The 72,089-nt window shown below is 43.8% G+C and overlaps 2 protein-coding genes and 1 pseudogene across 2 annotated transcripts; all 3 read left to right on the top strand.

The window, feature by feature from the left end:
* Window positions 1-19,035: 19,035 nt before the first annotated feature.
* LOC148702221 (uncharacterized) lies at window positions 19,036-22,421 on the top strand. The gene has a single exon (XM_088705351.2). It carries the CDS (start codon window positions 19,938-19,940, stop codon window positions 21,732-21,734), a length of 1,797 nt encoding a protein of 598 aa, XP_088561477.1. The 5' UTR covers window positions 19,036-19,937; the 3' UTR covers window positions 21,735-22,421.
* Window positions 22,422-30,278: 7,857 nt separating this feature from the next.
* On the top strand, window positions 30,279-32,239 carry LOC148702220 (F-box/LRR-repeat protein At3g48880-like). The gene is made up of 3 exons (XM_088706179.1): window positions 30,279-31,070; window positions 31,156-31,233; window positions 31,744-32,239. Exons 1-3 carry the CDS (start codon window positions 30,883-30,885, stop codon window positions 32,237-32,239), a joined length of 762 nt encoding a protein of 253 aa, XP_088562305.1. The 5' UTR covers window positions 30,279-30,882.
* Window positions 32,240-49,298: 17,059 nt separating this feature from the next.
* LOC148702219 (signal recognition particle RNA) lies at window positions 49,299-49,451 on the top strand (annotated as a pseudogene).
* Window positions 49,452-72,089: the final 22,638 nt, after the last annotated feature.

Genomic DNA, 72,089 nt, shown 5'->3' with positions numbered 1-72,089 from the left:
CAATAATTGCAAATTTGTAGGTATATTACTTGGTGATCTTCAACTTGATATCTTTATGAATCCACTAGAGAGAGTAGGGATACAGATAAGGCTTGGTATACAACTCTATTTTTTGAATTGGACTTTTAAAGATGAGGTTCTTCTAGTTTTTAAGATCTATAATATCCTTGATAAAGCTTTGCTTCACCTGAATCTTTCGGTAAAAGAGTTCATCTAGTGCCTCTAAGTCTACCTTAGTTGTTATCTCGGGTCTTCTCACCATCAGTACAAAGTCTACTTTCTCAAGCTCAGACAGCTCCACAACCTCAGCCATATTAAGGACCATCTTTTCTTTCTTCTTGGAATCGTTATCCTTTGGCTTCTTCCTCTTCTATAGCAACTCAGGTTGAAGCTTCCAACACTTCTCTGTAATGTGTCGACCGATGTTACGATGGTCATAATACTTTTTTTGAGTTATGTTGGCCTGCTTCTTGCTTAATTTACTTCACCTTTTGGCTAGGTTTTTTGCTACCTTTCTTAAACCTATTTCCCTTCTTTCCTTTTGTATGCTGATTCTTTTCCAAGATTTTCATGGTCTTCATGCTAGCTTTGCCAAGATCTTTAATTTTGAAGAGCTTTAGCTCCTTCCAGATGCTCTTATAAAAACCTCCAACATACGTCATAAAGACTTCATGACCATCGATAGAGATCCCGAGTGAGATGGCTTGCATGTGAAACTAGTGTAATCCTGGGTAGATTGATCATATTTCTACCAAAGGTACTGTCACTTGATCCTCCAATCCTCCTTGTGACCAACTTGATAGGATTGCTTCCTGATTAGGTCCTTGAATTGGCTCCACGTTAGGCTATAGATGTCATTATTTCTTATATACAAATTCTACCACGCAAGAGCATAGCTAGAAAGCTTGAGGCGAGCAAAAGCTACCTTCTAGATACTAGAGTATCTATAGATAGTGAAGTAGGCTTTAACTTGTCTAGCTAGTTATTCAACTTTTCTACATCAATAGCTCTATCATATATAAGGATCTCGATTCGAGCTTCAACTTTGAAGGGTTGAAGAGGAGCTTTTGAGTGCTTATGGGTTGCTTATCCTCCTTGCTAGATAATATGTCCTCATCTCCAAACTTAGAAGATAGCTTTGCTACAGGAGTTACTAGTGCTTGTATTGAAGGTGACATGACCTTGGTGAGTTGAAAAATCTTCTTCTCCAATCGTGTGAGATATCCCTTAACCTCATCATCTGTTGGAGTAGAACTAGCAGCCACACTTGCCTTTATCCTTCGATGTACTTCAAGCATGGATAGACCTTCTTCTATTTGCTTGTACTAGTCCATACATTAAGAACCTCATAAATGTAAAGAGGATTGAAGCTCAGCTACCAACTTGATCATATTGGACAGAAGAAAAAAAAATTTCAACCTTCTCAACTTGAATATCTCAAAAAAAATTTAGAAAAAGGTGAAAAAATTGATGAAGTAGGATTTATGTTATTTTTTCTTTCATTGATTAATTGATGATCCAAAACTAAGGTACATCTACTCTATTTAAAATGGTAGTGAGGTCCAACCTTGCACAATTCAGATCGAATTTCTTTCTTAGTTCGTATAGTACTAGATTTTTCAAAAAAATAATGGCTAGTAGAAAAAAAAAAAAAACTAAAATCTTACAGATGGAAGATTTTGACTTCTATATCAACTTTGCTAGCTGTCACTCCATCTAATTCTTTTTAGATCAAAAGATATGCTTGGTCAAAGTCCTTTCTAAAAAGAAAATTTTTAGTTTGACCAATTTATTTTGGAACTTAAACCATGGAATTTCAACCCATTTTAATCTCATAGGAGATTGGGGTTACGTGATAGATTTTGAAAAGCTACCTAATTCGAAAGAAGAGATAATCTCAATCAAGTGCCGTGTGACTAATTTATGATCTTCAAAAGTTTAGCAATGCTATTCGGCTTTCTGAAGTGGCAGATTTCGCTCCTGGACTCTACATGGCTATATTCATAGTGACCAAAATAGTCCACTTTAAGTCTAGTGATTCTCCTGGATCAAATACTCCAATAGAATCGATAGTACTCTTGTAGAATCTATAGTATAACTACAAATTCTTAGGTACTTAAATCTCTAATAATGAAGTATCTTATCCCAAGTGAACTTCTATGTTTCTCTTCTTGCTTGGTGGATTCCCCATTTGCTCTAGTCGAATCTATAGCAATCCCAGATGGATTACTTTGGAGAATAATGATCACAAGTTTGTGGATTCTAACAAGTCATAGTATCCTTCAGAGACTTCTAATAGATTATAGGAGTTGACGAAGTCTTGGATAACATGGTAAAGCTAACTCTAACTTCTAGTTCTATTTCTAGTTAGCCTTTTAGTTTAACTTTTAACTTATAATTCTCTTGTAGTTTCCCATAAAGCTCTAGTTCTTTTGTTAGCTTATAGTTTTGCTTTTACTTCCAAAGTGTCGCTTTGAAGCTCAATAATTAAGCTTGTATTGGCACCCTTCTGCCTATGTCAGGTGCAACTCTAAATTAGGTATTGTATATTCCCTAGATGCAGAACAATTTGATTTTACCTGGTGCATTAGATTCTAGACTATGGGTATTTAGTATGACGTAGAATTCTAAAGGTGACACATGGCATCATGATATTGATGAAAGACTAATCGTAGAGTGACATATATTATTGGTTCGGACACACTGACATACAAGTATAGGTGGATTATCAACAATACTTGTAGCAAGGTTGAGATGAGATTCTCAAGATTTAGATGCAAATAAACTGACATCCAAAGTCACTTTTACCATTGTTACAGTATAGGTATCTTGAGATGTTTTTGAAAGAGTGTAACTAAAGGTGGTATATTAAATAGATTCAAGCAGGAGAAATGTGCTAGACGAGAGATGACTTTGAGGGCATCTACCAGATCTCTTTTTTGGCTTGGTAGCCCTGGTGAACATTACAAGACATGATGACTCCTATTACCACTAGGAAGCCCACCGAACTAACATAGTCATTTTTAGACTAGTAGCAAAGTGCCACTTGTTGAGAGTAGGGAATCAGTACTTTGGGATATCTATGAATAGGATAATAGTGGTTTCTCTTGTATATAAAGGATCCCATGCATTTGTGGTTCTAGCGTGCAATAAGGGTGTGAAATAGTAGCTCAATGGAAGAGAGAGAATAGAAAAAGGAGGGTAGAAGAGAAGAAGCAAAAAAAAAAAAAAAAAAAAAAAAAAAAGGAAAAAAAAGGAGAATGTTGCAACAAGGAGAGAGATGAACAAAAAATGAAAGAAAAAAAGGGAAGAACAAAAGAAGAATAAGAGCATATAATATTTATGCAGTTTAGTTTGTTGACCTATATCCATGGTAGAGATGATGCAAAAGCTTCACTATAAAAAAATGGAGATTATTAAGTACAAAATTTCCTTACAAAATTCTAGCTCCCAATACACGCAATCTATTGGACACGATCCGTTGCTCTCTTCCCTTGGGGCTATAGGATATATATATATATATATATATATATAAAATAGAGTAACTTAATTTAGACTCAGATTATTTTTCTAAGTGGATATGGACTTAAACTAGTTTTTTAAAGTCGATTTGGACTTGATCTCTAGAACTTGTAAACTTAAAGACATACTCTTCGAATCTCCACCATAGTTTATAGTTTGCGTAGTCAAATATATTAAAACTTTTCCCACTACCTCTTCCATACCGGCGCCTTGCCTTCCCAGTTGCTTGTGTGTTACATGCTGGTCCTAGTAATGGCATTTATTCCAAGGCCATGTAATTCATGCCACCTTACACAAAAGGCAAGGACAACAGAAGGAAAATGGAATATTAAATTATGTCATAGCTTGCATCTTTTTTTTTCTGGGAACCATATGGGTACTTGAAGTTTAAAATATTTTATACTAATCCGATGAACTGCAAAATGTCAAAATGATGTTCGTTATTCCCATTTATAAAGGCTGGTAGAGTGCCTAAATAATGGTAATTATTTGAACATTAGTTATTAAATTTATACAACATAACAAGGGGTCTATGAAACTGAAAAGACCAAAGGCCGCAATTTTTTGGGGTCTAACCTGGAAAAATCCTTCATAGCGTTGCCTTCACTTAATTTAAGTTTGGATAGGTTGACTACGACCTCCAGTTTCTTATGAAATATAATGAAACCCTACCTACAAAAATAAGTCAGCTATCAGCTATGAAGCCATTACCAAGTACGATAATACCACTTACTAGTATTATAAGGCCTCCATGCCCTTCTAAGTCCATGAGAGCAGGTGGTGAGACCCATGAGAGAAAGGACGGAAGGCGTGCCCTGTTGAGGGAAATACAAGTCCCCCCAAAAACACGTGATTGGAAGCATCCGACCTCGGACGACCGACCTGGCGCCCGACCTCGAACAACCGACCTGGCGCCCGACCTCGAACAACCGACCTGACGCCCGACCAGGCGTCCGATCTAGGAGCTCTCAACCTCAAAACACCCGACCTAGAAAGCACCCGATCTCGGAAGGCATCTGACCCCGGAGGTTGAACCTCGCCGACTTCCCGCTGCGGTCACATCCTCCTACGGCCCGATTTGGGACCACGCCTTGAGCGGCTTACTCAATAATTAATGCGCATGGTCTCTGCAGACCTCCGGCTTACTCAACCATTAATGCGCATGGTCTCCGCAGACCTCCGGCTTACTTAACAATTAATGCGCATGGCTCCTGCTGTCTACGGATCTTCAGTCCTCCATGGCAAGTCAGCTCGGCTGCGTCCAGTCAGCCGTGACAAATCTCTGACTCCGACCTCATCCCCTATGGCGAGACATTAATTCACATGATCGTGCACCAATTCATTCAACGTGCTCAGTCGTACGGCAACCTGGTCCCGTCGCATCATAGGTAACCCAGCGCCCCTTTATAAAAGGAGAACCCCTCTACCTTGAGGGGGGCTGGACACAAAAAAACTCTGGACACATTTTTCTTCGATATATCTTTTCCCCTCTGACTTAGGCATCGGAGGGCCGGCGCCGAAAACCCCTGCCGCCGACTTTTTGCAGGCCCCGCGGAGGACGCCGCCCTCCGACGGATCGCCACCCACTGCCAGACGACGGAGGTCCTCCCTTCTCACCCAGTGGTCACCCCCGGATCCAATTTCCAGCAACAGTTGGCGCTAGAGGAAGGGCTCGAGTCGTGGCCATGAAGTTGAGAAGTAAAGGAGCCTCCAATGCTTCCCGGCGTCTTCCACCAAGTCCTGGACACTCCGTCCAGAACTCACCGCCTCCGGCCGACCCGGTTCTCCAAGTTCAGCCGAAACAGTTCAACATCCTGGCGCAGCAGGTCCAAACTTTGGCCGCCGCCGTCTAAGGCCTGCAGAATGAGGAAGCCTCACCTATGCTACCTCCACAGGCCCTGGCCCTGGCCCAACCGGTGCTTCCTCCAAATGGACCAATCCTCCAGGGCCAAAATCTTCATGGCTCCTCCAGGGCTAACAATGAAGAACGAGCGTCTCCCCGGAGAGAATTGCCGGGGAGAAGCCTGGACAGAAGGCCGCAGCCTTCGGAGGCCGAGTCAGCCCCGGACCGCCACGAACCGGAGCAGGCTACTGTGACAATCCCCCAGGTTGGGGAGCTCGACAGGAAGGTCGAGAACTTAGAGTGCCAGATTGAAGCGCTTCATAACAGGAACGCAAGGCGTGAGGGTGACTTTGAGTTTATCACCAAGTCCCCCTTTTCCTACCAGATTGAGGGTGAGCCGGTCCCACCGAGGTTCAAAATGCCCTAAGTGGAGCCCTACAACGGAACTGCCGACCCCCTCGACCACTTGGAGAGCTACCGAGCCCTCATGGCATTGCAAGGATCCTCGGAGGCCGTCCTCTGCAAAGCCTTCCTAGCCACCCTCCGGGGAACCGCTCGGCTTTGGTTCTCTGGACTGAAGCCGAGCTCGATATCTTTCTTCGAACAGCTCGGCCGGTAGTTCGCCACCAACTTCGCTGCCAGTCGGCGCCAGCGGCGAACATCGGATTCCCTCTTGGACGTCAAGCAAAAGGAGGGGGAATCCCTTAGAGAATACCTCGACCGCTTTACCGCTGTGACCTGGAAGGTCCGTGAGCTCGACCAGTCGATAGCCATGTCGGCATTGAAGACCGAGGCTCGCTCCTACAGATTCCTCTTCTCCATCAAGAAGAGCTTCCCCGTCGACTTCACTGAAATGCTGGTCCGAGCTCGGAAATATGCGAAGGCCGAGGAGGCTAACGCCTCTAGGCAGGGCGCAACCGAGCCGGCCTCCAAGAAGCAAAGGAAGCGCCGCGAGGAGCGCGGCCGCCCGAGAAGCCGATCTCCCCGCTGGTATGGGAACTTGCCTTGACTGAGGAGCCCGCCTCGACAGCAGGGACGGCTTCGACCAAGGTCCCCGCCTCGACCGAGATCCCCGCCACGGCCTCGAATGCACTCGAGGAGGTACGAGAACTACACTCCCATCAACGCACCTCGGGCCGAGATCCTAATGGAGATTGAGGGTCGGAACTTCTTCTGGCCCCCGCCCCCGATGCGGGATGTAGGAGTCCCGCACAACCCCAGAAAGTATTGCCGCTTTCACCGGGACCACGGCCACGACACGGAGGATTTTCCAGCTCCGAGACGAGATCGAGGCGCTTATCCGCCGCGGGGTACTTAATCGGTTTGTGAGAAACCGACGTGAGGAAAGAAGGCTAGTGGAAAATGCCGTGCCGCCCAAAAATTCAAATGACAACAGGCCCATCGTTAGCACCATCAATGTCATTGGAGGAGGAAGCTCGGTTGAAGTGCCAGCCGAAGAAGGGATTCCCCCAAAGCGCCCGCACACTTCTGAAGCTATCTCATTCTCGGACGAGGATTTGGAAGGAGTTGAGACCCCTCACGATGATGCTGTGGTCATCTCTATGATTGTAAATAAATTCGATGTAAAGCGCGTCTTGGTTGATAATGGAAGCTCAGCGAATGTTTTGTATTACCACGCCTATTAAAAAATGGGGTTGACAGAAAACCAGCTTCGGAGAATGAATGCTCCACTAGTTGGATTTACCGGGGACTCAGTCCCGGTTGAGGGCGAGATCAGTTTTCTTGTCACAGTTGGGCTCGCCCCTTGAGAAAGCACTGTGAGGACGGACTTCCTTGTAGTCCGCCTGCCTTCAGCCTCCATTGCCATTTTGGGAAGACCGGGACTGAATGCCCTTCGGGCTGTGGTTTCAACTTACCACTTGCTCGTGTGGTTCCCCACCGATCATGGGATAGGCGAAGCTCGTGGAGACCAGACGGTGGCCAAGCGGTGCTACATGGCGACCTACAAAGCAAAACCACCAGCTGAAGGGTCAAACCAACAGGAGCTACTGGCCGAGACGCCAACTCAAGCAATGGATCGCATGTTGCCCATTGAAACCTTAGACATACGGAACGACCTCTAGAAGAAACGGGTAGAGCCTGGTGAGCTTCTTACCCAAATCCCTGTACAGAAAAATTATCCCGAGCTAACCGTGCAGGTCGGCTCTGGCTTGAGCTCCTGCGAAAGGAAGCGCCTGATCAAATTCCTCCGAACCAACATGGATGTCTTCGCCTGGTCGCCCGCCGACATGCCGGAAATCGACCCCGAGGTCATGGTTCACCGACTCCAGGTGAAACCAACCTGCAGACCCGTGAGGCAAAAGAAGCGGGGCTCCGCCCCGGAACGACAGCGAGCGGCGGCCGAGGAAGTAGACAGACTCCTCAAGGCCGGCTTCATCCGGGAGGTCTTCTATCCGGACTGGCTCGCCAACGTGGTCCTCGTGAAGAATGCCAATGGAAAATGGCGTATGTGCGTGGACTACACCGACCTGAACAAGGCCTGTCCAAAGGATAGTTTTCCTCTCCCCAGCATTGACCAGCTCGTCGACTCTACCTCAGGATATCAGCTGCTAACCTTCATGGACGCCTTCTCGGGATATAATCAAATCCGAATGGCGCCTGAAGACGAGGAGAAGACGGCTTTCATCACGGACAATGGCACTTATTGCTACAAAGTGATGCCGTTCGGATTGAAGAATGCAGGAGCTACATACCAAAGACTGGTCAGCCAAATCTTCAAAGATCAGATAGGCCGAAACATGGAGGTCTACGTGGATGACATGCTGGTGAAAAGCCGAACAGCAGAGCACCATGTGGCTGACCTCAATGAAACATTCTCCAAGCTTAGGAAGTACCAAATGAAGCTCAATCCTACAAAGTGCGCGTTCGAAGTCACCTCGGGCAGATTCCTGGGCTTCGTAGTAACCCAGCGCGGAGTCGAAGCTAACCCCGAGAAGATCCGAGCGCTGCAAGAAATGGTACCTCCAAAGACAGTCAAAGAGGTGCAGAGGCTTACCGGGCGGGTCGCGGCCCTGGGGAGGTTTGTCTCCAGATCGGCCGAGCGCTGCCTCCCATTCTTCAAGATCCTTAAACGACCAAGAACTTCCTATGGTCGGAGGAGTGCCAGCAAGCCTTTGAAAAGCTTAGGTGCCTTCTTGCCTCCCCTTCGCTACTCACCAAGCCTCAGCAAGGCGAAGTCCTTTATCTGTACCTGACCGTCTCCCCGGTTGCAGTAAGCTCAGTCCTGGTCCGAGAAGAGGACAAGCTCCAGAGACCTGTCTACTATACCAGCCGGATCCTCAGGGATGCTAAGATCCGATATTCTAAATTGGAGAAAACAATTTTCGCCCTGATCACTTCAGCTCGGAGACTCCGGCCCTACTTTCAGGCCCATACTGTGGCCGTACTGACTGACCAGCCTATGAAGCAAATCTTGCAGAGGTCGGACCGCGCCGGAAGGATTGCCAAATGGGCAGTCGAGCTCGGAGAGTTCGACCTCGAATGCCGCCCAAGGTCGGCAATCAAAGCCCAGGTGCTCGCCGATTTCATCGTGGAGTGCACTTTGCCGGATGATCCCGAGCTCGCACTCATGCCAATGGAGGGGACCCCGAGGCCGCCATGGATCCTGTATGTGGATGGCTCCTCGACCTCGAGGGGTAGCGGAGCAGGTCTCATCCTCACCAGCCCGGAGGGGGTAGTGGCTGAGCAAGCCCTATGCCTCGAGTTTCCAGCCTCGAACAATGAAGCAGAGTACGAGGCGCTCATTGCCGGGCTCAAGCTGGCAAAAGAGTTGAAGGCAGAAGACCTGAAGGTCTTTAGTGACTCTCAGCTGGTCGTGAGCTAGGTTGTGGAGTGATTGATTAAACCTCTATTTGATTTTGATGAGCTCAAAGCATTTGAGTATATCTTATGTTATACTAATGAATTCAATCTAGTATTTCAGGCATATAGTTGTATATTTTCAATTAAGTGCCTCAAGCTTTGGTTCAAAATAAGTTGGACAAGTATTGAACCCTATTTGAACTAAGGGCTGATTCTCGAGTCGACTCCGGAAGATTACGAGTCGACTCCAAATGGTTCAGAGTTTCTGGCACCAGCTCGAGTCGACTCCGATACTCTACGAGTCGACTCCGACTGAGAACAGAAAGAAAGATAGAAAGATGGTTTTCAGACCCTGTCAGCGACTCCGATGCTTGATGAGTCGACTCTCTACAGATCCGAGTCGACTCCAAGGAGTAACAGACAGAAAGACAGAGAGGTGTTTTCTAGACCCTGTTACCGAGTCAACTCCAGAAGGATGCGAGTCGACTCCAACATTTGGCGAGTCGACTTCTAATCATGCCAGAGTCGACTCTCAGAGGAAAGCGGACTGAAAGGCAGAGAACCAAACTCAGTGACCCTGTGAACGAGTTGACTCCGAGAATTCCAGAGTTGACCCCAAGTCAGCCGAGTCGACCCCAACAAAGTGCGAGTCGATTCCGAGGCAGCTCAGATCAACAGATAGAGGATTGGTTTTTCAGGATCTGAGAGCCGAGTCGACTCCAAGAGGATCCGAGTCGACTCGAGAGAGAAATGTAGAAAAATAGATCTCTGGAATCCTGAGAATGAGCCGTCTCCAAAATGCCGAGTCATCTCCAGATCTTGGCGAGTCGACTCCAGGATTGGACCGAGTCGACTCTAGGTCGGGACAGCACTTTAATTAAAATTCTAAACAGTGGGCGAGTCGTCTCCAGTAAAGCATGAGTCAACTCCAGCAACAGCCGAGTCGACTCTAGATCGAACGAGTCGACTCCGACCCCAATGGATACATTGTCAGGAGGTGCAGACTGTGCAGAACGGCTACAAATCAGTGTCTAACAGCTATTTTTTAAAAGGAACTGTTTAAATAGCTAGAGTAAACAGTAGTAGACAACAAGAGAGTAACTCCATTTGTGCATTAAGGCATTTCCAACTACCAAGAGTCCATTGAGAGAAAAGACAAGCAAAAGAAGGAAGAAACGCATTCAATTCATTCCTAGAAGTTTTTCCTTCGCATTCAAGGCTCTTCTTCTGACAACTCAAAGAGGAGACTCAGAGTTCGAGAAGCCCTTTCTTTCTCTTCCGAAATCTATTTGAGGGCTTCTAACTTTATTCTATTCATATTGATTCATATTTGCTTTTTAAGAAGCTTTCCTTGTATCTTTTCCCAAACTATTTTTCTTACTTGGTTCAATCAGGGGATTGAATCAAGGGTTGTAATATTTGTTGGTGACCCAAGGTTAAAACCAACGGTGTAAGGGTTTGATTGTAATCTCAGAAAAACAATCGGATGGTTCTAGTCGGTGAGCCTGTGAAAACCGACCGAGTTCGTTGTGATCTCGCGAAAACAACAAGTTGGGTTGTGATCTTGTAAAACAACCGGCTGTAATCCAATGGATTATAGTGAACTCCTAAGTGAAGCTTGGGGAGTGGACGTAGGAGCAAGGATTGGCTCCGAACCACTATAAAATTTCCTTGTGTTTGCATTGGCTATTTGTCTCTTCCAATCTCCTCGTCAAGTAGCTTAATTAACCTGCCTGTATTAGATTTAATTATTTACTAATCAAATTTTAATTTGTCAATAATTAATCCAAACCGAATTCCCCCCTCTCTTGGGTTGTCTTCTTGGGCAACAAGTGGTATCAGGGCAGGTGCTCTCATATCGATTGGTGTTCCAATCTTTAAATAGAGTCAAAAGATCAAAATGACAACCCCCTTTGGATCTTCCTATAGTGAGGGGCAATCTACTCATAGGCCTCCATTATTTAATGGAACTAATTATACTTATTGGAAGGCTAGAATGAGAATATTCATCCAAGCCCAAGATTATGATCTTTGGAACATCATAATCAATGGACCACATATTCCTTCCATCTATGTTGATGACATTGCTATACCCAAGCTTGACAAAGACTGGGATGACAATGATAAAAGGAAGGCACAGCTAAATGCCAGAGCTATGAATGTACTTTACTGTGTGCCCTAGATCCTAATGAATTCAATAGAATCTCTACTTGCACTTCTGCAAAAGAGATATGGGATAGACTTGAAGTGACCCACGAGGGCACAAATCAAGTTAAAGAAACTAAAATTAACATGTTAGTTCATAAATATGAACTATTTAAAATGGAGCAAAATGAAACCATCTCTTGCATGTTTACTCGTTTTACTGAGATTGTCAACGGCCTAAAAAGCCTTGGCAAAAGTTATACTAACACTGATCTTGTCAGGAAAGTTCTTCATTCGTTACCAAGGTCTTGGGAAGTCAAAGTCACGGCAATCCAAGAAGTAAGAGACTTGAACAAGATGCCACTAGAGGAGCTTCTTGGATCCCTAATGACGTATGAGCTCACAATGAAACAACATAATGAAGAAGAATCCTCACATAAGAAAAAGGTAATTGCCCTCAAATCCACTTCTTCTAACAAGAAACTATCTTGTAGTGGCAGCAGTGAAGAAGAAGACAATGAGGGAGATGAAGAAGAGGCTCTTCTCGTGCGAAAGTTCAGAAGATTCATCAACTGGAAGAAGTCCTTACATCAGAGGAGAGGTCCCTCAAGTTCCTTCAACAAGGATAAAGGTAAGAAAAGAGAAAGTGAGGAAATTGGATGCTATGAATGTAAGAAGCCGGAACATTTCAGAGTTGACTGTCCCTTGCTGAAGAAGAGCTACAAACTCAAGAAGAAGAAAGCTCTTGTCTCCACCTTGATAGATTTCGATCAATCATCATCATCATCGGAAGAGGAACAAGAAGAAAAAGCCATCCTTTGCTTCATGGCAAATGATAATGAGGTAACATCTGAAACTCAGTTAGAGTTTACTTTTGATGAATTGTATGATGCCTTTAATGAACTAATGGATGAGTATAAATCCTTAACTCTTAAAAACAAAGATTTGAGGTTGACTAATAAATCTTATAGCCATAAAAATGATAGTCTAATTAAGGAAAAGGACTCCATTGTTAAAGAAAACTTAGAACTTAAAACAAGCAACCATTTATTAACTCAAAAGAACTGTACCTTGATTAAAGACAAACAAAGATTAACTAAAGAGATTTCAGAATATAAAAACAATAATCAAACTATAAAAGATAATCTTACAAAAGACTTAAGCTTACTAAAAGCAGAAAAACTGAACTTAACAAAAGAACCTGAAAAATACAAACCTATTGTAAAAAAGTTTACATATAGTTCTGAAAAATTGGAGATGATTCTTAATAGTCAAAAAGCTGTGTTTAATAGAGCTGGTTTAGGGTATAAGCCTAAGAATAAGCAAAAGTTTCTTAAAAACGTTTTTGTAAAAGCTGGAAAAAGTAAAACTAAAAATATAACCTATTTTTGCTGTGGAAAAGTAAGACATAAAGCTAACATATGTGACCATAGAAAAACAAAAACTAAAAAAAAAATTAAAAAGGTTTGGGTTCCAAAAGGAACTAATATAACTAACCTTGAAGGATCCAAGAAAACTTGGGTACCTAAGATTGTATGATTTTCTTGTGTAGGAGTGTCTTGCAGCCAAGGTCAATAAAAACTCTTGGTACTTGGATAGTGGCTGTTCAAGACACATGACGGGTGACAAGGAGCAATTCTTCACCCTAGAATCTAAGAAAGGAGGTGCGGTGACTTTTGGAGATAATAACCAAGATCACATCATGGGTATTGGTAAGATACAAATCACACCTTCAACTTTTATTGATAATGTTCGGCTTGTAGATGGTCTTAAGCACAATTTACTTAGCATTAATCAACTGTGTGATAAAGGCTTTGATGTATTGTTTAAGCCATCTATGTGCATCATAACCAACTCAACTGACAATAGTTTAGTTTTCAAAGGACTAAGACGTGGAAATGTTTATGTAGTAGATCTTGATGATCTTGCTAAAAACAGCCACTGCTTAGTAGCTAAGGATACTAAGCTTAGTGAGGCAAGTTGGTTATGGCATCGTAAATTAGGTCATGCAAGCATGGATACCTTATCTAAATTAGTTAAACGAGATTCTGTGATTGGTTTGCCAAAGCTGAAATATGAGAAAAACAAAATTTGTAAAGCTTGTCAATTTGGCAAACAATCTAGAAGTTTCTTTAAATCCATAAATTATGTCTGTACTACTGACCCCTTGAATTACTTCACATGGACCTTTTTGGACCAACTAGGACTACAAGGCTTGGTGGAAACAAGTATGGACTTGTCATAGTTGATGATTACTCTAGATACACTTGGGTCATGTTTTTAGCTCATAAGGATGAGGCATTTTCAGTTTTTAAAAAGTTCCATAAAGAGGTAACAAATACAAAAAATAGTTCAGTTATAGCAATTAAAAGTGATCATGGAACTGAGTTTGAGAATCATTTATTTGATGAATTCTGTAGTAAAAAAGGGATAACTCACAATTTCTCTACACTTAGGACACCACAACAAAATAGTGTTGTGGAAAGAAAGAATAAAACCCTAGAGAAAATGGCTAGGACTACGTTGTGTGAAAGTGACCTCCCAAAATATTTTTGGGGAGAAGCCATTAACACATCATGTCATATAATAAATAGAGTTCTATTAAGACCAATTATAAAGAAAACACCTTACGAACTTTGGAGAGATAGAAAGCCCAAAGTAAACTACTTTCATGTGTTTGGGTGTAGATGTTTCATTCACAATAATGACAAAGATAATTTAGGTAAATTTGATTCCAAATCTGATGAAGGTATATTTTTGGGATACTCTACATCAAGTAAAGCTTATAGAGTCTTCAACAAAAGAACCCTTATTATTGAAGAATCCATTCATGTTGTTTTTGATGAGTCTAATGATGCTTCCTCCAGCAAGAGAGTAGCATTTGACGATGATGTAGGAATAATTGAAGAAAAGATGGATGACATGATCATACAAGAAGATGAACCAAAGCAAATTGAAGAGGGCTCAACAAGTCAAGAGGTAATGGCTGAACATGGACTTACTAAGGCTTGGAGGTATGCTCACGGTCATCCTAAAGAGTTAATCCTAGATGATCCATTTCAGCCCATTAAAACTAGAGCCTCATTTAGAAACTTAAATAATCATCTTGCATGTGTTTCACATCAAGAACCTAAAAACCTTGATGAAGCTGAAAGTGATGTAAATTGGATAAATGCTATGCAAGAGGAACTTAATCAATTCACAAGAAACAAAGTATGAGACTTAGTTGAAAGACCCTCTGATTACTCAATAATTGGAACCAAATGGGTGTATAAAAATAAACTTGATGAAAATGGAGTTGTGATTAGGAACAAGGCTAGACTAGTGGCAAAGGGATATAATCAAGAAGAAGGTATAGATTTTGATGAGACCTTTGCTCCTGTGGCTAGACTTGAGGTAATTAGATTGTTGCTAGCATTTGCATGTTTCAAAAACTTTAAATTATTTCAGATGGATGTAAAAAGTGCTTTCTTAAATGGGTATATTAATGAGGAAGTGTATATGCAACAACCTTCTAGTTTTGAAAATCATCAATACCCCAATCATGTTTACAAATTGAACAAAGCACTTTATGGTCTAAAACAAGCCCCTAGAGCATGGTATGAAAGACTTAGTAAATTTCTATTAGACCATGAATTTTCTAGAGAAAATGTTGACACAACCCTATTCTTGAAAAGGAAAAATAAAGATAAGCTGGTAGTGCAGATTTATGTAGATGACATTATTTTCGGTGCTACTAACAATTGCCTTTGTGAAGAATTTGCTAAATTAATGCAGAGTGAATTTGAGATGAGCATGATGGAAGAATTGAACTACTTTCTCAGACTTCAAATCAAACAATCTAAGGAGGGAATCTTCATCAATCAAGCTAAGTACATTAAGAAAATGCTAAAGAAGTTTGATATGGATGGAAACAAATCAATTGGGACTCCCATGAGCTCATCATGCAAGTTAGACAAAGATGAATCAAGTAAGTCCGTAGATCAAAAACTGTATAGAGGTATGATTGGATCACTATTATGTCTTACAGCAAGTAGACTTGATATCATGTTTAGTGTATGCATGTGTGCTAGGTATCAATCTAATCCTAAGGAATTACACCTAATCGCAGTAAAAAGAATTTTTAAATATCTAATAGGAACAAAAAATATAGGATTATGGTACTCTAAAGAATCAAATATAAACCTAGTAGGATACACTGATTCCGATTTTGCTGGTTGCAAACTTGATAGAAAGAGCACTAGCGGGTCGTGTCAGTTCTTAGGGAAAAACTTGATCTCATGGTTTAGCAAGAAACAAAACTCGGTTGCACTATCTACGGCTGAAGCCGAATATGTTGCTGCCGAGAGTTATTGTGCTCAAATTTTATAGATTAAGCAACAACTTGAAGATTATGACATTAAACAAAATAAGATTTCCATAAACTGTGATAACACAAGCGCCATAAATCTAACTAAAAATCCAATTCAACACTCAAGAACTAGACATATTGAGATAAGACATCACTTCATAAGAGATCATGTATTAAATGGTAATATGGTGTTTGAATTCGTGTGTACTGATGATCAACTTGCTGACATCTTCACAAAACCTTTAAGTGAAGATTGTTTTTGTATTCTTAGAAGAGGATTAGGAGTGATTGATCCATTCGACTGATACTCCCCTATAATTCATTAATTTTGATGATTAGTTTATGTTGGATATAGGATTTCACATCAGTAATCATCAAATCATTGTATAAATTCTAAGGATTTCTACATTTCTTACATTTTAAGTAGAATTGATTAAGACACTAAGCGTGTGCTAGAGTTTGAGTCGACTCGAATAGATTTAGAGTCGGCTCGTGGAGGAGTCGACTCGCGCATATTTAGGAGTTGACTTGAGGTCGAGTCGACTCGCGACTTACCGGAGTCGACTCGCGCATATTTAGGAGTCGACTTGAGGTCGAGTCGACTTGAGGTCGAGTCGACTCGTGACTTACCGGAGTCAACTCGAGGTCGGAAATCCGACTTTTAACCCTAAGTGAAATATCCTTTTCTCCACTTCTATTCTCGGCCGCCACTATTCAAAAACCTAGAGTCGTCTCCTACATCGTCCCCGATCTTTTTTCCGTCATTTCTTCCTTATTTTCTTCCGTCCTTCGAGCCCATCCTTCCATATTAGGTCAAAAATGCCTAGGAAAGCAGTTGTCCCAAGCTGAAAGAGACATCTCTCCGCGAGCGGCGCCGAGAGACGGTCCAAGGCGAGAAATGAACCCGTGAGGCCACCACCTCTGGTTCCTTCTCCACCGAGGATGGTTCCCTCGCAACCGTGCGCTGGGAGGGTTGTCTCTATCGGGAGACAAGTCAACTTTGACTTCCTCTCCCGGGAAGGGTACAACCTAGGGCATCACCTTAGAGCCCAAAACTTAGAATATTTTTGTTCTCTTGACCTCCCTACCTATCCAGGGTTAGTTAGGAAATTTTATGGGACCGTCACAAGGGGTGGCGGTGGTGTCCAAGGGGTAGTAGCCAATGTCCCCATTCTCATTTCAGAAGATCTCATTGCTAGGGTCCTCCACTTGTCTCGCGATGGGATCGCTCCCACACATCCCACAGACAGGACAGAGGCCCTTAAGGCCATTTTAGGGAGACCACCCCAATCCCCCATAGAGGAGGTCTGCAAATCAGCTTTCGGCTGAAATGCGACTCCTTCTGAGCATCATATCTAGGACCCTTTTTTCTAAGACTGGTCGTTTTGACTTTGTCTCAGAAAAGGACCGAGCATTGATGTTCTACATTCTACATGACATTCTCCTAAACTTTCCAAAGCTAATCTATAGGTATCTCTGTGAATCCTTAGATAAGCCTAGGCTAAGTCTTCCCTACGGTATGCTCTTTACACTTATTTTTAGGAAATTAGAGGTCCCTATCCTTGAGGGAGAACCCACACGCTCCCTCAGGCACACTGATCATATGGGTGAGGGGACTCTTCACAGAATGGGCTTCCATAAAGTAGAGGGAGTTTGGGTTAGGAGAACATTTTCATCCACACCATCTGACCTTACTACTCACCATTCACCTAGCCCTGACCATGACCAGGACCACTACACAGCTCCTCCCACTTTTTCATCCACTTCTGGTCCCTCATTCCCAACTAAACCATCCACTTCAGCTGGACCATCTACAGCTCCACCACCTCAGCAGCACCTAGAGGTCAGGATCAGCCCTGAGCAGCTCCGGGAGCTGAGAGATGAGATAGTGAGAGAGCTGTGAGGTCCACTTAGTGCTCCTTCCACTGATGTCATCCCCTCCACAGCAGTCGTATCTATGATGATCGCAGAGGTTAGAGAGGAGATGTCTCACATGAGGAACTTGGTCCAGAGTCAGTATTTGAGCCTTTAAGCCATTAAGGAAGACACGAGACAGATGCGAGACAGCATCAGAGAGGAGCTTGGAAGGCAAAGTCAAGGTGCGGAAAGGCTTGCAAATGCCTTAATCTTCAAGCTTGACACTATTCAGGAGAATGTGACCCAGCTAACTGAGATACAATGTGGGAAAACGAAGAAGGGGAAGAAAGCAGGTATTTAAAGAAAAGAAAAGGACTTCCGAGCCAATGTGGGAAAACGACCTACTATGGGGTCGCCGGAAATCGCCTCTGAACACCGCCGGGAGAGCTCAGTCGCAACCAGAAGAAAGAGAAAGGATGGCAGCAATGACAAACAAGCAAGACCTTTCTAGGGTGAAGTCGGAGATTTATATAGACCCGCCCGACGGCCCAGATCGGCAGAGCTAAAACCCGCCTTCCGTCCGGATTACGCCACGTGTCGGTTCCGAAAGCCGAAGTAGTGCATTTATTCTGGGCGGGGGCCTCGAATACGGAATCGAGGCACCGTCCCGTCGGATCTTGGAGCCCCGTCATGAGCCTGCTACATGAAATGATCTCGAAGGACGAAAGGGCGTCGCCCCCTCTTCCCTCATTAAAAGCACCCCGAAGCACGCGGAGCGCCGGCATAATGTTGACCCCCTAATGGATTTTGATGAATACAAAACACTAGAGTAAAATTCATTATATCTTAACAATTCAATTGAGAAATTCATGTGTTTTACTTAGAATATTGTTAAGAAATGTCTAGACAAGTTCCCATAATTTTTATGAATTTATTGAAGAATATTTTGAGCTAAAGAAAAAGTTCAGGGACAGCCGAGACGTCTCCTGATAGTTTCAGAGACGTCTCTGGCACAAACAGGAAGAACTGACACACTTGGAGACGTCCCCGACACCTGCCGAGTCGTCCCCGTGTTAGCGGAGTCGACTCTCTCAGTAGCGGAGTCGACTCTCTCAGTGACGGCAGAAAGACGTTTTTCAAGGGATATGCGCGAGACGTCCCCGCTGTACGCGGAGTCGTCCCCGCAAGCAAAAAGGAGACTTCCCGAGTCGTCCCCAAGATGGCGGAGACGGCTCTCTCAGGGTTTTCCAGAGAATGGTTTCTGCCGTGATAAGGAAGCGGAGTCGACCCTGAGATAGCGGAGACGTCCCCATGCATAAAAGTGCAGACAAGCCGAGACGTCCCCTGAAAGAGCGGAGTCGACTCTCTCAGGGAATTCCAGAGGACATATTTTTCAAAGATAAAGAAGCGGAGTCGTCCCCAAACAAGCGGAGTCGTCCCCACTCAAAAAGTGCAGATAAGCCGAGACGTCTCCGTAAAGTGCCGAGTCGACCCCAGATAAAGTAAAAAGTAAAAATCCTGTAGGCGAGACGTCTCTCGCTGTAGCAGAGACGTCCCCGGAGCGCCTGGGACGCGACTGACAGCTTTTCAGGTTTGGTTTGAATTTCAAATCCTTCTCTTTTTGTTTCTAACGGCTATATTTGCTTTTTGGGCTATAAAAGGGACCTCTTAAGTGGTTCTCAACAACTCTTCACCAACCCAAAAGCAAAATTATTCAAGAGAGAAAAGTTCAAGAGAGTGAGAGCATTAAAGTGTAGAAATCAAGTGCATTCAAGGTTCTCTTGTGATTTCAAGCTCAACCGCTCTCGTGCGCTCGGGATTCAAAGCTCACACTCGATCCTACGCACTCCACATCGGAAGAATCAACATCTCCCACGCTTCCAACGGCAAAAAGATTCTTCCGGGTTAAATTGTTCATAATTGATATATTTGCTTTTTAGAGCTTTTATTCTCTTTTGTAAACTCTTTGATTGTAGTGCTTGTTCAAGTCAAGGGACTTGGAACAAGGGAAAGGCGTCCCAAGCCTAAGAGAAATTGGGGGTTTAGGGTTTGTTGTGAGCCCGGTGTAAAACAACGAGTTGGGTAGTAAACTCGCAAAACTACCGTACTGTAATCTTGGATTATAGTGGAAATACCCAAAGGCGCTTTGGGGAGTGGATGTAGGAGCGGTGGAAGCTCCGAACCACTATAAAACCGTGTGTTTGTGATTGTGTCTTCTCATCCCACTATCATTACCTTATTTCATATATTTGTGTGTTTTAATTTTAATTAGCCGAAGAGTTTTAAAACACCCAATTCACCCCCCTCTTGGGTGACCATCTCTGGGCAACAAGTGGTATCAGAGCAGGTGCTCTGTGTATTTCTTGAAAGACCTAACCGTCTTAGCCAAAGATCTAGATGGGAACACCCTTTAACAATGTTCCTGCCGAGGGGCAAGCAACCAATAGACCTCCACTCTTCAATGGGACAAATTATACCTATTGGAAGACTAGAATGAAAATCTTCATTCAAGCACAAGACTATGCCTTGTGGAGGGTTATAGTCAAGGGACCACAAGAACCATCACATGTGGTTAATGGCATTCGAGTTCCCAAACCTGAGGAGGATTGGGATGAGAATGATGATAGGATGGCTCAACTCAATTCTAGAGCCATGAACTCACTATTTTGTTCTTTAGATGTAAATGAGTTCAATAGAGTCTCTACATGTAGTTCCGCCAAGGAAATATGGGATAGGCTTGAAGTTACCCATGAGGGTACAAATCAAGTCAAAGAGTCCAAAGTGAACATTCTAGTTCACAAATATGAATTGTTTAAGATGGAACCTAATGAAACCATCACATGCATGTTTACTCGCTTTACCGATATAATTAATGGTCTAAAGAGTTTGGGTAAATCTTATACTAACCCGGAACTTGTGAGTAAAATTCTCAGGTCTTTGCCGAAAGCATGGGAAGCAAAGGTCACGGCAATCGTAGAAGCCAAAGACCTCAACACTTTGGGATTAGAACAACTACTGGGCTCATTGATGACGCATGAGCTCACAATGAAGCAACATGAAGAAGAGTTGCCGAAGAAAAGGACAATCGCACTCAAAGCTACTTCAAGTGTGTGTGAAGAAGAGAGTAGTGAGAGTGAAGAAGAAAGCCAAGATGAGGACTTGGGCTTGATAGTAAGAAAATTTAAGAAATTCATGAGAAGAAAGAAACCTTTCCCAAGAAAGAAATTTGGAGGGAGAAATGATTGGGAAAAAGAAAAGGAAAAAGAAAGAGACCCAATCATATGCCATGATTGCAAGAGACCGGGACACGTTCGTTCCAAATGCCCTCAACAAAAGAAGTATTTTGGAAAGGAGAAGAAGAAGGCATTAAAGGCAACATGGGATGATAGTGACACATCATCCTCCGAGGAAGAAAAGGAAGAGACCGCCAATTTGTGCTTCATGGCGTTTGAAGACGATGAGGTATGTCAAAACCCAACTATAAATTTTACTTTAGAAGAATTATATGAGGCTTTTCAAGAACTTATGGGTGATTGTGGTATGTTAGGAGCAAAGAATAAAGAATTAAAAGCCTCTAATCAAAAACTAAAGGAAGATATTGAAAATCTATTAAATAAAAAGGAGAGCATTAAAAATATTAACACTATTGACCTAGAATTCAAAAACTCAAAACTTAACATTGAAAATGAAAAGGCAAATACACTAATTAAGGAATTAAATCTACAAGTAAAATCCCTATTCGATAATAATACCTCACTTGCACAAAATGTTGAATCTCTTAAAAAAGATAAGGAAGAACTAGTTAAAGAAAATTTGAATCTCAAGAATGAGGTACATAAGTACAAACCAATTGTTGAAAAATTCACACAAAGCTCTGAAAAATTAAATCTCATTCTTTCAAATCAAAGAGCTGTTTTCAATAAAGCCGGATTAGGATATAAAACTAATAAACAACAAAAGTATCTAAAGAATTTCTTTGTAAAAGCAAAAGATGTAAAAACTGAAAAACCTACATGTTTTCATTGTGGAAAGAATGGACATAAAGCCTACTCTTGTATTCAAAGAAAAATCCAAACTAACAAGAGTACATTTGTGAAAGCCAAAAACATAACTAAAGTATGGGTGCCTAAGGGAACCAACCACACTAACCACGAAGGACCCAAGAAAACTTGGGTACCTAAGAGCTTCACATGATCATTTTGCAGGTATGCCTTGCAGCCGGAAATAAAAAGAGAATGTGGTATCTTGATAGCGGTTGCTCAAGGCATATGACCGGTGACAAGAGTCTCCTCGTCACCTTGGAATCAAAAGAAGGAGGATTAGTCACATTTGGAGACAATGCTAAAGGACGAATTATTGGTGTTGGTAAAATCTCCATATCACCCTCCTCATTTATTGATAATGTATTGTTAGTTAATGGACTAAAACATAATTTATTAAGTATAAGTCAATTTTGTGACAAGGGCTTTAAAGTGTCATTTGAATCGTCACTATGCATAATTAGTAGTCCAATTGATAATGAGATCATACTCACAGGACATAGGCATGGAAATATTTACATGGTAGATCTTGATGATCTCACCATGAAGGATGGCCAATGTCTTGTAGCCATGAATCCCAAAGTCAATGAGACTAGTTGGTTATGGCATCGTAGGTTAGGGCATGCTAGCATGGATTTAATCTCTAAATTAATTACAAAGGATCTAGTCAAAGGGCTACCAAAAATAGACTTTGAAAAGAATAAAATTTGTGCTGCATGTCAATTAGGGAAACAAACAAGAAGTTCCTTTAAGTCTAAGAACATAGTTTCAACATCAAAACCCTTAGAACTAATTCACATGGATTTGTTTGGACCCACTAGAACTGCTAGTCTAGGGGGTAAGAAATTTGGTCTTGTAATTGTTGATGATTTTTCACGTTTTACATAGGTTTCATTTCTTGCACATAAAGATGAGTCCTTTCCCGCTTTTATTAAGTTTCATAATAGAGTTTCGAATGAACTCAATCTTAAACTAAAAGCAATTAGGAGTGATCATGGTACCGAGTTTGAAAATCAGTATTTTGAAAAATTTTGTGAAGAAAATGGTATCAATCACAACTTCTCGGCACCTAGGACACCTCAACAAAACGGGGTGGTAGAAAGGAAGAATCGCACACTAGCAGATATGGCTCGTACCATGTTGTGCGAATCGGATCTACCAAAGTATTTTTGGGCTGAAGCAATAAATACCTCATGTTATATTTTAAATCGTGCTTTAGTTAGATCCATCTTAAAGAAAACACCTTATGAGTTGATAAAAAGTAAGAAACCAAATATAAGTTATTTTCATGTTTTCGGTTGTCGATGCTTTATTTTAAACAATGGAAAGGACAATCTCAGTAAATTTAGTGCTAAATCAGATGAGGGGATCTTCTTAGGTTATTTCTCATCTAGTAGAGCATACAGGGTCTTCAACAAGAGAACTCTCGTTGTTGAAGAATCTATTCACGTTGTTTTTGATGAAACTAATGGACATTCTTCTAGAAAAGAAGAAGATGGTGATGCAGGTATACTTGAAGACCGAATGAAGGAATTCTCCATACAAGACAAACAACATGAGGATGAGGTCAAGGAAGATACAAATCAGCAAGATGAAGAAGGTCAACCTCCATCAAAAAATCAAGATCTTCCTAAAGAATGGAGGTATGCACATGGTCATCCAAAGGATCTAATCCTTGGTGATCCTTCACAAGGTATAAGAACTAGATCCTCTTTAAGAAACACTAGTAATTATCTTGCTTTCGTTTCACAAATAGAGCCTAAATCACTAGAAGAAGCTGAAAAAGATGATAATTGGATGAATGCTATGCAAGAGGAATTAAACCAATTTGAAAGAAATGAAGTTTGGACTCTAATAAAAAGACCCCCTAATGTTTCAATTATAGGCACCAAGTGGGTGTATAGAAATAAACTAGATGAAGATGGAATAGTATTAAGAAACAAAGCTAGGCTAGTGGCCAAAGGATATAATCAGGAGGAAGGAATAGATTTTGATGAAACTTTTGCTCCTGTTGCTAGATTAGAGGCTATTAGACTGCTTTTAGCATATGCATGCTTCATGGATTTTAAACTCTATCAAATGGATGTAAAAAGTGCATTCTTAAATGGCTATATAATGGAGGAAGTTTATGTAGGACAACCTCCAGGTTTTGAAAATCACTTACATCCAGATTATGTGTATAAATTGCATAAAGCATTGTATGGACTTAAGCAAGCTCCTAGGGCATGGTATGAAAGATTAAGTAATTTTCTAATTGAGAACAAATTTAAGAGAGGAAATGTGGACAAAACCCTCTTTATTAAAAGAAAAGGAAATGACTTATTGCTTGTACAAATTTATGTGGATGATATAATTTTTGGTGCTACTAATGATAGTCTTTGTCAAGAATTTGCCAAGCTTATGCAGGGAGAATTTGAAATGAGCATGATGGGTGAGCTCAACTTCTTCCTTGGGCTGCAAATAAAACAATCAGAGGAAGGCATCTTCATCAGTCAGTCCAAGTATATCAAAGAAATGTTGGAGAAATTCAAGATAAAGGATGCAAAAGAAATCAGCACACCCATGGGCTCAAGTTGCAAGCTTGACAAAGATGAAAAAGGTAAAAGTATAGACTGCAAATTGTACAGAGGTATGATAGGCTCTTTACTTTACCTTACTGCTAGTAGACCAGATATATTATTCAGTGTTTGTATGTGTGCTAGATACCAAGCATGTCCTAAGGAATCACACTTGCAAGCTGTTAAAAGAATTTTTAGATATCTAGTAGGGACATCTAATGTAGGCTTATGGTACTCTAAACAATCTGATATAAACTTAATTGCATATTCCGATGCTGATTTTGCCGGGTGCAAACTCGACAGAAAAAGCACAAGTGGCACATGTCAATTCTTGGGTACCAACTTGGTTTCTTGGTTTAGCAAGAAACAAAATTCAGTTGCCTTGTCCACAGCTGAAGCTGAGTACATTGCAGCCGGAAGCTGTTGTGCCCAAGTTCTTTGGATTAAGCAACAACTTGAAGACTTCGGTATTAAAATGGACAATATACCAATTAAGTGTGATAATACAAGTGCAATCAACTTAACAAAAAATTCTGTCCAACACTCTAAGTCAAAGCATATAGAGATTAGGCATCATTTTATTAGGGATCATGTGCTGAAAAATGATGTGGTGATTGAATATGTATGTACTGAAAATCAATTAGCTGATATCTTTACAAAGCCCCTTTGTAAAGATAGATTCAATTTCTTAAGGAATGCTTTGAGCTTGTATGATCCTAGCAAATGAATTGAACTTGTATTGCATTGCTTTGCTACTCGAACTAGTAATCCACCTCAAGGCAAACATAAGTGAAAACATAAATTCATCTAAGCTAAATGACGAACTGCTTGACTTTCCGGAGGATGGTTACCCTCCCTTGGACTCTTCATAGAGATATTTTCAGAGCCTATATCATGGGTATTCGAAATTTGGTCAAACATTCCTCATTTCAACATTAATAAGTTAAAAATAATTATCAAATCATTATAAGATGTAATATTAAGGGGGAGGATCACAAACAAATTCACTCTGTGTTTATCAAAAGAAATCATGATTGATTAGGGTGATTAAACAAAAATTTTGGAAATGCAGTCTGAAATTTTTTTTGTGCCGGAGACGTCTTTGGCAAGTCACCGAGACGTCCCCCCAGGGGGAGACGTCTCGCCTTAGTCGCCGAGACGTCTCGGGGACCGAATGAGGAATTTTTAAATAGGTCGAAATCGCTCGAGCCGACTCGAGCTTTCTCCCTCATTCCCGACCAAAATGGAAAGCCCTAGCCTCCATTTGCTCTCAACCTCAAAACCTAGCTTCCATTTGCCCTAAATCGCAAACCCTAGCATCCATGGCACCAAAGAAAGCTAGGACAACCCGTGGGAGGCGACCTAGAGTAGCGGGCGACGGTGAGGAACGGCGGGAAGAACCCTCCGCGCCTTCTCCTCCGGTTGCTCCGCCAACCACGACGATTTCCTGTGCAAATCGCACAGTCACGACTGGTAGGTACATCGATTTTTCCTTTCTAGATCATGAGGGGTTCTCTATTGGAGAGAGACTCCGAGCCCAAGGGTGGGAGCACCTTTGCACCCTCAAAACCTCGACCTACCCCGGCCTTGTTAGAGAAATGTTTAGTGATATGGCCTTAGGGGACTTAGGGTACACTGCATATGTCCGAGGGACATTGGTAGAAATTAATGAGGATGTCCTATCCACTGTCCTACAAATTCCTAAGGACGGTGAGGCACCGACCTCACATCCCCAAAGGGAAATAGCCCTAAACTTGATTCTAGGAAGAGAGGACTGCGGCCCTCTTGATGTTGTCTACTCCCAGGACCTAAATGCAGAAATGAGACTTCTTTTAAGCATTGTCAATCGGGTCCTATTCCCTAAAACCGGTCGCTTCGATTTTGTTTCGGAGCGAGATTTAGTTATAATGCACCATATCCTACAAGGGATCCCCCTAAACCTCCCTAGACTCATGCTAAATTACATTGCCCAATGTCATAGGTATTCTAGGTTTAGTATACCCTATGGCATGATCTTTACCTTAATATTTAAACACTTCAAGGTTCCCATACCACCAAATGAACCTGCAAAGGCCCTAAGAAACACCGACTATTACAATGAGGGCTCAATGAGAAGAATGGTTTCATAGATGCAGCCTGTAAGGCTTATGCACAAAGTACAACTGGTAGGCACCATGAGGAACGACGCCGATGATGGATATCCAGTAGGATCTTCTTTTTGTAAATCCTAGGCCATTTTGAAACACTTTTGTATTAGAAATCAATACCTGTAATGATTTCTTCTTTTTGACTATGTAATGACTTCAAAATCTCACAATGATACATGAATACAATCCCTTTTTGAAAAATGTGTGTACATTGCCATTTCTGTGGATGTGTTTCTGTGAATATGAATGTGCCTCTTGATGTGTCATAAGAATCTCAAAACATACATTAAGTATTTAAATTTGGCACAACTTATCAAAGCATATGAAACAGGGGGAGCACAACCTGAATATCAAAGGGGGAGTAAAATGAATGCTGAATTCTACTATAAATTGAGTCTTAAGCACCTAAGGATAATTTGTCCCCTTCATTGTTGATGACAAAAAGGGGGAGTGGTGGTATCAATATTGTAAGGGATATGGTTATTGAAGAATATTGATTTTTAAGATAATTGCCCTTCTGGAAAAGAAAGGGGGAGTCAAAAAGAATCTAGCTTCCAATTATCTTCAGCATCAATATTTCATTCTAACTTGATTCAAATTCAGTTCATATGATAAAATCATTTAAGAACAATTCTATGCACAAGGAAATTTGAGTGATGCACATTGTATCTAGTTCAAATCAAAATATTATACTTGTATATCTGATCAATACTGTGTATATGTTTAAATTTCAAATTTTGCATATACTCAGTGTTTTGTCATCATCAAAAAGGGGGAGATTGTTGACCCCCTAATGGATTTTGATGAATACAAAACACTAGAGTAAAATTCCATTATATCTTAACAATTCAATTGAGAAATTCATGTGTTTTACTTAGAATATTGTTAAGAAATGTCTAGGCAAGTTCCCATAATTTTTATGAATTTATTGAAGAATATTTTGAGCTAAAGAAAAAGTTCAGGGACAGCCGAGACGTCTCCTGATAGTTTCAGAGACGTCTCTGGCACAAACAGGAAGAACTGGCACACTTGGAGACGTCCCCGACACCTGCCAAGTCGTCCCCGCGTTAGCGGAGTCGACTCTCTCAGTAGCGGAGTCGACTCTCTCAGTGGCGGCAGAAAGACGTTTTTCAAGGGATATGCGCGAGACGTCCCCGCTGTACGCGGAGTCGTCCCCGCAAGCAAAAAGGAGACTTCCCGAGTCGTCCCCAAGATGGCGGAGACGGCTCTCTCAGGGTTTTCCAGAGAATGGTTTCTGCCGTGATAAGGAAGCGGAGTCGACCCTGAGATAGCGGAGACGTCCCCATGCATAAAAGTGCAGACAAGCCGAGACGTCCCCTGAAAGAGCGGAGTCGACTCTCTCAGGGAATTCCAGAGGACATATTTTTCAAAGATAAAGAAGCGGAGTCGTCCCCAAACAAGCGGAGTCGTCCCCACTCAAAAAGTGCAGACAAGCCGAGACGTCCCCGTAAAGTGCCGAGTCGACCCCAGATAAAGTAAAAAGTAAAAATCCTGTAGGCGAGACGTCTCTCGCTGTAGCAGAGACGTCCCCGGAGCGCCTGGGACGCGACTGACAGCTTTTCAGGTTTGGTTTGAATTTCAAATCCTTCTCTTTTTGTTTCTAACGGCTATATTTGCTTTTTGGGCTATAAAAGGGACCTCTTAAGTGGTTCTCAACAACTCTTCACCAACCCAAAAGCAAAATTATTCAAGAGAGAAAAGTTCAAGAGAGTGAGAGCATTAAAGTGTAGAAATCAAGTGCATTCAAGGTTCTCTTGTGATTTCAAGCTCAACCGCTCTCGTGCGCTCGGGATTCAAAGCTCACACTCGATCCTACGCACTCCACATCGGAAGAATCAACATCTCCCACGCTTCCAACGGCAAAAAGATTCTTCCGGGTTAAATTGTTCATAATTGATATATTTGCTTTTTAGAGCTTTTATTCTCTTTTGTAAACTCTTTGATTGTAGTGCTTGTTCAAGTCAAGGGACTTGGAACAAGGGAAAGGCGTCCCAAGCCTAAGAGAAATTGGGGGTTTAGGGTTTGTTGTGAGCCCGGTGTAAAACAACGAGTTGGGTAGTAAACTCGCAAAACTACCGTACTGTAATCTTGGATTATAGTGGAAATACCCAAAGGCGCTTTGGGGAGTGGATGTAGGAGCGGTGGAAGCTCCGAACCACTATAAAACCGTGTGTTTGTGATTGTGTCTTCTCATCCCACTATCATTACCTTATTTCATATATTTGTGTGTTTTAATTTTAATTAGCCGAAGAGTTTTAAAACACCCAATTCACCCCCCTCTTGGGTGACCATCTCTGGGCAACACATAATTTAAGTCTCCCTAGCCACCACCACTTTAATAAAAGCAATTACTTCCCACGTCCGAGCTTGCGAGCAGCTCGGACTCGGAAGTCGGAGGGTAGTGTTGAGGAAAATACAAGTCCCCCGAAAAACACGTGATTGGAAGCACTCGACCTCGGACGACCGACCTGGCGCCCGACCTCGAACAACCGACCTGACGCCCGACCAGGCGTCTGATCTAGGAGCTCTTGACCTCAAAACGCCCGACCTAGAAAGCACCCGATCTCGGAAGGCATCCGACCCCGGAGGTCAAACTCGCCGACTGCCCACTGCGGTCACATCCTCCTACGGCCCGATTTGGGACCACGCCTTGAGCGGCTTACTCAACAATTAATGCGCATGGTCTCTGCAGACCTCTGACTTACTCAACCATTAAGGCGCTGGTCTCCGCAGACCTCCGGCTTACTCAACAATTAATGCGCATGGCTCCTACTGTCTACGGATCTTCAGTCCTCCACGGCAAGTCAACTCGGCTACGTCTAGTCAGCCGTGACAAATCCCTGACTCTGACCTCATCCCCTACGGCGAGACATTAATTCACATGATCGTGCACCAATTCATGCGTTGTGCTCAGTCGTACGGCAACCTGGTCCCGTCGCATCACAGGTAACCCAGTGCCCCTCTATAAAAGAAGAATCCCTCTACCTTGAGGGGGGTTGGACACAAAAAAAACTCTGGACACATTTTTCTTCGATATATCTTTTCCCCTCTAACTTAGGCATCGGAGGGCCGGCGCCGGAAACCCCGGCCACCGACTTTTTGCAGGCCCCGCGGAGGACGCCGCCCGCCGACGGATCGCCACCCACTGCCAGACGACGGAGCTCCTCCCTTCTCACCCAGTGGTCACCTCTGGGTCCAATTTCCAGCAACATGCCCCATCCTTGCCTCATGCTCACCACCATCCCTTGTGCCGTGGATTTTATTCTAATGGAGTCACCTAGCTCTTTTAATGAGCATTTTGCTAGTGGACATTTTCTTTAATCTGTTCATCTTTACTTTTTGTAGATAATACTACATATCAATGAATTTGGCTTACAAGAGCATGTTTTGGACTACTAACTCCATGAACAACACTAGAACAAAAAATTTATAACAAAAAGATATGAGAAGAACTAGATATATAAAAGTATACCAAAACATGCATACGGGTGCATAACTTCCTAGTTTTCCTTGAATTTAGAAGGAGCGGTGGCATGGAAGAAAAATTTAGTGTTAGATTTTAAAGATATCTTCCTTCATAGCATTATGAAAGAAAGCATCAAACAAACCATCATGTTATGGAAGAGGAGAAGCTGCAAGGATTTGAAGTAAATTGTTTGGCAAAATGTTTTGAGTGATTGGGCTTGGAGGTTTTGACCTGGCTTATGTGGCTAACAAAATAGTGTAGCTAGTTTTTTTAAGAAAATGTCAAGGAAGTCGCTAGCTAACTAGAAGACTTGGTTTATGCTTTATATTTCAATCTGATACGCTTTTTCTATGCTTTCTAATACTTTGTCAAACTTATATGGGCTTCGAATTACTTCTAATTTCAATTAATTGCAACATCAAATCACTTTCCTATCTACCCTATTTAATCCATACTTTGAATCTATAATCTCAATCTTTATCCCAAGTCCCCTTATATTTTGACATTAAACAACCCAAAGATCTGGGTTTAGCTTATGTAAATACTAATTAATATCTTTAATAGTCTGAACCCGTCACCCGGCCCAAAACATTATAAATCAGACCCATTGTAGGACCTGCTAACCTCCACGCTTTCATGCTCTTCGACATTCTCTCCTGGTAGTAATACTGTTCATTTTTTGAGATAAGTTTGCGGTTGGTGAAGCAATGCAACTTGCAATAGTTATGGCATATGCTCATATTTTATAAATGGAGCACAACCTGGAGAGTAGAGATTCTTCTAAAGAAAAAAAAAAAAAAAAGGAGCTAGGCCGAGCCACTACTGCTCCATTTATTTTAGTTAAAGCCCAATGATCTTTAACCATGTCACTGCTAATGCAATTTAACTCAGCATGAGTTAACAAGCCACTTATGAAGGTATTACAAAAATACACAGGAAAAGGGGAAGAGCCGCATGAGCTAGCCTCAGTGACCAATTCTCTTTTTTTTTTTTTTTTTACTTGACACTTCCTTGTACATTGGAGACAAGTTGGTAGGAATGGACATTTTCATTTCACACGAGTCTTTTCTCCTTATATTAAGCAAAATAAGCCGAAGAGTTTGCTGAGCCATGGGAGAAGAGGGAAGGAGATGGGAGGATTTGGGTATAGACTGTTTGCTAAATGTGTTTGCGAGATTGAGTTTGGAGGATCTGAGCTTAGGAGCAGCCCTGGTCTGCAAGTCATGGCACAAAGCTTCTCTGAGTCCTCAGTGCTGGAACAAGCTGAACTTTTGGCGAAGTAGATTTCATGCCATGGAGCAAGTTTGCTGGACGATTCATGCATGAGTACCACCTGCAACGCTTCTCCTTCACTGGTTTCATGAAATTTGCCATTAACTGCAGCCAAAGATCGGTAGTCGAGCTCATGTTTCCTCCAGGGTTCATCGCCACCCTAGAAGATATGATCTATGCTGCTAATGAGTGAGTACAACTCTCTGTTGTTGTTCTTGATTCTAGTTTTCTTTCCTTCTCTATCTTTTTTTTTTTTGAGAAAATCCTTTTTCCCTTTTTTCAAACCAATTTCATAATTTTTATAGATTTTGGAAGTTAAGAATTTCGTCGAATGTTTGAATGTCAAAAGGAGAGATTTAAAGTTGACAAAATATAAGATAATAGTGACGAAAGTCCCAAACTTCAACTCAAAAGTATAGATTTAATTTCATGATTTCAAAGATATTTTATGAATATCAAACAATAACGCCAAATACAGACCATTGAATTCATAAAACTATAATTTCGGAAACATGTAAAATTGATTACAACATACTTCATGGAATGTCCACATTTACCCACATAAAAGATGCAATCAAAGAGTTGGATACTGGATTAGTTTTCTAGGGGACAAAATTTTATAATTAAATAGAAAGCAGGATGAAATTCAAGATAAATAATTCAGACCATGATTGAGAATTTTTTTTTCAAAATCTAAAGTTGTTTGCTATTAAATTTATGCAGGTGCCCAAAAGTAAAGATTCTTGTCTTGCCAAAACTATCATCAGTGGATGAGAAGCATTTCCCTAGGCTAGTAGGTAAATGGAAGAATCTTGAATGGTTAGAGATGGGGTCAAAGCCTTGTTCCTTCATCCAAGTGCTCACACAATTAAACCTTCATTGCCCCAACTTTTCTGGGCTGAAGATGGCAGGCTCTATCTGCACTGAGGATGCTTTAACTATTGTTTCTCTTGTACCCATGATCAGAAGGTTGTGTTTAAGCAACTCTTATTTGCAAAAGGAAGCTTTGCTAGTGATATTAAATTGGTGTAAAATTTTGAAGATATTGGAGGTGTTAAAATCCGTTGGTTTTGAGGATGATGGTGAAGTTAGGAGAAGAGCTTCAAATATCAAAATATTCAAGTGGGAAGGTTCTAGACTCAACTATAATGATGATTGTGATGATGATGGTTGTGATAATGTTCTAGTTATATAATTGTGTTCAAGTTTCACATTCCTTATGTGATATTTGTTAAGAAGATTCTGTAGTTGTTGATCATGTGAATTGAAATTTGTGTTCTTATTTGGTTTCTGCATATAATATGATACTTGACATATGACATAGGGTCATGAAACTTTTTCATATATAGATGCTGATGATGAAGATAGGAAAAGAGCTTCAAATATAAAAAATAGCCAAGTAAGGTTCTTGTTGCTGCAGATCTTCAGACTGTTGACGTGGATCCCCTTCGTTGATATGAAAGACAACAACAGATCGAAGAAATCGCTAGAGTTGGCTCTACGCAGGCCCTCCGATGCTTAAGTCAGCTAGAGGGTTTTTTTGTAATGGTGTGGAAGAAAAGACAGATAAGAGAGTCTTAGTATAGTAATTAGCCTACCTCTCGTAGATCGATTCCAGATCCATCTATAGACATGAGATCCAGATTCTCTTGAGGGTCGTGCAATAACTATCGAAGGATATGCTGCATCATAAGCACCTTAAGATACGCTGTAACCACTTAGAACCATTATGATAATCTTTAATTATGGGCATGATAGGGGAGTGCATTTCCGCATAGAGTAGGAAGTTGTTGCTTGAAGTGAAAGAGCTTAAGTCGGTCCGGGATGGATGTCGAGCCAAATAGCTACCTGTCTAAGCTATAGGACTTTGTATCGAGCGATGTGTGAGCTCGAAGGTTAGTCGCTTGTAATATGCTCATTCCAATTCTTAGATTAGTCAAGGTAGGCCTGGTTTGATTATGCCGAGTTCCACATTAGCTTTGTTAAACAAATATAGTCATGCCATATCATCAGGCTCATTTTTTGCTATAACATTTGACGCCCACTTCTGAGTCCGAGTCGTTTCTCTTTATTCAAATGAAGGAAGTAATTACATCCCCCATTTCTGTACCATATGGTGAACATTAATTTTTTTGGTGGGAATATTCCGATGGGCGATCAATCTCATTTCAATTCCCGAAGGCACAGTTGACCACCTAATGAAGAATGTTGGTATGATGTAACAAATCATTAGGCTAGAAAGTTGATCACATAAGTCAATCTAGGTCGTTCAAGGCTCTATATAAGGAATGCAGTGTAACAACCCAGGATCTCACCCAAAATGGCTAGCCGGAAGTTACTATTTGGGTTCCTTGATCCTGTATAAATATCCAAGATCTACCCAGCGAATAACCAATGTGGGACTAAATACACGTTCGCACGGGTCCTCACATACTCCCCCCGTTCAAGCCCTGATGTCCTCGTCAGGATAAGGGTTCAAATCTATTCAAATGTAACCACAAACACCACGATCTGCTTATGGTTAGCCCCAATGGATCCGTGCTGCAGTGTCCCCTAGTCCACATAGATTATGGGCTGGGTTCGCTCTGATACCATTTGTAACAACCCAGGATCTCACCCGAAATGGCTAGCCGGAAGTTACTATTTGGGTTCCTTGATCTTGTATAAATATCCAAGATCTACCCAGCGAATAACCAATATGGGACTAAACACACGCCCGCACGGGTCCTCACATGCAGACTCTAATGTCTTCCCTCCACTAACTCGAAGAGCTTTGAGACTTTGGATAAGGTTGCTCCACCTCCTAAGGGCTCGTTTGGTTCGCAGAAAAAGAAGGGGAGAAAGTGTGGTCAATGGAAAACTAATGAGATGCCTCTTATTTGGTTGGAGTTTTCAAAGAAAAGAGATAGAAAAGTTGCGTTCCCATGGGAATATGATTCTCACATTTCATAAAAAAGTTACTTTTACATAAAAAACATGGAAAAGTTACTTTTCCATGAGTCGAAAATCACTCCATTTTTATTTTTTTTTCAAAAAGGCTCTTCAACATTAAAGAGGCATTAAAGACCTAATTTTTATTAAGGGTATAATAGAAATTATACATAACTTTTTCAGAAAAGTGGATGGTCAACCAAACATAAGCACTCTGGAGATCTGTCAATTTTTCATGGTCAACCAAACATGCCAAAAGTACTTTTTCAGGCATCCTCTTTTTAGAAATCTGCTTTTCAGAAATCATATTTCTAGGAGAAAAAATGCTTCCTGCGAACCAAACGAGCCCTAAGAGTTAAGCTATCATGGACCCTCTGGCAATTCCGATCAACGTCTCGCAACCAATGGTGCAGCTTGGGGAGGCGATTATCTCGACTCCTCCTTAATTCATCACACATGATATGCTCACTCCTAGCTAGCCAATGAATGTCATTGCTATTGGGCTATTGAGTTCTTAGGTTGCCTAGGTAATCTGCAAGCAATGCTCCTCTAATTTAATTTTAGAGGCTTAGTCATTATCTAATTTTTCTTTATTTGCAGAGTGCTGATATCATGGCTATAATGGGTGAGAACTTTTTGAATTTTAGGCAACGAGTCATAGATCTCGAGTTGGTGCTGTTGGAAACCCGCCCATGCCGCAGAAAATTAAAAATTTTCAGATGCCAGCAGAAGAGGCATAAGCGGGATCGACGTTCATCACATGAACGTTATTTAAAAACCGTTCGTAGATAGATTAGAATTAAAAATTTTTAAAACAATTATGAAGATTAGACCTTCACCTTGTGCGGATAGATGATCACCGCAAACTGATGATCGTGGTTTTGGAAGAAGGCTCGCTTGAAGCCGCACAAGCGTCCGGCCTCTACGGGTATCCACACGAAGCAAAGAACCGATCCAAACACTCCAATCTCCCCGGGGTGCTAGCTCCCTTGCAGAGATTTGTTTTGATGACCGATGTCCTCCTTTTCAATCAACCCTTGATTGCCTAAGGAAGGAGGATGAAGAAGGTGGACTCAAGGAAGAAGATCACCAAGCCTTGCAGCCTCTTTTCCCTTGCATGCATTGGAAGGAGGAAGGGAGGAAGAGGATGCCGCCAACACTTCTTTCTTTCTTCTCCTTGCTTGCGACTGAACCAAGGAAAGGGGAGAGGGAGGCATACGGCACAAGGGAGAAGAGGGCTTGAATTAATGCCCTAGGTGCCTCCCATACCCCTTTATAAAGCAAGTGGAGCTCCTAACTTTTAGGAGCTCCTTGATGATATTCCAAGAGGGGCGCCGGCCCCTCTTGTCTTGCCGCACCAAAGAAGAAAAGGAGGAGGGTGCGTACGGCCCTCCTCTTGGTTAGCCCTAGTCCTCCTCTAAGGAGGATTAGGGGGTTCTAGTGGCTAAGTCCTAATCTAATTAGGCTTAGTCTAAGGGTGAACCAAATTGGATTTTATACAAGTCCTAATCCAATTAGAACTTGAATGAACCATGACTCAATTGAACTCTTCAATCCTAACCCAATTAGGAGTCATCTTAATTCATTAGATTAATAATTAATTAGGACTTAAGAAGTCCTAATCCAATTAGGACTTATTTAATTTTAGTCCTAATCCAATTAGGACTCGTATTTGAATCTGAAGTCCTAATCTAATTAGAACTTCTAAGAATCATATTCTAAGTAGGAATCCAAATTGAATTCAAAATCCTAATTTAATTAGGATTGTAGGAATCCTACTCTGAGTGGGACTTCCAATCCTAGTCCAAGTAGGAATTCTAGTCCTAATCCAATTAGGACTCTAAAAATCCTACTCCAAGTAGGATTCGTGTTTTAAGTCCAATTAATCAATTTCCATTGTTCTTTCTTTAACTGATTATCAATCGGATTGATCACTCGTGATTCATAATCACATTTCAACCATCGGATCGGTCAATACTTCTAGTGTGTGTGACCCCATAGGTTCTATCTGACTGGTAGTGAGATATATTGCAATCTCTATCACAATATCATTAAAAACTCCTTTCAATGGGTTGGAACAGTTTCAACTCAACTCATCAGGGTTTATCGATCATCGAGATATTTCCTGTGAGTCTCACCATCCACCAGTGACACCTAGCAGCATGTAGTGGCTACCCAGCAGAATGGATGATTAACCTCTAGATGCAGTTATCGTATGATACAGTCCTACTATCGTGGATCCCTACAGGACGGAGGTCATGGACAACTCATCAAACCCCATCGTCTGTCATATGTCTAGATTTATTCGACTTAAGTTCGAGAATGGAAAACTCTTTCTCCACTGTTTTTACTGCCCCGGCTGAGGTCTTACGAACTCAGTCTTATAAATCACATAGGATCTCTCCTTATCTACCAAGGTCGATAGATTCCATATAGGTGCATACCCTATTCCTACAGTGAACCTATTGCAGCCAATCTACACTGCATAGACCCGTATGTCTAGAGACCATATATACATGCAGTCAAACTACAATAACCTCACTGTGAGTAGCCGAAGCACCGCAGGTCAAAGGACCAGTCACACTACTGTAACATCAAGCAAGTCACTGACGAGTGGATAGACATCCAAGTGACTTCTTGTCTTGGTCACGCTCAGTACCCTTGTTCTTTAACAAGTACTTGCACTATCACTTCATTGTCCCTACACTGTGGACTCGAGTCTCGTCCATCCATAAGGAAAGCGATGTGTGCACTGATCTTATCGGATCGATCACCGTCCTCGTGATGATCCATCGATCAGGAGCATTTAGAAATTAATCACCAATGATGCATGGCTCAAATTCTTAACTCTTAAGAATATGCATCATCATCTCATTAATTCTTGGACGATTCATAGACACATAAATAATATGACTGAAAAAGATGCCTTTTATTTATTCAATAATAAATAGTCAAGTACAAAATTATGTCCCTAGAATTAACAATGTGTCAGCCAGATTGGCTTCTAGGGCATACATCTAACAATCTCCCACTTGCACTAAAGCCAACCGGTCATATATCTAAGTCCCATCTTCTCAAGGTGGGCTTCAATCTTTTGCTGACTCAGCTGCTTAGTGAACGGGTCCGCCACATTGTCCGCGGAGTCTACTCTCTACACCTCGACATATTTCTTCTCAACATAGTCGCGTATGAGGTGAAAGCACCGCTCTATATGCTTGGACTTCTGATGAGACCTTGGCTCCTTAGCAAGAGCTATGGCGCCATTATTATCGCTGTAGAGTGTTATAGCATCTGATGTCATCACGTCCAACTCTATAATGAATTTCTTGAACCAGAAGCCTTCTTTAGCAGCTTCAGAGGCGGCGATGTATTCAGCTTCAATGGTAGAATCAGCAATGATCGGTTATTTAGAACTTTTCCAATTCACCGTACCACCATTGCATAAGAACACGTATCTAGATGTTGACTTTCTATCATCGATATCAGTCATAAAGTCTGAATCTGTGTACCCTTCTACCTTTAACTCTGATGTTCCTCCATAGACCAAGAATAAATCTTTAGTTCTTCTTAAGTACTTAAGAATATTCTTCACAGCTGTCCAGTGCTCTTCACCTGGATTCGACTGATATCTGCTAGTGACACTCACAACAAGGGCTATATCAGGTCGTGTACACAGCATGGCATATATGAGGCTTCCTATTGCCGATGCATAAGGGATCTTGCTCATGCGTTAAATCTCTTCAGATGTGTTGGGGCACATCTTCTTGAAGAGACCCCTTTTAGAGTTTTCCATGCTGAACCTTTTCAGCACTTCGTCTATGTACATCTTCTATGATAGGCCAAGTATCCTTTTAGATCTATCTCTATAGTCCTTTATCCCCAAAATATAGGATGCTTCCCCAAGGTATTCATGGAGAATTTTTTTGACAACCAGACCTTGACCGAGTTTAGCATGGGAATATCATTTCCTATCAAGAGAATGTCGTCCACGTACAATACGAGAAATACGACAGCACTCCCACTAATCTTTTTATAAACACACAGTTCCTCTTCGTTTTTGATGAAATCAAACGTTTTGATTGCATCATTAAAACAGGTGTTCCAACTCCGAGATGCTTGCTTTAGTCCATAAATGGACCTTTGCAGCTTGCAGACCTTGTGATCTCCATCACTGGAGATAAAACCTAATGGTTGTTCCATATAGATATCTTCATCAAGATATCCATTCAGAAAAACAGTTTTCACGTCCATCTGCCAAATTTCATAATCATGAAATGCTGCTATGGCAAGCAATGTTCGAATGGATTTCAGCATGGCTACAGGTGAAAAGGTCTCCTGATAGTCAATGCCTTCACGTTGACTATACCCTTTCGCTACTAGCCTTGCCTTATAGGTCTCTACCTTTCCATCTGAACCTATCTTTCTTTGGTAGATCCATTTGCATTCAATAGGTACAATACCTTCTGGTGGATCCACTAAAGTCCAGACTTGGTTGGAATGCATGGAGTCTAACTCTGACTTCATAGCTTCCAACCATTTCTCGGAATCGATATCTGATATCGCCTCGTTGTAGGTTTTGGAATCCTCTATGTGTTTCCTATCTTCCATGAGGAACATTTTCTTAGTATCCTCTTCAAGCATACCTAAGTATCTATTAGGAGGATAGGAGATCCTACTAGATCTACGAGGTGGAGAAACAACGTGTACTGGCTTTGTATGAATGGGTTCTATAGGATCCATGACTCGTTGCTTTTCAGAAACTTTCTCTTCAAGCTCAATTTTCATCCCGCTGCCTCTATCAAGGATAAACTGTTTTTCTAAGAAGATGGCATGTCGGCTCACAAATTCATTGTGATCCTCTGAGACATAAAAATTATATCCTAATGACTCTTTAGGATATCCTATGAAACGAGCACTTATGGTCCTAGCCTCTAGCTTGTCCGCCTGTAGTCGCTTGACGTGGGCCGAACATCCCCAAATCTTGAGGTGACTAAGACTTGGTTCTTACCATGCCATATCTCATACGGTGTGGTAGGAACGGATTTAGAGGAAACTCTATTTAGTAGATAAATTGCGATAAGTAAGGCATCTTCCCAAAGAAATATAGGTAAATCAGTGAAGCTCATCATGGATCGGACCATATCCAATAGAGTCTGATTTCTCCTCTCTGACACCCCGTTGAGTTGAGGTGTACCCGGAGGAGTCCATTGTGAGACTATGCCATTCTCTTTGAGATAGTCCCGGAGTTTTTCACTAAGGTATTCTCCTCCTCGATCTGATCGAAGAGCCTTAAGGGGGTTTCAGTTTGTTTTTCTATTTCATTTCTAAACTCTTTGAACTTTTCAAAAGATTCAGATTTGTGTCTCATAAGATACACATACCCATATCGTGAATAATCATCGGTAAAGGTAATGAAGTACGAATAACGACCCCTCGCTTGCACATCAAATGGGCTACACACATCTATGTGTACCAGGATAAGTATTTCAGTGGTCCTCTCCCCATGTCCTACAAAGAGCAATCTAGCCATTTTTTCTTGAAGACAGGACTAGCAAACTGGATATGACTCAGAAGTCCATAAGCCGAAAAGCCCATCTTTATCTATTTTGTTCATGCTGTCTTCTCCAATATGACCAAGTCTGAGGTGCCACAAATATTTTTGGTTTATCTCATCCCTGGATCTCTTGGATCCTTTGGCACTCACTTCTTGCTCAGACACATTTACAGATACATCCATATGCAAATGATAGAGACTATCAATCATAAAACCACGTGCGACTATTTTATTTCTGAAATAAATAGAACAGCAGTCTTTGTCAAATATAAAAACATGACCTTCCTATGCTAGACATGAAACAGAAATCAAATTTCTGCTAGCGACAGGTACATAATAACAGTCTCTAAGTAATAAACTAAAACCAGACGGTAGTCATAGAGGGTTGGTGCCCACAGCCACAACAGCAACTTTTGCCCCATTGCCAACCTGAAGGGTTACCGCACCTTCTGCCAGCCTTCTACTTTCCTTTAGACCCTGCATAGAAGTGCACAAGTGAGCACTAGAACCAGAATCTATAACCCAACTAGAAGTAGAAGAAACCGTTAGATTAGTTTCAATTACGAGCAAGTCTATACCTTCTGAAGGTGTGTCAGCCTTCTTGTTCTTCAGGCTCTCGAGATATAAAGGACAATTCCTCTTCCAGTGGCCATCGACATTACAGTGGAAACATTTTCCTTTGTCATTAGCCTTTTTCTTTTGAACTTCCTTCTTTGGCTTCTTGTCTTTCTTCTGCTTCTTTGCAGGCTTCTTTTTCTTCCAAGTAGACTTTCTCTTGGAACCAGAAGTCAACTCAGCAGCAAGGACATTGCCCCTTGAACCTTTCAAGGCTCCCTCAGCAGTTACCAACATGTTTAACAGTTCAGTCTTAGTGCATTCAATCTTATTCATGTGGTAGTTTACTATAAACTGTCCAAATAAATCAGGAAGGGATTGAAAGATCAGATCTACTTGCAATTCCTTGTACATGTTCATACCGAGCTTCTCAAGCTCCTCTAGGTCCTTGATCATAGTCAGACCGTAATCATGGACAGACTGCCCCTCGCGCATCTTTGCTTTGAAGAGCCTCTTAGACACTTCAAAATGAGCTGTGCGACTCTGCTCACCATACAACTCTTGCAGGTGCGCTAGTATGTCCCTAGCAGTCTTCATATTTTCATGCTGGCATTGGAGTTCATTGGACATGGATGCCATGATATAGCACTTGACCCTAATGTCATCGCTCGTCTGTCCACTTTTCATGCGTCGCACGCTGATCAGCGGTCGGACGTGCTGGTAATGTGGAGATATCATCGTCGAGCACATAGCCTATTTTCTCGCAACTCAGAAGAATTTTGAAATTTCTAAGCCAGTCTCTGTAATTGGTACCGGTCAATCGGTTGGTCTCAAGAATACGGATCAAAGAGTTTGAGGCTGACATTATAATCTGCAGAGAGTAAAGATTCTAGTTAGATTTTTGTACTTGATCCTAATTTGTTCTAGGGTCTTTTAGAACAAATGTACCTCCTACAATTTTCTCGAATTCCTCACACTCCCCTGGTAGAAAAAATGAAAATCCTACACGACTAGGATTTCTAGTGGGTACTGCGGTCCTACCGATTTACATGCCACCTCACCTAACAGTTATTGGTGACACGTAAATAGATGAGTGTATAACTTTTGTACAATGCTTCTCAAGCATGTTGCAGTGCTACTTGGTCTCTAAGTCATGAAGACCTCACCTAACAGTTATTGGTCCCATTCCTTAGTTAAGTCAGACCCACCGTATAACCGTAGGAATAAAGTCGTCATTGGGTCCTCACCGAACAGTTATTGGTCCCCAACCCCATCTTTACTCCTACAAAATCTCATGTCTATAGAGAGGTCCAGCCCCCTGATGCAACTTGCCCACTGTGTCCAGCCGAGACAAGTCAACACCAGAAAGACCTTAGCAGCTCTACTACGGTGGAAGACCTATGGACTTAATATTGGTTAATCATGTCTTAGTATTTGCAACTTGAGCTCTTCATAAGAGGTAATCGAACAATTGGTCAGGTAAGCAGGTGGGAGGCTTCCCTTACTCAGAGAGTAAGGTCCTAATTAAGTAACCACCTTTGATCATGCTTTTCTAGACACCAATTAGATCAATTAATCTAATATGACTCGCTCATGTTGGTTCACTCTCGACTTGATTGAGGAGGTTTTAGTTTAGGTCTCATTAGGATTGGTCTACTAGTTTGCATCATATGTAAACCTATTTACCCCGCTCACATTCGCATCACATGCAAATAGCACATCACAGGCAGTTATAATTGCAGCAATAAATAAAAGCTGAATTTTAAAAAGGTGATGATTATGGATTTTAATTAGGTCATATTACAAGCACATGCACGCCAATCGATCAGTTGGTCTTCAATTCTTGAATTGGTCCCGAGCCTCCTTGATTCGATCCTTGATCAACTCTTGATCCAATCGCCATCAACCGCTCAGATCGTCGTTCATCTCATGTACTGTCTTCGACTTGATCGTTGACGTACATTACATCACAGAAATATAACCAGATAAATAATAATAAATTACATCCCCTTTTTAGGAGGCTCGCAGGCCTCTCAAAACATCAAATAAGATGCATGTAAGCATCTGAAAAATTACATGACATTACAGATCACATCGCAGGTCATTACATTTGATACCAAAAGAGTTTGAATCCAATGATCATCACCACATGCAGCAATTATAATTTTCATATTTGAAATCTAATTGATTATCTTATGACATGGGTTGCTGATCATGCTAAACATGATTTTAAACTTTGTAATCTCATTAACAATGCAATTAGAATCATCAATTTATCACATAAAAATCAGCATGCAAAAATCAGCAATCCAGAAAAAATCTGCATGCAGAAAATTTTCAGCATGCATAACTTTTTAAATTTCAGATCTAGCATGCCTGTTTATAATTAATTTTAACCTTAATCTACGAAGCCTAGGCTCTGATACCACTGTTGGAAACCCGCCCATGCTGCAGAAAATTAAAAATTTTCAGATGGCAGCGGAAGAGGCATAAGCAGGATTGACGTTCATCACATGAACATTATTTAAAAACTGTTCGTAGATAGATTAGAATTAAAAAATTTTAAAACAATTATGAAGATTAGATCTTCACCTTGTGCGGGTAGATGATCACCGCAAACTGATGATCGTGGTTTTGGAAGAAGGCTCGCTTGAAGCCGCACAAGCGTCCGGCCTCTACGGGTATCCACACGAAGTAAAGAACCGATCCAAACGCTCCAATCTCCCCGGGGTGCTAGCTCCCTTGCAGAGACTTGATTTGATGGCTGATGTCCTCCTTTTTAATCAACCCTTGATTGCCTAAGGGAGGAGGATGAAGAAGGTGGACTCAAGGAAGAAGATCACCAAGCCTTGCAGCCTCTTTTCCCTTGCATGCGTTGGAAGGAGGAAGGGAGGAAGAGGATGCCGCCAACACTTCTTTCTTTCTTCTCCTTGCTTGCGGCTGAACCAAGGAAAGGGGAGAGGGAGGCGTATGGCACAAGGGAGAAGAGGGCTTGAATTAATGCCCTAGGTGCCTCCCATACCCCTTTATAAAGCAAGTGTTTAGGAGCTCCTTGATGATATTCCAAGAGGGGCGTCGACCCCTCTTGTCTTGCCGCACCAAAGAAGAAAAGGAGGAGGGTGCGTACGGCCCTCCTCTTGGTTAGTCCTAGTCCTCCTCTAAGGAGGATTAGGGGGCTTCTAGTGGCTAAGTCCTAATCTAATTAGGCTTAGTCTAAGGGTGAGCCAAATTGGATTTTATGCAAGTTCTAATCCAATTAGAACTTGAATGAACCATGACTCAATTGAACTCTTCAATCCTAACCCAATTAGGAGTCATCTTGATTCATTAGATTAATAATTAATTAGGACTTAAGAAGTCCTAATCCAATTAGGACTTGTTTAATTTTAGTCCTAATCCAATTAGGACTCGTATTTGAATATGAAGTCCTAATCTAATTAGGACTTCTAGGAATCCTATTCTAAGTAAGAATCCAAATTGAATTTAAAATCCTAATTTAATTAGGATTGTAGGAATCCTATTCTGAGTGGGACTCCCAGTCCTAGTCCAAGTAGGAATTTCAGTCCTAATCCAATTAAGACTCTAGAAATCCTACTCCAAGTAGGATTCGTATTTTAAGTCCAATTAATCAATTCCCATTATTCTTTCTTTAACTGATTATCAATCGGATTGATCACTCGTGATTCATAATCACATTTCAACCATCGGATCGGTCAATACTTCTAGTGTGTGTGATTCCATAGGTTCTATTCTGACTGGTAGTGAGATATATTGCAATCTCTATCACAATATCATTGAAAACTCCTTTCAATGGGTTGGAACAGTTCCAACTCAACTCATCAGGATTTATCGATCATCGAGATATTCTCTGTGAGTCTCACCATCCACCAGTGACACCTAGCAGCATGTAGTGGCTACCCAGCAGAATGGAATGATTAACCTCTAGATGCAGTTATCGTATGATACAGTCCTACTATCGTGGATCTCTACAGGACGGAGGTCATGGACAACTCGTCAAATCCCATCGTCTGTCATATGTCAAGATTTATTCGACTTAAGTTCGAGAATGAAAAACTCTTTCTCCACTGTTTTTACTGCCCCGGCCGAGGTCTTACGAACTCAGTCTTATAAATCATATAGGATCTCTCTTTATCTACCAAGGTCGATAGATTCCATATAGGTGCATACCCTATTCCTACAGTGAATCTATTGCAGCCAATCTACATTGCATAGACCCGTATGTCTAGAGACCATGTATACGTGCAGTCAAACTACAATAAGCTCACTGTGAGTAGCCGAAGCACCGCAGGTCAAAGGACCAATCACATTACTGCAACATCAAGCAAGTCACTGACGAGTGGATAGACATCCAAGTGACTTCTTATCTTGGTCATGCTCAATACCCTTATTCTTTAACAAGTACTTGCACTATCACTTCAGTGTCCTTACACTATGGACTCGAGTCTCGTCCATCCATAAGGAAAGCGATGTGTGCATTGATCTTATCGGATCGATCACCGTCCTCGTGATGATCCATCGATCAGGAGCATTTAGAAATTAATCACCAATGATGCATGGCTCAAATTCTTAACTCTTAAGAATATGCATCATCATCTCATTAATTCTTGGACGATTCATAGACACATAAACAATATGAATGAAAAAGATGCCTTTTATTTATTCAATAATAAATAGTCAAGTACAAAATTATGTCCCTAGAATTAACAATGTATCAGCCAGATTGGCTTCTAGGGCATACATCTAATAGGTGCTTCACACAGCCTATTAGAAGGTGGTTGAGGGGGAGGCTAGGCTGAAGGAAAAGTTGAAGCGGCTAAGATTCGAGTTGCCAAGATTGAGAAGGAGCTGCAGGCAGCTAAACAACAAGATACCGAGGCTGAGGAGAAAGCCCTCTGAGCTGTAAAGGAGTAGAAGTCCTCAGTAGATTATTAATAGGAGTTCGTTGAATGCTCGATCGACTCGTTCCTGTTGGGCTTCAAGGTATGTCAGAGCCAAATAGTGAGGCTCTTCCCTAAGATTGTCTTCAGCTGCCTCACCAATTCAATGGAGGGTGGCCTTGACGTTGTTGAGGAGCAGCAAGTGCTGGAAGGGAACGTCATCAAACTCCCTCCATGGGACATTAAGGTGGAGCACCTTTCCTCAAACCACAAAGAGTAGGCATTCAAGCCTTTTTAATTTTGTTCTTCTTGTGATTGATCTTTTTGGGCTTGGTGTAGGTCTTCTTCGGCGAGCTTGACCTTCTTCTTTTGTAATGAAATCTGCTAAATGATTTTAATTTTTTGTAATGAGGTCTGCTTAGCCACGCAACAATGGTAGCTTTTGGACCTTCTTTTGTGAGGAGGTTTGCTCAGATTCTGAGCGGAATTATTGTGTAATCACACATGTAAATATTAATGAAATAAACTTTTTCATTTGTACCTCATTTCTTTGTGATATCTAAGAGTTTGATTTTCCACTCAAATGTTTGAAATCATCTTGTGGATATCAAGGTCGGCTGAGTGCAGCCGAAGTATTGGAGGTCACATTAGTGGAGGTCGAGGTCGGCTGAATGAGACCGAAGTAGTGGACTACGGTCCTTTGTGGGCCTCCGGCCTCTAGTGCCTTGTTTTTGATGTTGTTAGGTTGTGGTAGTAGATTACAGTCTTTTCAGAGTTGGCCTCGAGATGCTTGTGATATCCGCGATTATCTAATGCCAATGTGGTGGACTTTGGGTCTCTTCCCTCCACTCTTAGGGGTTCGACGATGCTCCTTTTGTATCGAGGTTGGCTTCTTCTACTAGGACCTCCATTCTCATCCTAAAGAGGTTGGGTTATAGAAGTTTAGTTCGACAAATTTTTGATCAGTTGGTTTTTTGTATAACTTTCACCTGGCGTATCAAGCTATGCATGCCTCCTCCCTTTCGAGCCTAGGTTGTGCTAAGAATTTTCATTGGCTCTTGGCTAGTTGAATGGAAGTCACAGCCAATCCTAGGGTGTCTCTATAGGAGGAACAGGATTGGTATCTTCTGATTTGTTCCCTAGCCACTAGGCTCATGGAATAAAGGTCCTAGTCAATTTTAGGATATCTCCACCTTCAAGATCGATGGTCTGTGAGAGATGTGTCTGACCTACAGCATCGGTCAGTGGTCTTTGAAAGATAGATTTTACCCGCGTCGATATGAAAAATCCTTGCACATAATGGGTTTCAGTAAAATAAAGAGAAAATGGCAACGAAGAGGTTCTAGATACTTGGAAGAAGGTGAGTCTAGCCGAGCACGAGTACAGACTGCACCTCCCTATAGCTTATCTTCTGAATCATCTGGACAGCCAGCAAAATTTCCTATGGGATTGGATGATGATCAAATGAAGAAAATGGCCAAAATGGTTGCAGATAAAGTGAGTACCAAACTCACCGAAAAGATAGAACAGAGTATCCAAAGGATTGAGGCCATAGAAGCCAGACTCCAGCACCTTGAGACAGAAGTAGAAAGGATTGCTAATGGTCTAGGGTGACAGCCAGCAGCATCATCTTCCAGAGGTCGTGCTTCTAGAGGGAGAGCCGGCAGGCATCCTAGACCCCCACAGCATACACATATTGCCTTCCGTACTAGATGTCTTAGGCATTTTCCTAGAGGTCCTCCTTCTAGGGCTAGTAGTCCTGAAAATATTATCTCAGATGATGAATAGAATTACTGGTGTGCCTGCTGCTTTAACTACTAACTCATGTCAGATCTTTTTTTCTCACAAGTGATGTACTTTTTGAACCTACTCCTACATCAAAAATGTATACAACTTCTTGTTGAAATGAAATGCGCAATTTCTTCTTTCATCCTCTAAGTCTTTTACGATTGCTGCACTCCTCTATTTTATTTCGCTGATGACAAAAAGGGGGAGAAGAGTTAGGAAGACAAGAACTAAGTAAAACTGGTAAAGAATGCACAAATTTAGGGGGAGCCAAGTGAAATTAAATGCACTAATCTAGGGGGAGCTAAGTAAACGATGTTTACACAAATTGAGGACTCACATGTTTACACTAATTCATCAATATAAAGACTCACAATGGCTAAACAATAAAATTTACATAACTATATAATTCCAAGTGAAAGGGGGAGCATTATAATATTGAAGTTTGTTACTCACACCTTTCGTATCTTAGAAAAATTAAAAAATGAGCATAGATGCTTGATTGGATTTATTTATGAAGTTTATACTTGGTTGAAAACACTCAATGTTTTGTCATCATCAAAAAGAGGGAGATTGCTGAGTAATTGATTTATTCCCTACTCGGTTTTGATGTGCCAAAATATTTTGAGTGTATTCCTTGTTGGTCTAACAATTTTAAACAAGGATTTTCAGGGTAACAATGCTATAACTTCAAAAGAAAATTTTAAAAAATGGTTCATGGATCTTAAACTCAAGTGTTGGAACCATTCAAGCATTTTTCAGAACTAGAGTCGACTCCTAGAAAGTACGAATCGACTCCGGCACAAGCATGGCATACTGGCACACCATCGAGCCGTCTCCACAAAGCGCGAGTCGACTCTCTCAGACAGACAGAAACAGATATTTTCGGTCGCGAAGCGCGAGTCATCTTCCACATTTCGGATGAAGCGCGAGACGACTCCCAACAACTACGAGACGCCTCTCTCAGGCAGACAGAAAGTGTATTTCGAGTCGCAAAGTGCGAGTCGACTCGAATCAAGTGCGAGTCGACTCCCACTTTTCAGATGAAGCGCGAGACGACTCCTAACAACTACGAGACGTCTCTCTCAGACAAAGGCAGGGAACTCTTTTTCGGCGGATCAAGTTGCGAGCCGACTCCTGAACCGCGCGAACCGACTCCAACAAAAATCGACCGATAACCTGTCAGTGGGATTCTAAGACAGAGCCGACTTCAGAATCATGCGAGACGTCTCCCATTTTAGTCGAGCCGACTCCTGGACGGGCGAGACGACTCCAGCTTCAATGGACTTTTTGTCAGGAGTGCCAGGCGCGACAGAATGGCTAGCTTTTTGTGTCTAACGGCTAGTTTTTCAAAATAAAACTATAAGAAGAGCCGGTCTGAGTGAAACAGTAACAAGAACGAAAAATCCAAACAAAGGAGATTAAGTAAATCATTTGCATCAATAGCTCAATAGAACACTCAAAGTGTTGGAAAAACGGGTTTGGTCCACCCATGATAGTTCAACCAAACCGGTAACCAAAAGACATGATCTCATGTCCAAAAGAGATGTCTTTCCAAAGACATCTCTCCAACCCTGAAACTGTCTATTGACAGTTATGCATAAGGCTTCATTTAAAAAGGGGGTGGTTATGAGATTCTCTGTAAGTGACTTGGGCATTTAGGTTGTGGAAAACAGTAGATTTTCATTGGTAAAATCCACTCATTGATCAGTGAATCGAATCTAAGAGAAAAATCTGTAAGTGATCCGAAATCCTTATTTATGTTAATGTGTTTATCTTACATTGGTATCAGAGCATGTTTGTTCGATTTCTGAAATGTTTTGGAGTGGATATTACATGTTTTAATATCTTAAATCCATTGCTCTTGCACTCACTACCTTGAATGGCCATTAATGGCGGTTTTGTTTACACATAGAGTTAGGCCGTGATTTTTTGCATGAAGATACTATATGATATGTAGATGATATCTGGAAAGTTTGGTGATGATTGGTGCACTGGTTTGAGAGATATAAATTCATAAAGATCAAAATCCTGGAACTTTGAACCTTGATAACTTTCTCCACAGTTTGTTTTGGGAAACGAAATTTATATCAATGGAAAGCCCTTGAAACAAGCTTTCTATCCATATATAATACACTTAATTTCGTTCACTATGGAGGGAGAAACAAGGCCCGAAAATTTCAGGCTTGTTTCTGAAATTTTTTTTTTCATGTGAAGAAGACCTCCCCTTTGCACAGTGGCGCGGCCTCTAAACGGCTCGCGGATGGCGTCTCCCACGCGGCCACCTCATGAAAAAAAGGAAGCCCAACTGCCCCAAACCATTTTTTTTTCTCCCCTCCTCATCTTCTTCTTACTGTTTTTTTTTCTTCATCCAAACATCCTGAAGAAGAGAAAGGAGGAGAGATGGGTTACGTTGGGAAGAATATAATATTTAAACAAAGAAGGCAGTGGGAGCTTATAACCCAAACGGGGGCATTTGGTGGTTTGGACGTTGGGTTTCGTCCTCGAGCCTGGGTGCAATTGGTGCAAGGGCTGGTTCGCCCAGTCCAAGTTGGGTAGTGGGATGCATGGCCTAAGCGAAAGCTTGGGTCGCGCTTCCCCTGAAGCGGAGGGGACCGCGTGAGGCTGGTTTAACAGAGCAACGTACACTTCCCGCTCTCAACGGTGGAAGTTTAACGGGCGGGCCACCAATTTTCTGGAGAGAAAATTTCCAAATATGGTTTGGAGAAATATATTGAGACGTAGTTTGTACCGTTGGATTCAAAATAATAACAATTAATTTCCTAATTTTCTGTAATTTTTTTTTAAAATATTTTTTCGAATATAAAATAATTTTTTTAATTATTATTTATATTCGAAAATGAGTTAAAATTACAAAAAAAAAATATTTTTTTTTTGAAATTTTTCCAATCATACCGTGATTGTATGTGTGACATTTGGAAATTTTGAAATTGAATGTTCCCGCATCCTTTAATTGTGTGTTATTATATTTAAGTGTTATGCCTAAGCATTTTTTCCACATTTGTTGTAGGAAATAATGCCACGAGTACCACTCTTAGTGAGGGTTCCGAGGGCAGCAAGGACCCCGGAACAAAGGGAGAGGCTTAGAGATTTGTTGCACACATTACGAGTTATAAGGATGGATCCTAATGATGACATGATTTTACATGTACAAACTATTCATTATATGATGGAAGAAATCATTCATCTAGACATGCATTATGTCAACATCAACGGTACCAAGTGCTGTATGATTCTCTATTCGGATCATGGCAACAAGTTCTAAGAGATATTTGGAATTCCTTAGCAGTGAGAGATTATGCTCAATTGGTGAGAGCATTTATAAAAGAGTACTTAATGCATGAGATTAGTGGAATTTTAACAGTAGCAAGAGGTCATACCATTAGTAGAATAATGGTTCCTTGGATCGAACAAATAGTATCAACTATGATTCAAAAAGAAATTGAGGATACTATTCCAAGGAGGGTTCGGATTCTTAGATGGCAAAATCACTAGTTGAAAACTAGTCGAAGCTAGAATGACTTATATTCTTTACTAGTGTATTAATTATTTAAATTTTTTTTATGATAATAAATGTCTCCATGTTTATATAATTTTTAATGTTTTAGTATACATGTTTTAAGTGGGAGTTCTAAGACTTACTATATAATTTGTCTTAAGAACTAGAACTTTGTCTGCTAAGAATCAAAATTAATGTTTATAGTGAACTTTCAATTCCATGTCATTATGTGAATTAGCATTAATTTTATTTGTGTTTAGTGGCAAAGAAAAATATGTGTTGTGCTTGGCATTAATTGTGTGCATGTTTGTCTTTATGTAGAAATTTAGTTTTCTGCAATGGCTTCAGCATCTAAGAATATAGTAGCTGAACTTAATAAGGGTGAGAAATTGAATGGTGAAAATTATGAAATATGGCAAATGAAAATCCAATATGTATTGGAGGAACAAGAGGCGCTGGAAGCCTTAAACCATACCATGAATGAGCCTGAGGATGGAATAACGGTTCAACACATAAAGGATAAGGAGGCTTATATTGCCTGGAAAAAGAAGAACTCAATTGCTCGGATTACATTGCTGAGTAGCATGGAAAATGATATCATGCGAGAGTTCAGGCCTTTTGAGATGGCAAAGGAAATATGGGAAGCATTAAAAGAAAAGTTTGGTGGAACTTCTGTCACCAAACTTAGGCAGCTGACCATCAAGTTCGACACATATAAGAAACGCACTAATAATAATATGAAGCAGCATTTAAGGGAAATGTCGAACATGATAAGTGAACTGCGAGATGCTGGACATGTGCTAACTGATGAACAACAAGTTCAAGCTATAATTCGATCTTTGCCTCACAGTTGGGAGCACATGAAAGTTCACTTAACCCATAATGAAAGCATTAGAACTTTCACTGATGCTGGTCGTCATCTGGAATTGGAGGAAGACCGTCTTGAGGCAAATAAAACCACTAATGAAGTGTGTTGCTGGTGGTCCAAACCGAGAACAATTGGCACAGCGGTGTGAACGGGGTTCCCTTTGAGTTGCTTTGGTTGCGCTCCGCCCTCCGCCGTGAAACCTGCAAGGAAGCCTCGCACCACCACCGGGGTAGTGGGGGCCCTCCGACGATCAAGTCAGAGAAGATCGAAGGAGAAGGAGAAGGAGAAGGTAGCAGGTGAGATGATACTCTGGAAGATATATCTTACCCTCCCCCTTCCCCCCCAGCCTCATATATATCAGGCTGGGGGGTTTTTCCGGGGATTCGTCATCGTGTGGCACGATGGGGCTGCCACTGACATGGCTGTTACAGGGCGTCGTGGGGCAGCGCTGGGTACAGCCATGGCAGGGCATAGTGGAGCTCCGCTTTGTACGGCTGTTACAGGAAATCGTGGGGCAGCGCCGGATACGGCCGTTGCAGGGAGTAGTGGAGCAGGGGGCCGCGGCGTGCCTCAGAGGAACAGTCTGTTGTTGTCGAGAGAATCCGACTCGGGGTCGGATTGCTGGATCAAGGGGCGGCCGACTTGGGGTCGGGCTACGGAGCTGAAGATATCCGACCCGAGGTCGGATTGCTGGATCAAGGGGCAGCCGTAGTCTTCCTGGGCGCGCGTGCCGGTCACGTGGGGCATGGTGGCTAAGTTCCCCCGTAACAGTAGCCCCCCACTCCCGAGCCTGGAACCAGGAGGGGAACGGGTGAATGGAGTGATGCTTCGAGATTGCCGCCATCCCTCGGAAAGGCGCGCGCGCTCCGAGCTTCCCGCCTTCTTTATGGCGTATGGCAGTTGTCGCTGATCTGGCGGTCTGCGGATTTCGGCGGACATCCTTCCTCTTTTTAACTCTCGGTAGCGCCTCGCCGACTCCTGACTCTTGAAGTTCCTCCGGCGCTAGGCCAGGCATCCGAGGGTTAGGCCTCAGGAAATTCATCCGGCGCTAGGCCAGGCATCCGAGGATTAGGCCTCAGGAAATTCTTCCGGCGCTAGGCCAGGCATCCGAGGGTTAGGCCTCAGGAAATTCTTCCGGCGCTAGGCCAGGCATCCGAGGGTTAGGCCTCAGGAAATTCATCCGGCGCTAGGCCAGGCATCCGAGGGTTAGGCCTCAGGAAATTCATCCGGCGCTAGGCCAGGCATCCGAGGGTTAGGCCTCAGGAAATTCTTCCGGCGCTAGGCCAGGCATCCGAGGGTTAGGCCTCAGGAAATTCATCCGGCGCTAGGCCAGGCATCCGAGGATTAGGCCTCAGGAAATTCTTCCGGCACTAGGCTAGGCATCCGAGGGTTAGGCCTCAGGAAATTCATCCGGCGCTAGGCCAGGCATCCGAGGGTTAGGCCTCAGGAAATTCTTCCGGCGCTAGGCCAGGCATCCGAGGGTTAGGCCTCAGGAAATTCATCCGGCGCTAGGCCAGGCATCCGAGGATTAGGCCTCAGAAAATTCTTCCGGCGCTAGGCCAGGCATCCGAGGGTTAGGCCTCAGGAAATTCATCCGGCGCTAGGCCAGGCATCCGAGGATTAGGCCTCAGAAAATTCTTCCGGCACTAGGCCAGGCATCCGAGGGTTAGGCCTCAGGAAATTCTTCCGGTGCTAGGCCAGGCATCCGAGGGCTAGGCCTCAGAAAATTCTTCCGGTGCTAGGCCAGGCATCCGAGGGTTAGGCCTCAGGAAATTCTTCCGGCGCTAGGCCAGGCATCCGAGGGTTAGGCCTCAGGAAATTCCGCTCGTTGGTCGGCCAAGGCTGGCGCAAGCCGAGGTGACCGGTCGGGGCTTCAGGCTAGTCTGCTCCCGGGATGATCATCGGGTTGGCCTGGCATCCGAGGGCCGAGCCTCGAAGAATTCCGCTCATTGGTCGGCCAAGGCTGGCACAAGCCGAGGCGACCGGTCGGGGCTTCAGGCTAGTCTGCTCCCGGGATGATCATCGGGTTAGCCTGGCATCCGAGGGCCGAGCCTCGGGAAATTCCGCTCGTTGGTCGGCCAAGGCTGGCGCAAGCCGAGGTGACCGGTCGGGGCTTCAGGCTAGTCTGCTCCCGGGATGATCATCGGGTTGGCCTGGCATCCGAGGGCCGAGCCTCGGGGAATTCCGCTCATTGGTCGGCCAAGGCTGGCGCAAGCCGAGGCGACCGGTCGGGGCTTCAGGCTAGTCTGCTCCCGGGATGATCATCGGGTTAGCCTGGCATCCGAGGGCCGAGCCTCGGGAAATTCCGCTCGTTGGTCGGCCAAGGCTGGCGCAAGCCGAGGTGACCGGTCGGGGCTTCAGGCTAGTCTGCTCCCGGGATGATCATCGGATTAGCCTGGCATCCGAGGGCCGAGCCTCGGGAAATTCCGCTCGTTGGTCGGCCAAGGCTGGCGCAAGCCGAGGCGACCGGTCGGGGCTTCAGGCTAGTCTGCTCTCGGGATGATCATCGGGTTAGCCTGGCATCCGAGGGCCGAGCCTCGGGCAATTCCGCTCGTTGGTCGGCCAAGGCTGGCGCAAGCCGAGGCGACCGGTCGGGGCTTCAGGCTAGTCTGCTCCCGGGATGATCATCGGGTTAGCCTGGCATCCGAGGGCCGAGCCTCGGGAAATTCCGCTCATTGGTCGGCCAAGGCTGGCGCAAGCCGAGGCGACCGGTCGGGGCTTCAGGCTAGTCTGCTCCCGGGATGATCATCGGGTTAGCCTGGCATCCGAGGGCCGAGCCTCGGGAAATTCCGCTCGTTGGTCGGCCAAGGCTGGCGCAAGCCGAGGTGACCGGTCGGGGCTTCAGGCTAGTCTGCTCCCGGGATGATCATCGGGTTAGCCTGGCATCCGAGGGCCGAGCCTCGGAAAATTCCGCTCGTTGGTCGGCCAAGGCTGGCGCAAGCCGAGGCGACCGGTCGGGGCTTCAGGCTAGTCTGCTCCCGGGATGATCATCGGGTTAGCTGGCATCCGAGGGCCGAGCCTCGGGGAATTCCGCTCATTGGTCGGCCAAGGCTGGCGCAAGCCGAGGCGACCGGTCGGGGCTTCAGCCTAGTCTGCTCCCGGGATGATCATCGGATTAGCCTGGCATCCGAGGGCCGAGCCTCGGGAAATTCCGCTCGTTGGTCGGCCAAGGCTGGCGCAAGCCGAGGTGACCGGTCGGGGCTTCAGGCTAGTCTGCTCCCGGGATGATCATCGGGTTAGCCTGGCATCCGAGGGCCGAGCCTCGGGAAATTCCGCTCGTTGGTCGGCCAAGGCTGGCGCAAGCCGAGGTGACCGGTCGGGGCTTCAGGCTAGTCTGCTCCCGGGATGATCATCGGGTTAGCCTGGCATCCGAGGGCCGAGCCTCGGGAAATTCCGCTCGTTGGTCGGCCAAGGCTGGCGCAAGCCGAGGCGACCGGTCGGGGCTTCAGGCTAGTCTGCTCCCGGGATGATCATCGGGTTAGCCTGGCATCCGAGGGCCGAGCCTCGGAAAATTCCGCTCGTTGGCCACGCGCCTGTCGCTTGCCGCTCGACGGGATCTCTCCGTGGCCAGCTACGATCGTGTTTCTCCTATTCTCCAAGCGTCGCCTGGGGAACACCAGAAGGGTATTAAATGCTAATTGAGGCGTTACCTGGGAAATCGGATCGCCAGTTGCTGCTTGCAAGGAGTGTCAGTTAAGCGGCCGCGATACGCGCGCTCTTCGAGGCGGATGCGGCCTGGGCGCGAGCGGAGATACGTGGGCCGTGGGATACACACCGCCCGGAGTGTCCTGCATGAAGAATGCAATTAAGGAGAACGACGCTTAGGAGATCGTGGGAGGATACGCCTCGAGAGCTGGAACGGCTCCGGATTCGGTGCGCCCGCCTTTATTGGAGCCACCCGCATCGGGACGACCGGGGGGCCACAGTTTGGCTATAAATATAAGTGCAGGTGCGGTGGAGCCTCCCAAGCCGGAGCTATTCAGGTTGCCATGGATCGTAGACCTCCTCTCCGGCGTGTGGCTGGGAAACCCCTGCCGGAGGAACGGGAGGCGCGCCCCTCGCGACTTCCGCCAACTAGCCGTTTCATCTGGGATCAACAAGGAGGTTCTCCCCGGCGGAACTCCGCTCTAGGCGTTTCATCCGGGATCACATCCCCCCTCCTTTCAGCCCCGCCTCCCGATTGAGCTCTGCGCCAGACGCTTCATCCGGGATCGCGCCTCCTCGCGCTCTTCTCCCTTGTATTCCTTCCCTCTCCTTCTCTCGGGGAGGACCGGAATATCCCTTGGAGGTGGCGTTCCTGTGGAGGCAGCGGGAACTTCTTCTGCGGCGGCTCCTCATCTTTTTCGTGAGGCGTCGATGGCGCCTCCGGGGGGAAGCACCCACGCCCGGTGGGATTGCAGCTGCTTCGGATGGAGGGTTCGGGATCCCAGATCTTCAGCTCCACGGAGTCTCCACCTCTTCCTTGTTTTCTTTACTCCCCAATTCCCCTCTGGGAATTCTTTGTAATCACACGAACACACCGTTGTAACCAGGAATTATTGAAATGAAAAGAATTGTACATTTTTCGAACTGTCTTCCTGGCTTTGTCGTTCTACTGGTAATACGCCCGCAGGTTAGCGGAATTCCAGCTCCTCGGAATTTCTCGACCATCTAGGGCCTCCAACTGGTAGGAGCCAGGTCGGTTTACCCAGCGAACCCTATACGGGCCTTCCCAATTTGGCGCCAGCTTCCCACCTTCCGCGGGTTGAGATGCTTTGGCTCGCCTTAGCACCAGATCTCCGATTCTGAAAAGTTTCGGTCGGACCTTGGAGTTATAATATCGGGCCACCCTCCGCTGATACATCGCCATCCGAACCTGCGCCATTTCTCTTGCTTCTTCCAAGAGGTCCAGGTTCCCTCGGAGTTGCTCCGAATTGGCCTCGGGTCGGTGCGCGGCCACCCGGGGCGAGGGGAGTCCGAGATCCACGGGAACAACCGCTTCCGTGCCATAGGTTAGGCTGAAAGGTGTCTCCCCGGTAGGGGTCCGATGCGTGGTCCTATACGCCCAAAGGACATTCTCGAGTTCTTCGACCCAAGCTTGCCCCGTCCGACCGATTCGCGCCTTAATTCCTTAGAGGATTGTCCGATTTGTGACCTCGGCCTCACCGTTGGTTTGGGGATGCGACACAGATGTGAACCGATGCTCGATCCCGAACTCCTCGCAGAAATCACGGAAATGCTTGTTGTCGAACTGTCGACCATTATCCGAGATGAGGACTCGGGGTACCCCAAATCGGACAATGGTGTTTTTCTTCACGAACTTCCGGACTTGCGCCTCCGTGATAGTGGCCAGCGGCTCTGCCTCCACCCACTTGGTGAAGTAGTCGATTGCAACAATCAAGAATTTCCGCTAGGCTGAAGCGACGGGGAATGGTCCGAGGATATCCATTCCCCACTGTGCGAAGGGCCAGGGTGCGGTGATTGGTGCCAAGGGGACAGAAGGGACTCTCTGGACGTTGGCGTGGCGCTGGCAGGCGTCGCATTTCCGTACATGATCCTTTGAGTCCTCCAACAAGGTAGGCCAATAATAGCCTTGCCTCATGATCTTGTGCGCCAAGGACCTAGCCCCCAAGTGCGATCCGTAAACGCCCTCGTGGACTTCGACGAGGACGTAGGCCGCCTCCGAGGGGCGGAGGCACCTTAAGAGGGGGGCGGTAAACGAGGTCCGATACAGCCTCCCTTCATGAGTACGTAGTGGGCGGACTTCTTGACAAGTCGCCGAGCTTGATCTTCGTCTTCAGGGAGGATCCCTTCGGCGAGGTAGGCGACGAGCGGGTCCATCCAAGACGGCTCCGGATCAATCGCCATCACCGCTCCAGCCTCGCCGATGCTCGGGGCCTCCAGGATCTCCAGGTAGATTGCCCTCGACAAGTTGTGCGCCTCTGCGCTCACCAAGCGGGACAACCTGTCGGCCCTAGCATTTTCGCTTCTGGGGACCTGTTGGATGTCGACACTGCCGAGATCGGGAATGAGTGCTTGCACCTTCCGGACGTAGTTCTGCATGGTCGGGCTCCGGGCCTCGAATTTCCCACGGACCTGCCCGACCACCAGCTGGGAGTCGGTGAAGACCTTCAAACGCCGGATGCCGAGCTCCCTGGTGAGTTTGAGTCCCGTGACTAGGGCCTCGTACTCCGCCTCGTTGTTGGTCACTGGAAATCCGAATCTCAAGGTATACTCGGCTATCACTCCATCAGGACTGGTAAAGACCAGCCCGGCTCCTCCACCCTCGGGGTTCGACGACCCATCGATGTGAAGCGTCCAGGTCGGGAGGTCGAGGCTGGGCGTTTCCGACGGTCTAGGTTCCGCCTCCTGCCCCGTGCACTCAGCGAGGAAATCCGCGAGCACCTGGGCCTTGATGGCGGGTCGAGGCTGGTAGCGGATGTCGAACTCACCGAGTTCTATTGCCCACTTCACCAGCCGTCCCGCATTCCCGGGGTTGCTGAGGATCTGTCGTAGTGGTTGATCAGTTAAGAGGGTGACAGAATGGGCCTGGAAATAGGGGCGGAGTCTCCTGGTCGCGGTCAGCAGTGCGAAGGCGATCTTCTCAGCCTTCGTATACCGCGTCTCGGCATCCCGTAGGACCCGGCTGATGTAGTACACGGGCTTCTGGAGCTTTGCCTCTTCCCGAACCAGCACCGCACTGACCGCGGTTGGGGAGACCGCCAGATAGAGGTAGAGCATCTCCCCTTCTTGCGGCTTGGACAGTAGGGGAGGAGACGCCAGGTATTCCTTGAGCTGGTCGAATGCTGCTTGACATTCGGCCGTCCAGAGGAAGTCTTTCGGGCGTTTTAACACCTTGAAGAATGGTTGGCAGCGTTCGGCCGATTTTGCCACAAATCGTCCAAGCGCGGCGACCCTTCCAGCGAGCTCCTGAACCTCCTTTACTTTGGTCGGAGGGGACATACCTTGGATGGCCTTGATTTTGTCCGGGTTGGCTTCGATACCCCGCTGGTTGACAATGAAACCGAGGAACCTCCCGGCCGAAGCGCCGAAGGCGCACTTCGCTGGATTCAGCTTCATGCGAAACTTCCGCAAGGTGGTGAAAGTCTCCTCCAAATCCGCGATGTGCTGGTCTGCATGGCGGCTCTTCACCAGCATATCGTCCACGTACACCTCCATGTTCCGGCCGATTTGCTCTTTGAAGATTTTGTTGACGAGGCGCTGGTAAGTGGCGCCAGCATTCTTCAGACCGAAGGGCATTACCTTGTAGCAGTACAGCCCCCGGTCTGTTATAAAGGCAGTTTTCTCCTCGTCCTGTGGGGCCATCATTATCTGGTTGTAACCGGAGAAGGCGTCCATGAAAGACAGCAGTTGATATCCGAAAGTCGCGTCGACCAGTTGGTCTATTCGCGGAAGCGGAAAGCTATCCTTAGGGCACGCCTTGTTCAGGTCGGTATAGTCGACGCACATCCTCCACTTCCCGCTCGCCTTCCGGACAAGTACAACATTTGCCAGCCACTCGGGGTAGCTTACCTCCCTTATGAATCCTGCCTCCAAGAGCTTGTCTACCTCCTGGTCGACCACCCGGATCCGATCCGGGGCACAGTGTCTCTTCTTCTGCTTTATTGGTCGGTGGGTCGGGTCGACGTTGAGGGCGTGAGAAATGACCTCCGGGTCGATCCCAGGTACATCGGCCGCCGACCAGGCAAATACATCGGTATTGGCTCGGAGAAATTCCACCAACCGGGCCCGTGCTCCCGGATCGAGATTGGCGCCGACCCGGACCGCCCGGTCGGGGCGGCCTTCCTCGAGGGGGACTTCGACCACACCCTCGGCCGGCTCCCCCTGCCGCAAGGCCACCTCGTCTCTGGCATCAAGGGACTCGACGCTTAGGGCTTCCACGGGCTTCTTCCCTTTGAGGGTTGCTAGAAAACATTGCCGTGCGGTCGGTTGGTCACCTCGGACCTCTCCGATCCCGACCGCCGTGGGGAACCGCATGAGCAAGTGGTACGTGGAGACCACCGCGCGAAGGGCGTTCAGCCCGGGTCGCCCGAGGATAGCGTTGTAGGCCGAGGGAACACGGACGACCAAGAACCCGAGTCGCACCGTGGCTTCTGCGGGTGCGACGCCCGCAGTCACAGGCAGCTCAACGACACCTTCCGCCGGGACAGCGTCACCGGTGAATCCTACGAGGGGGGTGGACATTTTGTGCAACAACTGTCTGGACAAGCTCATCTTTTGGAAGGCCTCGTAAAACAAAATATCAGCTGAGCTTCCACTATCCACAAGAACACGCCTTACATCATAGTTTGCCATAGTGAGGGAGATCACCATGGTGTCATCGTGGGGAGTCTGAACCCCCTTTACATCCTCATCAGAAAAGGTGATTACATTGTCGACCCTCTGCCTCTTTACGACGGCCGTCCCTGACGCTTCCGTCGAGCCCCCTGCGTTCCTCACGGGCCGAGAGCAGCCCCCAGTGATAGTGTGGATCACGCCCGCAACGGGTCGATTCTGCTCCCGAGGCTCCGGAGGAGCCGGGTCGGCCGGACGCGGGTCTGCGGGGGGACGTCGGTCGCTCACATATCGACCGAGACGCCCCCGACAGATAAGAGCCTCGATCTCGTCCCGAAGCTGGAAGCAGTCCTCTGTGTCGTGGCCGTGGTCTCGGTGGTACTCACAGTACGCCCGGGAGGGCCTCTTTCCAAGGATCCTTCGTATCTGTCTCGGGGCCGGGAGGTCCTCCTGCCCCTTGATCTCCATAAGGATCTGGGCCCGGGGAGTCAGGAGAGGGGTGTACCGGTTGAAACGTCGGGGCGGAGAACGAGGGCGTGGGGCGCCGTGGTTCTTCGCCGGCGACGGGCTTCTGCGCCAACGCTGGGGCGTCGGGCTCCTCCTCTGGCGTGCCTCTTTCCGCCTTTTCTTCCCAAGCTTTGGAGGGATCTCGGCAGCCTCCTTGCTCCGGTGGGCGGCCGCCTCCTCGGCATCCGCATACTGGTTCGCCCGGGACAACAGCTCTGGGAAGCTCCGCGGCAGGCGTTTGTCTAGGGAGAAGGTGAGCCTGCCCTTCCGGAAGCCACGCTTCAGGGCTGAAAGAGCTACCTCCTGACTCAGGTTCCGGACCTCCAGCGTAGCCCTGTTGAAGTGGGTAAGATAATCCCGCAGGCTTTCTCCCTCGTTTTGCCGGACGTCAAAGAGGGAGTCGGAGACCAGTCGCCGCCGGCTACTGACGGCGAAATGAGTGATGAAGAGGCGAGTGAACTGGTCGAAAGACCGGATTGAGTCAGCCTCCAGCCCGGCGAACCACGCCCTCGCTGGGCCACGGAGGGTTGCCGGGAAGGCCTTGCAGAGAAGGGGATCTGATGCTCCGTGGAGGAGCATAAGGGTCCTGAAACTCTCGACGTGATCCCGCGGGTCTGCCGCCCCGTCATAGGGCTCAATCGCCGGCATTTTGAACCCCGGGGGATTCGGGGTCCGCAGGATCCTCGAGGCAAGCGCCGGCTGGGAGGAGATCTCTAAGTCGGCGAAGGGATCTTTGGAATGGCCCTTCAGGACCTGGAGTTGTCGGTGGAGATCGTCCACCCGCCGGTCCAGGGAGCGCGACCGGTGGGTGGGAGACAAGGAGCGGCGAGTGGGGGACCGACTGGAGCGCGGGTTCCTCGAGGACTGGGGGGTCTGGGAACGCGCCCGGGCCCGCCTCTCGTACCCCGCGCAGCTTCGATGGGAAGGTCCCGGCAGAATAGACCGTGCTCGAGAATCCTCCTCGCGCCGGCGCTCCTCCCCATGGGTGAGGAGGGAGCGCGGGTTGACGAGGACAGGCGAGCGCTCAGGGAGCAGTGGCTCCTGAGCCCGCTGCGGCGCCCGGGACATCGCACCCTGCAAATTCTGCACCGCCTCCGCGAGGGTGCGAACCTGCTGGGCTAGCTGGTCGAACTGGGCGGCTTCGACCGTCTGAATGGGCGGTGGGGTGGTGGAGTGTTGCTGAGAGTGTGTTGGAGATGCAGCGGCCTCCCGGCCGGAGGCGCGAGAGGCCCCGCGACCAGAAGCATTGGAAGCTCCACAACCACCTCGCCGTGCCATTACGATCGCTCTGAGATCCGGCCCTCCTTCTAGCGCCAACTGTTGCTGGTGGTCCAAACCGAGAACGATTGGCGCAGCGATGTGAACGGGGTTCCCTTTGAGTTGCTTTGGTTGCGCTCCGCCCTCCGCCGTGAAACCTGCAAGCAAGCCTCGCACCACCACCGGGGTAGTGGGGGCCCTCCGACGATCAAGTCAGAGGAGATCGAAGGAGAAGGAGAAGGAGAAGGTAGCAGGTGAGATGATACTCTGGAAGATATATCTTACCCTCCCCCTTCCCCCCAGCCTCATATATATCAGGCTGGGGGGTTTTTCCGGGGATTCGTCATCGTGTGGCACGATGGGGCTGCCACTGACATGGCTGTTACAGGGCGTCGTGGGGCAGCGCTGGGTACAGCCATGGCAGGGCATAGTGGAGCTCCGCTTTGTACGGCTGTTACAGGGGATCGTGGGGCAGCGCCGGATACGGCCGTTGCAGGGAGTAGTGGAGCAGGGGGCCGCGGCGTGCCTCAGAGGAACAGTCTGTTGTTGTCGAGAGAATCCGACTCGGGGTCGGATTGCTGGATCAAGGGGCGGCCGACTCGGGGTCGGGCTGCGGAGCCGAAGATATCCGACCCGAGGTCGGATTGCTGGATCAAGGGGCAGCCGTAGTCTTCCTGGGCACGCGTGCCGGTCACGTGGGGCATGGTGGCTAAGTTCCCCCGTGACAAAGTGTATATGGCTAACACTAATTCGCAAGGAGCTTCGGGCTTCAAGCGAAAGCATTTTAGTGGTCATTTTAAGAAAGGCAATGGTAATGGCAAGACCTCTAAGAAGCTCAAGCATAGCCAGCCGGATAAAAGAAAGCGTCCTTTTAAGAGGAACAAAGCAAAATTGAGATGCTACAACTGTGGCAAGAAGGGTCACTTTGCTCGTGAATGCTCCGAGGCAAAGAAGGTAAAAACCCTTAGCACAAATATAAGTATGTCTTATGTTTCAAGTTCTGTGTTCTTAGCTGAATCTCATCTTTTGTGGACTGTAGACTCAGGGACCACAGACCATGTAGCAAGAGATCGAGACGCTTTCGTGGAATATCGTCGAATTCCACAAGGAGCAAGATGGATATATGTGGGAAATAATTCAAGAGTTGAAGTAAAAGGGATTGGCACCTGCAAATTGAATATGCGAGGTGGTCAACCCTTAATTCTACATGATGTATTATATGCTCCAGATATTCGGCGAAACTTAATTTCTGTTGTTATGTTACTTAAGTTTGGCTATATCTTAAATTTTCATGGTAATGGTGTAGACATATTGCTAGGGACAACTTATTATGGATCTGGTTATGTACTAAATGGTTTTATTGTACTTGATACTGATTATAGTATGTGTAATGTAATAAGTACTGTTTTTTCCTTTATTACATCTACTAGTAATCCAAACATGGATGAAAATATTTGGCATGCTAGGTTAGGTCACATTGGGCAACAACGAATGAATAGATTAGCCAAAGAGGGATTATTAGGCCCTATTGAAAAGGTTAATCTAGCTATATGTGAATATTGCTTAGCAGGAAAAACAGCAAGAAAACCATTTGGTAAAGGAACTAGAGCCGATTTTCCATTGCAATTAATTCATTCTGACATTTGTGGGCCGATGAATGTAAGGGCAAGACATGGGGCTTCTTATTTCATCACATTTATTGACGATTATACACGTTTCAGTTATGTCTATTTGATATCTCACAAATCTGATGCATTAGATTGCTCTATAAGATATTTAAACTTTGTTGAAAATCAATTAGACCGGAAAATCAAAGTATTAAGAACTGACCGTGGACGTGAGTATTTGTCTGATCAGTTCAAACAAATTTGTGATGAAAAGGGAATAGGTAGACAGTTAACTATTCCTAGTACTCCACAACAAAATGGTGTTGCGGAAAGAAGAAATAGAACCCTATTGGAAATGGTTAGGTCTATGATGGCACAAGCTAATTTGCCGATCACCTATTGGGGTGATGCATTATTAACAGCTGCATATGTACTTAATCTAGTACCCTCAAAATCAGTAACTTCCACCCCTTATGAATTATGGACCGGTCGCAAACCTGACCTAAGTAATTTAAGACCTTGGGGATGTGCTGCATATATTCATGATTCTTCTCATAAATATGGGAAATTGGGTCCAAGGGGCAAAAAGAGTATTTTTATTCGATATTCTGAAACCTCCAAAGGATATGTGTTCGTTGGTAACACTGACAATGGAAGTATTACTGAGTTTGAATCTCATAATGCCACATTTTTGGAAAATGATTTTCCAAATCAGGGTGAAATAAATAAAGGTTTATCTTTATTTGAGATAGAGGACCATGATAATTTGTTTAATCAAACTCAATTGGTAAAAAATCTTGAAAATCCATCAACAACATCTGGTTCAAGTGGGAGAAATTCAAGAAATGATGAATTTATTTCACAACAATCTCAATTACGAAAAAGTAACCGTGGATTAGTTCCCCGTCGACGATTTGAGATTGAAGGAGAAGCATTTCTTGTTACACCTCAAGAGGAAGGTGAACCGAGAAATATTGATGAAGCTCTTAAATGTCCTGCAAAAGAGCAATGGATGAAAGCAATGGAAGAAGAAATGGAGTCAATGAGATCAAACCAAATTTGGAAATTGGTTGATCTTCCGAAAGGTCGGAAAGCAATTGGGAACAAATGGGTTCTCAAAATAAAGCGCAAGGCAGATGGCACAATAGAAAGATATAAGGCACGCCTTGCAGCAAAAGGCTATACACAACAAGAGGGGATTGACTATGAAGAGACATTTTCTCCTGTTGTGAGATTCACCTCAATTCGCATAATTTTAGCCATAGTAGCTAGTTTGGATCTTGAATTACATCAAATGGATATAAAAACAGCTTTTCTCAATGGAGAATTGGAAGAAGAAATTTATATGGAACAACCTATCGGTTTTATTAAAGAAGGCCAAGAGCACAAAGTGTGTAGACTTTTGAAGTCGATTTATGGCCTTAAACAATCTTCTAGACAGTGGAATATAAAATTTCATCAGGCTGTCATATCATATGATTTTGCCATGATTGATGAAGACCACTGTGTCTATATTAAAAGATCCAAAGACAAATTTGTGATTTTATCACTTTATGTGGATGATATACTAATGGCTGCTAATGATAAAGAATTCTTAGCATCAGTTAAGAATTGGTTGTTCACGAATTTTGAAATAAAGGACATGGGAGAGGCTAACTATATTCTTGGGGTTAAAATTGAAAGAGATCGTTCAAAAAGGTTATTATCTCTTTCACAGGAGCATTATATAAAGAAAATTCTTGAACAGTTTCATATGCAAGATTGTAAACCCATTGATACTCCCATTGCAAAAGCTGAAGCGTTAAGCCAAAGAATGTGCCCGAAGACTCCACAAGAAGAAGAGCAAATGAAAAGAGTTCCTTATTCCAGTGCAGTTGGAAGTCTTATGTATGCAATGATGTGTACAAGGCCAGATATCTGCTTTGCAGTTGGTATAGTAAGTAGATATCAATCACACCCTGGCCATGACCATTGGAAAGCGGTCAAAAGGATATTGAGATATCTAAAAGGTACTGCGGATTATTCATTATGTTATCAAGGAAATGATTTGCGTCTTGAAGGCTATACAGATGCTGATTGGGAAGGTGATTTGGATGAAAGAAAATCAACCTCTGGTTATGTTTTCTTACTAAGTAATGGGGCAATTTCATGGAGTAGTAAGAAACAAACTTGTATAGTTTTGTCCACGATGGAAGCTGAATTTGTAGCTTCTTCAGCGGCAGTACAAGAAGCAGTTTGGTTAAAGAGATTTCTTAATCATTTGGGGGTTATGAAAAATGCTTCATATCCAGTACTAGTACATTGTGATAGCCAAGCATCGATAGCTTATACAAAAGATCCCAAATATCACTCAAAGACTAAGCATATTGATACAAAGTATAACTTTGTGAGAGACATGGTTGCACAAAAGAAAGTGAACATACAATACATATCTACGAATCAAATGATCGCAGATCCGTTTACTAAATCTATTCCTAGAGATGTATTTATGAGACATGTGAAATCTTTAGGTCTTCGTAGACTTTGATGTACATAATGGTTTGAATAATGAGATATTTTAATTTCTTATTTGGGATTCACATGTATGTATTTATATTAATGCTAAGTTCTTATTTTTTTTAAGCACACACATATGCATATATATATGCGTTAATGCTTAGTGCATATGATTAGTTCATTTAAAGAAATGTATGTTGGACAGAAATTAGATTGGCCTTCTCACACGGGCAATCGCCTCTATAACTTGTGGTTGATAGAGATGAGACAATTTTAAGCATAACGTATTTATGAGCTCAAGCTTAAAATTAATGTCGCCTTGATAGTAAATCAAGATGAGGTCACTATGTAATATTTTGTGACCGAAGGTGAGTAAACCCACAAATCACCTTGTCTGTTTTAAATGCCAAATGTGAGTTCTGTAGTAATGATGAGAAAGAAAGTAGAGTGGTGAACTCAAGTTGGACACTAAGTGTGTCTGAACTATCATTTGTATGGTATTTCATATAATGAGAATCAACATACGCTCCATGGAAAAGGAGAAAAATACCATAACATGCGCTTCATACCACATGTGCATAATTCGACCAATAAGGGTAACGAGAGAATTGATCTCTTCTCTCTCGTTGTGTGAGCCCTGAGGCTATAATTACCTCTGTTAGTACCCTTATTACTTTTACTGTTTCTTGAGATTTAGTTCAGTGTATGCTATCTTGGAATGTTACCTGCAATCATGCTTGATTCGATTTATTGGGACATATCTGGAAAAGCAACTAAACTACAATTAAGAGATTCGAGATAGAAAGGAAGATCATTTTGTGTCTCATTTCTTTGTTGTATTCACTGGTCGACCAATCATCTTGACTACATGTTAAAGCATGATTGTGAATATAAAACAGAAAACAAATAATGTGATAAGTTAAAGTGAGATCATGAGGTACTTGAAATATGACTTAAATGTTCTGGGGTACTGCATACTTACTCTACTGAACTACTATATATTCCTAACAGATGTATGGTAGTGTGAGCTCGTTATCATTTTCTTATATTGGTATGCTGGTCGCACGATCTATTTGCCTGTATGAAAATCGCAGAGAAAAGACTTGTTCGTAATGGTTAAAACTCACACTGTTGAACCCATCATGTGTGAGTGGGAGATGTTGGAAAAACGGGTTTGGTCCACCCATGATAGTTCAACCAAACCGGTAACCAAAAGACATGATCTCATGTCCAAAAGAGATGTCTTTCCAAAGACATCTCTCCAACCCTGAAACTGTCTATTGACAGTTATGCATAAGGCTTCATTTAAAAAGAGGGTGGTTATGAGATTCTCTGTAAGTGACTTGGGCATTTAGGTTGTGGAAAACAGTAGATTTTCATTGGTAAAATCCACTCATTGATCAGTGAATCGAATCTAAGAGAAAAATCTGTAAGTGATCCGAAATCCTTATTTATGTTAATGTGTTTATCTTACACAAAGGAAAATCGGAAGAAAGCAACTCTTCATCGAAGAATCCATCCTTTCTCCACATCAAAGCTGAAATAGAAAGATTCTCCTTCGCTGACTTACTCATGAGAGGATCCAGAAGAAAAGAAGCAGCATCTCAATCGGCAAATATTATCTGAGAAGCTTCTTTTCCCTGTTCTCATTAAGATTGCTTTAACTACTTTTTTAGAAGCTTGTATTCACACATTTATTTTTATATTTGGGTGCTTGATTCAATCAAGGGATTGAATCAGGAGGTATAAGGTTAGTTGGTGATCCTTTGTGAAAACCAACCGGGTTTGTTTGTGAGCCCGAGTAAAACAAACGGAGTGGTTCGTTATGAGCCGGTAAAACAACAAGTTTGGTTGTGAGCTTGTAAAACAACCATGTTGTAATTCTGGAATTATAGTAAAAGTCTCAAGTGAAGCTTGGGGAGTGGACGTAGAAGCAAGGGTAGCTCCGAACCACTATAAATTTTGTGTTTTTATGTCATGCTTTTCATTGTCTCACTCTTCCCTTCCCTTTAGCATTTAAGATTGATATTTTAGTTCAATCACGATTTAATATTTCACATTTTTAATTACAACCCAATTCACCCCCCCCCCCTCTCTTGGGCTGCTTACTGGGCAACAAAAGTCTTAAAGATCTACAAATAGTCTTGTAGTTTGAGGTGCCATCGTGGAGGTCGAATTGAGGCATTTTGAATCTCTTCAACTAGGGCTCCTTCTTGATTTGTCACCTCCAAATCGTCGCTCACTTTGGCACTCCTTTCTTTCAATGCTTCGATTTTGTTGTTCATATCCTCGATCTTATGATTGAGGTCAACCTCCCTCCTTGAAAGTCTTAGAGTAAGAGGTGGAACGATTGCATTTTCGACCTTGCCTAGGGTTCTCAGAGCAAGGATGGTTGCTGCTCTGTGCTAGACCATCCTAGTGGTTGCTTGATCGGCTAGTTGACTGATGTTCTACTACTACAAGTTCTACACTATTATTAAGGACTTGTACCTATTGGACAAGCAGATTGAATTGCTCAACATTGACATCTTCTAGGATTGACTAGAGGGCTAAGATCACTAAGGGCCATGTTGGGAGCTATTGGATTTTGGTTGGGCCTCCCAATGAGCCTGGTTGGTGGTTTCTTGGTGGATATTCCCTTGAGATTTCATGGATTCTTTCACCTTGTTCTTATAAATGGTCCCAATCTATTACTATTGATCTTCAGACTGTCGATGTGGATCTCCTTTGTTGATTTGCAAGACAACAAAAGGTCAGAGAGCTCTCCGAAGTTGCCACTGGTCAGTCCCTCCAATACTTAAGTTACGAAGAGGTTTTTTGTAATAGTGTAGGAGAGGAGACAAATAGGAGGGTCTTAGTGTAGTAGTCGGCCTACCTTTCATTGAGGGATTCCAGATCCATTTATAGCCACAGGATTTCGAATCTCCCGGTGGGCGTGCTGTAATGGATTAGAGTTGTCGATAATTGCCGACAAATGTGTTGCATCGTAGCTGTCTTAAGATACAACGTAACAACTTAGGACCATTATGGTAATAATAAATTATTGGCATGATGATTGGAGTGAATTTCCATATAGAGTGGGGAGTCCTTGCGTGAAGTGAGAGGGCTTAGGTTAATTCGAGATGGATGTCGAGCCGAATGGCTACCTATTCGAGCAGCTGGACTTTGCATTGGGCGACATGCGACTTTAGAGGCTAGTTGCTTCTGGTTTGCTCATTTTGGCTCTTTGATTAATCGAGATGGATCTAATTTGGCTATGCCGAGTGCCATGTCAGCTTTGAGTTGGGCAAATCTGCTCATGCCATGTCATCAGGCTCATTTTCCGCCGCATCGGTTTGGAACTCAACTACAATGGTGATTACAATGACGATAATTATGATGTTCTAATTACATAGTTGTGTTCCAAAGTTTCAGTTTCCTTCCATGAAATTTATTAGCAATATACTATTTTAAATTTTTTTATGCCGGTTTGGTTTTTGTACGGTCTATATTACATTGTATATACATCCCGTTGAGGCAAAGCTTTTTTTTTAATTACATGAGGGTTACGTGGAAACTACACAACTAATCGTACCTTTTTATCATCTAATATATAGTTAATCTTGGTATCATGCTAAGTTCAATAAATTAACCTCTTTCCAGATAACTCCTCTCATTTAAAGTAAAAAATCTTCTATTTAACCAAAAATCTACTCCAAACTTTCATCATATAGCCCGCTCTCCTATGTTGTACGGTGACCAGCTATATTTTGGAAGGACCTAATGTGAGACAATATATTAGAAGTGAAGAATGCTTTAAAAGCCATTTGACATTATGAACTAGCTACTAAAGATATTTCATGGGTGTTTCTATTATACACATACATATAGAGATGATTGGGTATGTCCCACATATTGGGCTTTGAGATAGAAAAAGAGATCACAATTCTCTTCCAGAATCGGAAGGACCAATTGCAAGGTTCTATTTTCCATGGGACTGATTGGATTAAGGATTTACCAATTTATCACCAACAAACCTCCATTGGAATTTGAGATGCGGTATTCATATATGTGGGGGTGCCTTGATGTGAAGGGTACGATTGCCCTTTGTGATCTAGATACAATAATTTAGGGCAAAACCTGAATCATTCATGGTACCCTACTTTATGCTTGATTAGAGAGTTGATTAGTTTATTGCCTTGGTCATCAACGGTCATTAGGATTGTCCAATATGGAATTCACTTATAGTTATTTATCCATGCCAGGACAGAGACATGGTTAGATACAAAATCTTGGATCCAAGTAAAATCGATTTTGATGAAAGCAAGTTGGTTTCAATTGATTTTCACATACATCATTTTTCTTCTATACATTTGAAATGATCCAAAATCCTAATGAACCAAGAAATCAAACTATGCGATGTAGGTCAAATACCACTTGATCTCTAGCAACTTGACCTTGATCTGTCATATCAAGTTCCACGATCTTGGACCACCATGCTTTATATTACTTGATAAATTAAAAAGGTCAAATGATTGACACGAAAGTCCAAATATCTCCAAAGATGAAGAAAATTTTGTGTAAATACTGTCCGGGTGCAACTCATGTAAAGAATAATTCTTTATTAGCTAACATCCATGCTTTCATGCTATTCGACGTTTTCTTTCTTGGTAGTAATGCTATCCAATGTCCGTGATAATTTTGTAGTTGGTAAAGCAATGCAACTTCCAATAGTTATAGCATATGCTCATATTTTATAAATGGAGCACAACCTAGAGAGATTCCTCCAAAATAGATATACCACTACTTGATTCGTTTTAGTTATAAAACACTGCTATAAATGGAGTATGTGACAAGATTTATTGGCCTTGCAACCCTATCCTGCATCTAATTCTCCAATGATTATTAGATAGACAATCCCATAAAGGTCCATGATAAGCCCATGCTACTTTCTATCATCCATTCGACCTACACCTAGGCCCAACGATGGTGGCACGCCTATGCATGCATCTAGATCTCGCCCAGTTAAGCTTGGTAGGCCCACCTCTACCTCGACCAACTAAGCTTTCCAAGAATCTTGAGTTCCCTAGCTCACCCCAAATGAGTTGAAAAGAGAGGCAACAAGCTTTCTATCACAACCAATAGGACACTATATGGTCATCAATACATTTTCTATATTAGTGGGGCATTGCATGTCATTGTCATGCTATTTTAGTGGATAACTGCATAGCTATTATCATATCATTAGAGGAATGATGCAAGCTTGTTAGATGATGATTTCTCTACCAGAGGATCTTCTTCAAAAGTGGTCCTACAACTTTGGACTTATCTGGAGGTGCGCAAATGTAGTTTGCTGGAGATGCTCTCAATTCAAGCGGCTACCATATTAAAGCCATTTGAGGAACAAAATAGGAAAACTTTAGAGTTCATAACAAAGCAAGTAAAGAAACATAATTTTGTTGTTGAAGATCAGAGTCCCTAGCCACAACAGGCTATGATGCAGACTATGATAAATCTAGCCAATCAAGGGACCGAAGATGGTAAACCGACCTATCTATCTTTGGAAACAGATTTTTGAGAACCCTGATGATGCAGTCGGAGATGGGTGTTGCTAGATTTATGGATGAGGGCTGAAACTCTCTCTCTCTCTCTCTCTCTCTCTCTCTCTCTCTCTTTTTCTTTGGCAATGGCGGCAAGGGTTCTTGGATGGGGGAAGGAGGAAGAAGGAGATAGGAAGGTGGCTAATTGATGTCAATTGGGTCAATGGTTGGCGGCTGAATTTTGAAAATTGTATTGGCTTGGGCTAGGGCGGATGGAGTTGGCTTGGGACCCAAATTAGTTTGGGTTTGATCGTAAGGGGGGGGGGGCTTGAATGTGGACGGAGTCTTGAAATCATAAAAGAAGAAGGATTCCAAGGAGGGATAAGTATGGATTTAAGAGAAGAGTCTTACCTCCACTTAAATACCCACAAAACTAGGCGAAAGAGAAGGAGTCGCACCTTCTTTCTTCACCTCTTCTTGGCGTCACACCAAGAAAGGAGAAGAGGCTCTCTTCTCATATGAAGGGCTCTCTAAGCTCTCAAAAACTCAAAAAAAATTTACTCAAATTAATTCTAAATTTTATTCTTCAACCTCTTCTTTATATAGAGAAGAAAATTGAAAAAATAAGGACTCTTACAATCAGAAATTTAAAGACTCCTTATAAACATGGATTCCTACTGAATATGGACTCTTTTAAATTAAATCAAACAATTGACTCATTCAAATAACTTACTAATTAAGACTCCTACTTAAATTGAATCCCCTCTTGGTGCATGGGATAGAGTCCAAGTTGGCTTAAACTCTTCATGTCCCATGACCAAGAGTCCAACTCAATGAGGACTCTTCATACCGCATGGAAAGAGAATCCAATTCTTTTAGGACTCTTCCTCATATGACACATGGACTCATCACACAACTCTTAAAGCAAATCAAGATCCTTTAATGCCTTGGACTTAATTAAATTAGGCATTGGAATAACTAAACCCAATGTAACTTGACCCATGCCAGACATAGACTCAATCTAACATTAGACACACCCAATGTTGGACCCAACTCTTTAATTCAAGACTCCTAATCAACTAGGACTCATGGACTCCAAATAAACTAGGACTCTTCAATGCCTAAGGACACAATTGAATTAGGCGCTGGAACACTTGAACCCAATGTAACTAGGTGCTGAAAATCTTAGACCCACTGTAATTCGGTGTTGAAACTTTGTGGACTTAATGTGATCTAGTGCTCACCCAAGGAAGAGACTCAATCTCCATGCATGC

This window comes from Phoenix dactylifera, chromosome 10, assembly GCF_051530095.1.
Source record: "Phoenix dactylifera cultivar Ajwa chromosome 10, Ajwa_hap1_PhDact_Kaust_v1.1, whole genome shotgun sequence".
Classification (NCBI taxonomy): domain Eukaryota; kingdom Viridiplantae; phylum Streptophyta; class Magnoliopsida; order Arecales; family Arecaceae; genus Phoenix; species Phoenix dactylifera.
The sequence above is the reverse complement of the archived record's forward strand: the minus strand, read 5'-3'. Positions and strand labels throughout refer to the sequence as shown.

What these genes read in the sequence shown, in the direction of transcription:
- LOC148702220 (XM_088706179.1), top strand. Translation starts at nt 30,883, where the DNA reads ATGGGAGAAGAGGGAAGGAGATGGGAGGATTTGGGTATAGACTGTTTG. An exon ending in AGTAGATTTCATGCCATGGA is followed by an intron (nt 31,071 to 31,155) that starts GCAAGTTTGCTG and finishes CATTAACTGCAG; the next exon opens with CCAAAGATCGGTAGTCGAGC. An exon ending in ATGATCTATGCTGCTAATGA is followed by an intron (nt 31,234 to 31,743) that starts GTGAGTACAACT and finishes CAAAATCTAAAG; the next exon opens with TTGTTTGCTATTAAATTTAT.
- LOC148702221 (XM_088705351.2), top strand. Translation starts at nt 19,938, where the DNA reads ATGGGAACACCCTTTAACAATGTTCCTGCCGAGGGGCAAGCAACCAAT.